Here is a 72,089-nt window from a genome sequence, read left to right as displayed (position 1 = left end):
CAACAATGGGGAGTTAGTCAGTTAATCAGTAAAAGACGTTCAGCCCTCATGGCTCACTCAGCAGCCTGGCAAAAAGATGTTTTGTTCAAAGCAGAGTGATGGAGGCTGACTTGCCCCCCCTGTCAGTCTACATTGGTTTTATGGTTAATGTTGCCAGTAGTCCCTCCTCTTTCAGTCACTTTTATGAGCCCCATTTACATTTTTTTGCGAGAATTAGCTCAATTAAAAATGCAGCACGTTTAATCATCTTGTTTTCTTTGCCTGGCCCCCTCTTCAAATCTGAGTCCAATAAATGTCATTTGCAAATGTATGTACTCATGCCATCCTGCGGCCCCCTTTGAAAAGACTAAATTGAATTCCTTTGATACGACTCCTTAACCGTGTGCAGTCAGCATAAATGAAGTCTCGTCAGAAGTCGACGCTCATTATATTTGAAATGCTGAACCTCTTCTTGGGGTAGTGCGCTCTCTTTCAGCGGTAAAACACACTTCTCTCTGTATCCTTGAGTAGTGGGACCAGTGATGTATTGTTTCAGTGGTGGAAATTGAGGTAATCCAAATTCAAGCGGCGTGCAGTGTATCTTAAGAGTCTGTAAGGAAGGGTGAACTCAACTGTTTCAGTAATTAATTAAATTCAAGGTGCTGGACTGTGACTGTTACATGTGAGCAGCGGGTTTAGCTAGAATCTTAGAAACTTAAATCTAAAGCAGCCCATTGTTTAAAGGAAAGTTCCAATTTGCTTCGGTCAGACTTTTCGTTTCTATTGGACTAAAACTGTACTCACGAAATCTGACAATGGGGCAACATTACTAAAAGAGAAAAAGTTGGAAGACAAAATGAAGGCGCAGTTTACAGAGCAACTCAACCTACTATAGCTGCTGTAGTTGTGCACACAGTTTTGACATGTGGGCTCAGTTTTACCTCCAGATAAATTGTCTAAACTGTTGGCTTGTAACCTGTTTAATTGTGTTTCTTGCCCCCTTTTGGCTTTGTTGCTTTGTTCCCAGATTTCAGCAATTACTTTTGGTGAACGTGATGTTTTTATAACCAGTAGAAAAGATGGCCAAAGCTACAAAAACAAGATCCAAGTTGTAATAACCCAGATTTATCCTTTGATTTAATTTCCATTATTTTTCCAAACAACATTTATTGGTTGGGAAAAAAACCCAAAACATCTTACATCTAAGTGTAATTTGTTTAGTGTAGAAAAGTTAAAAGTTTGTACATTAACATGTAACACTTTCATGTCTTAAAGAGGTACTCTTGTATGTATCCTGTCAGTCCTCCTGTATGTATGTTAGGGGAGTTCTGAGAGACATCCTAAAAAGAGAAAAGACTAAATTGATGCAGCAGAAGCCAAGACATCTTGTTTTTTTTTGGTGCCTAGAATGGGTCAAGTTCTAAAATCCCTAGATACTACATTTCCCATAATGCAGTAGCACCTTTCCATCAGCCCCTCAAACCTAGTAAACTTTCTTTCAAACTCCACACTTCCAGCTTGTGACTCAGGCTTTCTGTTATCAAAAAGTAGTCTCGAAACGCACATAACCCTGATGACATCACTACGGGTTATTTTGACAAAGCTCCTCAGGAGCCTGCAAAGAACAGCTGTATTTCTTCAGTGGCTGAGTAGTCCTAACCATGATGAGTAAACTGGTCATGTGTAATATTGATGGAGTGCATTCTTTAACATACTGCATGTAACAAAGAAGTGTCAAGACAGAAATACTACACAGAAAGAATCTCATAAGTCTAAATAATTGACACTGATCTACACTGATGTATGGCTCTGGCACCTGCAAGTCAAAATTGAATAATCATACACATAAGAAAACACTTTGTCTCACCAAGCGGCATACACCCACTTAATGTCTCTGTGCAACAAGACACCAAGCGACACAACAAAAGACTATTTTTAGTCCAAGAACGGGACAAAACCAAAATCACCAGCCTGATACTTTGGCGCAATAATACTTGTCAAGTTCCCATCTCGCTCCTTCTCCAGGTGCTTTTGTTCGCCAGAGGGATTGTCTGTCCAGGGTGCAGTATGATGTGAGGGGTTGCTATGGAAACCCCCTCAGAAGTAAAATAAGTTGTTTTTCCCTTTCCACTCTGTCAGAGAGGGCGTCAAAGTCACCTATTAAAGTCATGACAGCGGTAATCACATCCTTGCATGTCCTGTTCACACGTGGGGACGACAGCAGCGATGTCCCATAATGCCACAGCGTCCCACAGTCAAAGCATCACTTCTTCATGTGCAGTGCAATTGTTTTTATTTATTTATTTAAGAGACCTGATTCTGTTTGAACCTCCCCTAGTATTTCTTTGGGGGCATAATTCTGTATGTGAATCTCAAATTCTTTCACAAAAGTTTGAAAATCCTTGGAAGAATCACTGAAACAAGAGGTAGGACAGTGTCTTCAATCAGGCCCTTTTGGGAAATAGGACTGGCATGGCTCTTGACTCTGGCTAACAACGGCTCTTCTCCCCGCACCACCTCAACTTTTCTTTCTTTGTGCTTTTCTAGGTCACACTGACATGCGGAACAGAGACAGCCTTGCGATCGGTGAAGGAGCCCAGCAAATGCCAGTACATCATGGACTTTCAGACTCCTGTGGCCTGTCAGCCGGTGCTGAAGCAGCGGGGCATACACAGTGAACTGTGACCCCTTCCCTTACTGGCCTAGCCTAGATTAACTTAGCCCCCCCTCCCATGCTAGCCTGTGGTGACAGGCTGGGGTCCTGAGGGTCCCCTCTGACATCTGTGTTGTCAGAACATGTACTTTCAAGCAAGTCTTCCTGAGGTCAGAATCTGATTGTAGGTAACACTGCTCCTAGACAACTTCAAGTTTTCATTCATTGTTACAGTGCTGCTTTATAGTGTCAAGTGTTAATAAGTGAATAGAGCACTTATTGAATGATTTAGTTCACACAAGTATTCCTCACACTAGAGTATATTCCTTAAAATAAATAAAGTGAAACTAGATCAGTTGCAGGGTCTAATATCAGTGTCACAGCTGTATCAAACAACTGCTCCTTCATGAGCACAAATAAAAGGATTCTACTTCACTATACCTTAATTAAAGTAACATTATGTAAGTTATTATGTTTGTGTTTTTCAATATTATATAATATCAGTATTACTTACTAGTCCAACTCTGTACACAGAAATAATGCCAGTTCAGTCTGTCTTGCAGACTTTATTTCGCAAAGCTCTCGCCACCTTCAGGCAGCCTCTTTGCTCGGTCACTCTTTTTTTCTCATCTTAGCTTCCTTCGTCAATGTACCCTTTCGGCCGCTCTCCATCGGCAGCAGCATAATGTTGCTTGAAACTTGGGTGGCAAGCTAGCCAATAAAGCTGGACAGCAACCGACGCAAGAGCTCTTACAGATGTCAGAATGTGCTAATAAGTTATTACTTACTAGTCCGACAGCAAGAAGGCCCACGCCGATATTTACTCTTGTCTGGTATCTTGCTCGGTTGCTCGCTCTTGTTCTCATCCTCACTTCTTCCAACGTCTTCGCAAAAATGATTTTTAAGATTACTGCATAATGTTGCCTTAATTCTTTGTCTCTATTGTGCTTTTACTGTAACAGTTGTAACTGATAATGTATAATTTCCTTAACAATCACACAGCAAAACATTTTAAAAAGTGTTTCAAGTATTAAAATAAACAAAGTATCAACCTGCAGTTGCATAGTAGTAATTTATACACTACGGCTACATTAATATATAGTCTCACAACACTTGAACAATATTCACACACGTTAAACTGTTATCAGGGATGCATAGTATACTGAATATAACGTCTCTTGATTTCACAAGATTCTGCCAGCGTTAGCAGTCTGCTTATTACAGTGCATCCCATTTATGATGTTGTTATGTAACAGATTGTGGGGTTTCTGCAGCAGAGCCCTCTGCTCATTAAGGGGGAGCTAAATCAGCTGTCATGTATCCAATAGGCTGCCTGATATATTCCTACCTTGCTGGGGCAGCGAAGGCTGTTTGCCTGCTAGCAATGCAATAGCCTCGGGCCCTGTAGCCAAGGGACTGCTACTTTTTATTTATCTGGCATCAGCTCCCTTCCACATTCTCTATTTGATGGCGAATCTAACTATTTGCTTTCACCTTTGTTTTTTGGAGTAAGGAAAAAGGCATCCCTGCAAAAACCTCTCCGAACTAAACTCGCAAATAACACAAAGTCTGAAACAAGATGTGTTAATATAGCATAATCTGACAACTCACTCTGCAATCATCATGTTCATCTTGCATCTGGAAAGCAAACACTCAAATCGATCAGGTGAACTGGCAAGACAAAAACAGTTTTTCTAAGGGTTCATTTTTATTTCCCATCTCAAGGAAACAGCACGGTATCACTAGATATCTTAATCTCCTCCTCCTTCAGCGTTTCAAATATGCAACAGATGCCAAAGCTGATGTCAACATAAAAAAACACTAAGCCTTCACAGCCTCCTAACTCTACCAACAGCTGGAAATGCTGCCAATCACACAGACAGTGTCAAGAGCAGCACTCGGTCTAATATCGCAGAACACAGCATTGCATTACTGGCATCTGGAGAAAACTTTCTATTGCATCATTGCCATATGGTGACCATGTGATGGCTTCTCATAAAGAACCTTTCCTTGGATGAAATCTGCTTTCAAAAAGGAACAGATTCAACAATCTGGCGTGTCTCATACGACTCCTCACTTTACAGAATGATCATCATGTGTTAAATTACTTGCGTGCTTCACCCCACACAGCGTGGGCGGGAACCTTCGATGGAAGATTGCAGTTTAAATGGACAGTTGTTTGGGAAAGGGGAAAAATAGCTAGCTAGTCAGCTTCTGTACTGGGTTTTTGAACCGGCTAGCCATTGATGTGTTGTTGCAAATAAGAAGAGGAGGGAGTTGTGGGAAGGATTCTGTGGGGAAACTGAACACACGCTGAGCACACAAGGACATACTTACACACCTCGATTCAACACATTTGCACATGAAGGGGCAGGGATGGAACGTCTCTCCAGTTGAGCGTTGGCGTATTTGTGTGTTGACTCCAAATTGCTAAAAGGGCCCAGAGGCTTTATATTGCATTAAATCTCCGACTCAGCTTTGTGGAAACTAGTTCAGGGTACCTGTTCTCTGGAGTGGGAGACAGCGGGGCCTTCGCCTGGCTGACTGACTGACTGACTGACTAGTGAGTGACTGGTTGACTGACGCCCACCACAACTCAGCGCCGCTTTCACTCTTTTGGAGATTGTTTTTAAGCTTCCTCCTTTGAAGGGAGGCCAGTTATACCCTCAGGGCTGAGAGGGAAAAAAGGGCGCTCGCGTCGAGTTGGCGTGCGACAGCCACATCCATCTCCCTCGCATCTACACTTGCTCCAATCTATTCAGTCACGATACCGACGCTTCACAGTCAGCACCTAGTTTGCATATTCTTTGCATACAACACCAATTAAAGGCGTTTGGTTTATGAGAATACAGTTCATACAGTATATACAATTTCATGCCTACAAAGTAACACAAAGCTTTACTACCATTTCTATTTCTGAAGATAGTTTAAGGTTTCCAGTGACTGATATGTTTATCAGCATTATTAACTTTTACCATATTTTGCTTCCACCATTAAAGGTCCTGTTTAGGTGAAAAACAGTATTTCTGTCAAGTAGTTTTAGCAGCTACAGTTCTCAGCCAAATTGTTCCAAATAGGTTTATAACAACATTAATCATATATATATATATATATATATATATATATATATATATATATATATATATATATAATGACAGAGAGAGAGGGGGGATCCTTGTTTTTTGGCCACTTGGGGGCAGCAGAAACAAGCTTTAAGCACAAAACTTATACTTTCCGCGTCCACGAGTATGTGAGGTTCCGCGTGACGAAAAAATCGTCATCAGAGGGGGTACACGCAGGGTCTGTGTGGACGTCCGCGTGCCTCCTGTTTTTTATGAGCATGCGGACCTATCCAACTAGCACCACCAGGGCACCAACCGATCTACTGCGCATGTGTGGAACATGTCCACCAGGCTGACTCCGGAAAGTAGTATAAACAGAAGTAGTCCAGGTCCGCAGCTGTCTGTGTGCGAGTCAGCTCCCGAGTATATTTGACCTATTACACATTATCACCTATTACCTATTTACACATTCAGTATTCATTTGTCTGTCCCTTCTAGACTTTAGAACCTTTTCACCAAAAACCGCTGCCTGCTGCTGCTGAAAATGAAGCTGATAAAAGTAGTGAGACCACATTCACATTACACACTGTAATCAATAGCAACAGAGCCATTCCTCATGGTAAAATATTGATTATATCAGCTTTAATGTTACTGGTAAAACGTAAGCGAATAGTGGCACAAACGGTAACTATCTCAGTGCGTACACTACAGTGTGTACAGAACTAAGCAAGGCTCCATTTATCTACTTTTTATTTGTAAGAGGCAGAATGTGTTATTTCTACTTTCAAAAGCTACACAGTCTGGGATTTAAAGTTGCTCCATTGTGCCTTAATTAAGGCTCCTGAGAAGCTAAGGGCAACTTCTTGCACACAGGCTGGTTAACTGTTCAATATCTCAGTAAAACAATAGAACACATTTTAATAACAGTCCGCTAAATCTACACAATGTCAAAACACGAAAGAAAAAAAGAACTGTCGAGTATCATCAGCTTCAGCATCATGGGCCAACACCGTATAGGAATGAAGGGAAGCAAGAGAATTAGAGATGCAGATGAACAAAGACTAACAGGAGGATGGGGAAGGAAGAGAAAGATACACAGACAAACAGCAACAAAAATGACAGAGGCCGGGACGATGCTTGAGGGAAAACTGCGCTTTGAGAGGAGGAGAGAGACAAACTAACAGAGTAGAAAACAGCGATGGGAGGAGCAGAGGAAGAGAGACGTGTGGGGATGGTATAAGCAGCACTGCTAGCGGAGGGTAAATGTTTCTGTGTTTGTGCTCTCACATCGGCGAGCGAGGCTCAACACTTCTCCTGTGGAGTCGATGAGTGTAAGCGTGTCGCGGTTGGAGGCTGGAAGGCCGAGCTGTGATAGCATGTGGTTACCAGGGGCCTCCCGCAGTTGGCTTCTCCCACTTACAGCAGAGGACGATGCTTGAGAGGAGGTTCAGGGCCCGGGATGCCAGGGAATAAATGGGCATGTGTACATTTCCCATAAATGACAGAGTAACCATAATATATACAGGGAATATTCAATTAAAGATCATTACTAACACTGCCACAAAAGTGTGTCACGATGTCAGTTTGTAGCTGGTAATCATCACATTGATATTGTGAGCTTTTTTTTTTTTTAAAGGCCGCTTTTAAAGCTCCAACAACAAACAGAGCTCAAAAATCATCTGTGCCCAAAGTGCAGGTGCATTTCTTACAAAAAGGAAAACAGCGGCTGTAAATTGAAATTAGCCAACAGGGACATGACGGAAATCAGCAGTGGTTGGGAGCTGCTGATTTGCAATAAAACCTCAAAGATGTCATAACGTTTGTCGCAGTGTTTGCGATGGGGATTGAGTTTGTCCGAAGAGTCAACAAAAAGTGAACGGCAGAAACTGGACTGCCTATCTACTATGGTTTTTTTTTTTTTAAGATTCTTGTTAGAGAAGACAACCAAATGTTTCTGGTGATGAAAAGTTAAAAGAATGCAGACGTATACACAAATGAGTTGCTGATTTTAAGAGTCCCTATAAGTATGCAAAAGAAACCCAACAAACACTCGAACTATGGAGTGCGTTTGTGCTTTAAATTGCATTTTTAAAATCTAATTTTCGACTGGCACCAAAGACCAGCTGAAGATGTTTGGTGGTTTTTTTGCAGTTTAAAGCCCTTTTCATGAAACGCTGGGAGGTGATAGTCATGACTCAACATCAGGTGCATTACTTTTTATAATTAAAATTTTTATCTACTTATCCATCCATTTAATTGTTTTAATATTTTTGCCATTAAGCATGGACATTGAAATCATCTGTTAGTTCATTCATCATCGAACTTTAAACACATGACCATCATCTGTCTATCCACCCATTTAATTTGTCCCCACACTCACACACCTACACCTCTGCTGCAAACCCAGCGTCGTGCCACGCCTCTTTCTGTCTCTTTCCCTGTAAGTGTCGACTCTCTCCACTTTTTCCATCAGTGGTATGTTTTCGCAGTAAGAAGTTGCAGAAAAACACAGAACTCGTCTTCTGGATTTTTTTCACCTGCTTGATAGCTATGAAGCCTATCAAAACGAAACCAACGTGGTAGCTAACAAATGACATTTTCAGTGGTGTGTTCACTGTGGTTTTACCTGGTCCCTGCTTGTAAAAATAAATCCACTGGTTCTGCATCTTGTAACATAACAACTCTCTCTGAGTTTCTCTGCAAAATGCTAAAATGGGTCGCCAATTATGCCTGGGTGGCCCGCCCATGTAAAGTCTGTATGTGGAAAACACTGCATTTAGGTGTTTGTATGTCAGAGTGTATGTGGATGTATGTGTACTGTTGCATATGACAAGTTCCACAGTTAAGATGAGCCACCAGTAAATAAACCCGCTGACAAGCTGGAACTTGATCAACAGAAACACTTTCCTTGCCCTTCCGTGGCTGTTTCTCCCTCAGCAAATTGTTGTTTTTTCCCTCTTGTAGCCCCCATTAGGATGATAGATGAGAAGAAATGCGGAGGGGATGGTTAATCTTTCAGGGAGAGGAAGGAGGTAGCGAGCAGTATACCATGTACATAAATAAACAGGATGTTGGGATTTAGGAGGAAAATGTGTGGAGAGAAGAAAGATTATGGTGATTGCCACTCAGATAGGAAGAGGAGCGGGCCTGATTGAAGAGATAGAAACAGAACAACGTGGATAACAGATGGAATGAAAAGCAGATCGGGATGAGGGGAGAGGAAGTGGGATATAACGAGAGGGAGACTGAGAGCAGCGGGATCCTGGTGGGCGAGGGGAGGGGATTCTGGAGGGCTATATCGAGCTCAGTTTCTCCACAGGAGCTGCTTAATGAGCACAGAGTTTGTAAGTAATTATTGGTTATCAACCTGATAATAGTCATTGCTCCATTTTGTGTAGCAGTTTCCACATACTTATACAATTATGGCAATTATTAACGAAGCACCGTTTTGCGCCGCTGCTTTGCATTTCAAACATATAGTGTGGCCAGTCTGGGCCATTATTTTTGTGTTGCATAATCCAAGTTCCCGAGGAGGGGCATGGAAAAGTAAGTACTGCGTTCCTCTAAGCAAAAGGGTAAACAACGAGGAGCCAATTTGGTTTTCAAAACAAATACCAGAATTTAATTTAGGAAAACACACTGTGGCTCATTACATTGCTAACTTTAGCAGCAGCTAATATTTGCTCTTGTGGCCATTGTGTAATGCCACAAATTTAGATCAAACAAGTGGACGCTTGCAGAAATTAAACAGAAAAAAGGGTCAATATTAAGTGTTAGTCTGCTGCAGGGGGGATTAGAAAGGAAGAGTGATGGGGGAGCCAAGTGTGCACGGCAGCCTCAGCTGTGCAGGGAAGTCATCCATTTTAAGGGCTGCAGCAGGGTACCTGCTAGCTTTTCATTAGCAGGTGAGACACAGATAGGACCTGAGGACGGGGACCAATGGCCGACCAGACAGACTCTCCATGCTCCATTACCCAGGGACACAGCGCTGCACTGGACACATCATACTCTCCACTCCACACACACACTGGATTGTAGGCAGACAAAAGAAAAGAGCACTTGACTTTTTTTCAGAGACCAAAAGAGGCAGAAAAAAATTAAATTTCAGATGAGTGCTTGGAGGGAAAAGAGACACGATCGCTCTTCAGCGGGAAAAAAGCAAAGAAGTCAGCGGTTACTTCCACACTGTGTTTGATTCAGTCATCAATTACAGCAGCAGCAGTCGAGATAAATAAAAGTCAACAACTGACTAACTGCAAAGCCCTGTCATTGGCACTGATCCAGCATCCACTGCAACATATTGAGTTGTAGACCTACAGTCTATGCCGGCCTGTATACACACCTCATTGATCTCTATAAGTTCTTCTTCAAAGTTTACACATTTGATCAAAGGTAGCAGAGGGTGGATGGCATTTTTTGAAAGCGAAAAGACCAGCGATACACCTGAGGAAGTATGGGGGGAGGGAGTCCCTTCTGCCGCGACAGATCTAGATCAAAAGTACCTATTGCAGAATCAAAGTCAGCGGCATCAATATTTCATCATAGGAGAACCTGCCAGTCGTCGCACACCCCCTCCCTGCAACCTTTCCTGTTCTGTCCTTTGCTTTCCTAGGCTACTGTTTTGTGGGCTGCAGATCTCCTAGAACAATTGTATTTTCTCAGATTCTGGTGTTTACCCTCACATACAGCAGCACTTTTGTCTCAGTCATTAGATCCCTAAATCATGTTCATCTTTAAGTGAATTTTTGTTTCTCCTTTATTCTAATTTTGAGCTTTCAAATGACCTTTTTGTTAAGCTGCATAGTCCCTTTAAATCTTAAAGGTCTATTCCAGCAATTTAGTGTTATACCTTAACAGGGAAATTTGAAAAGAGACTGATTAACAGGAGTCTACAGCCATGCTGGTTGTTCTGTGAGGCTGTGCTTACGCAGCAAAGCTTTGAGCTAAATGCTAACACTGAAAATGGTAACATAGTAAAGTTTAGCTTGTTAGCTAAACAACATCTGGTAATGTTCCCCATTAGTATAGTGTATTAGCATGCTAACATTTGTTAATTAGCACCAAGCACAGCTTTGTCTTATTGTATTGTAGTATTGGACAAATTGAAACTATGATTTGATAATGCCATTTTCATAAACCACAAATGTCAGCCTGATGAAAGGTAAATAGGATTCATCGTCAGGGAACCACAGATGTCTGAACTAAATTTCATGGCAATCCATCCAACAGTTGTTTTAGTCTGGACCAAAGTGGTCAGTTGACCCACTGACAGACCAACATTGCCTTAGAGGCCAAGATTTCCCATCTTTTAGTCCCTACTATCAATCCTACTTTCCCATAATGCAACTTGATTAAAGATTTCATTAGATCCTCCCTGTCACATTCCTAGTTTGTAACTTTATTGTTATAAATATAGTCTCCAAGCCCAAACCCAGATAACCGTGACGACATTATACTGATGTCTTGAGGGTTATTTTCTGTTATATTAGATGTATTACAAATGTTCCCTGATAAATAAACTAATCCATATGTTTAAAATGTGTGGAGTGCACCTTTAAAACAAAGACGAAAAGCAACCCAAAAGAAACTAAATTGTAGCAAGAGGAAAATCACCCCTGTCTGTCACATCTTTTATGAAGGGATGCTGTTTTTTGTGTTGCAAAATAATTCCAAAGAAAAGCCAACAAAAGGTTACCAAATACATTAATGACCTGAGTGAGCTCAGTATTAGATGGTATGAGTTCTGTTTTGCGTGATAATAGAAATAAATATAATCAAGGCAGATCCAGCTTTTAATTAAACTTTTTTAGAAAAAAAAAAACAAAAAATACATGCAGACATCCCTTGGCCTGGATATTCAAAAAACAGCTTTGTCTGTCTGAAATTGTCAATAGTCTCCAGGTTCGGTCACAAACAATGGCTATAGATCCAGATGTTCAGCACGGGAAACGCTGTCTGTGCACAGAATAAATAATTACATTTTGTGTCGGCATATACAAACGATTAGAACTTATGAGAAATCTATGCAAATACTACTCCAACAAGTTAAAAGAACTTTAGCTAGACAGTATGTCATATTCATGAATACAACCCCAATGTGTCAGAATTTGGATTCTTCTCCAATCCCAAAACAGGGAGGCAGCGACATTCACGCTGTGCAGAAACTAGGCTACACTGTGCTTAACATGGCACCACACCGACTAATACAGGAAGAGGTTACGTTAATGCATTTGAGAGAGAAAGTGGGGGAGAGTTGTGTGCCGGCAGTATTAAAGGAGGGGATGGAAATGAAACTTTGCATTATTTTTAGAAGGAAATTATGTCTGTGCATCTCAGTAATTATAAAGCAATTCAGAACTGACTGATAGGCCTTTTTCTCCCTCCATACTCTCGCAGCCTTATCTCTTCCCACCACAACTGCACAGACTCCTACATGCATTTTAATATGGTAATTATCGAGTGAATTCTAAACATTAACCAAAAGGAAAAGCTGGCGAAAGCATTTAAAATGGGATTCAGCCACCAGTTTCCTATATCAACACAACTCGTGCTTCTCCCGCTTCCTGATTAGGAGGATTTATTCAGGGTATTTATAGCCCCTATCTCTTTTGTGTCTGCTGGCAGGCGTGCTATTTACAGTATTCTGCTGGCGTCATTTGGCTGATTTGCAAACGTGATAAACTTATGTGGGAGCTTATTATTAAAAAAATAATATCATTGTTTAGGCATAGGAGAGCACCGGTCAGTTTGAGTTGTCCCGTAAGACATAGTCTACATTCATTGTTATGCACAACAATAAAGATTACTCTTAGAAAGCTGAGTTCGCAGATTATTTGCTTTTCCACTCCCATAGACTGCACCTCAGCTGGGTTGGAGAAAAAAAAGAGTTGTTTGACAACCTTGGTCCCAAAGTTGTTTTTTGCCAGCTAAAATAAATGGATATAGAAGGAGAGAGAAAGAGTGAGAGGGGGAGGCGAGGGCCTCCCTACGGACTCCTCTATCTCCAGGCAAGTTTTTCTCTCGTTTGATGGAGCTCAATAGACAAGAGTTTCCTCACTCAAGCAAAGTTAACGGGAAGCGGCAACTGCGGTGCCGTGGCTAAAAACATCTTAGCTGACAGTTTACCAAAAATCGTTTGCAGGGGAAGGTGCTCCTTTTCTGCTTTGTTGAAGAGGTCATGGAGGCCAATAGATCCGTTTGTTTGATGTTTAAGTCGGAGTGGGCTGGACCTGGATACGCTTTAGTTTTTAAAAAGTCCTCTCTCACTGGAGCACTCTTCTTGCTGTCAGTCTTCACTCCACCTCTGGTTATTCCAGTAGGAGAAGGCTACCGTGGGATTGTAGCAGATGCATTTTTAATGGAGTGTAACACATCAAAATCTAACATATTCTATCACACTGTGGTTTGTAGTTTTGGTGAGCAAATGCCAGGGCTGTCCTATAGCACCTCCTGAATTAAATTCACTATTGAATCCTCTGAGATGTGACACAGGATCCATGACTCAAATCTGATCTGTTGCCTGCCTCTCCAAAATTTGACATCAAACATTAACTCACACACAAGGACCAATGATGGCCTGACTCGACAGCGAACGAAAATTAGCACGACAACAGCTTGTTCTATGTAGTTTTTTCGTAGTGGAAGACAACCAAAACAGCATCTGAGACACCTTGCAATTTCCTGACAAAAAGACTAGCACGCCTTCTCCTGCCCAGTTGGAAGTCGCCGTGTTCTGTGACGTAAGCAGAGCTCTCTTTTGCCCACAATTCTAAGCACAGCAAAGCAAAGGAGGGAATGACGTTTTATTATATTTCAGTGAACTTGTGACCTTTTGGCTTGGTGGCCATCACCCATGGGTCAAGTGTATTACACCAAAATAATGTCACACAATGCCGCTGAGCGCACAATATAAATACAATATCCTCTCCCACTGCAATATGTTTGCACAACACAAACCCCGAGTAATGACCATGTAAATATCTGCCACGTTGTCTCTCTCTGCACATAGTTGTATTATTCTCAATTCTTTTATTATAATTTTTTTTAATGTGCCTTTGTTTATTCCGTATTTATATATTTATTTCAACTGTAGCCTATGTTTGTCAATGTGTGGCACCTTATCTCCAAAGCAAATTCCTCCGTGTAAAAAAAATAACTGATTCTGATTTCTTCCAGCTAAGAAGGAAAATGATCCCATCTGTGGATGGTCCCATGTAAAAAACAAACAGTGAAGTTGATCCCTGGCCACCTGACTGATCTTAGGTCACACATCATGAAAGATGGCAAGCTACAGTATGACTGGTCAGGGTGCATTGTGTAGTCTGCCATGTCTCTTGGCCAATTCGCAGCAAGACATTGTATAACTAGATTGCTAATTCAGCCGTAGCCATATGTCTTAGCTGTGTTTTTTAAATGCGTTTTCTTGCCTTGCATTTCCCAGTGCAGGTGCGGCAGCCATACTCTTCAGTTTTATTCTCTCTGTATATATCTATGATTCCCACGCATGATTTGTCCTTTCTTCCATCCCTTTCTATCTCTTCCTCCCTCCTGGGCTAGCTTTGCAGCCTAGCCTGTGGGCCCAGGGATGTTGTATTAATTAACTCGCCTCACTGCACTCTCATCAAGCTGCCGGTAAATGGCCCCGCTCCAAGTTTCCCTCCCGGAGCGCACCAAGATGGCAGCATCCGTAAACAACTTCAAATTTACGGTACTGCAGTCACAGCGGCGAGGCCCCTGCTAGTCTTACACTGAGAGAAGGCAGGCTGGAGCGTGCAATTCAAACAGAGCCTCGCTCCGCGCACTGCTGTGTGGTTTAATATGTAGATGCATTTTCGTTAGACTCAAACTGCCATGGCAGTCATCTATTTTTCCTCTACCTCTCTGACGTCTGTGATTTGCAATTGCTGTTGGGAACAAAGTGCAATCTTTTTTAATGTGCACTGCAGTACGGAATGTGCCTATTGCTCAGCGGTGGAGCGGGCATAAACAACTTTGTATACCTTTTTATGTGGCATGATTAAAATGGGTGCAAATCTTTGTCAATATTAACATGGTTTGACAAGCAGCCATGCAAATGACTCCGCTCCTCAGAGAGAGTGCAGGCTGTAATGAGGTAAATACTACAGTGTGATTCTGTAGCATTCGAGGTGAGCCGCTGAGGAAACCCAACGTGGGTAAATACAACCCACAATCCCAGAGTATTTCCAAGCCCTATACTTTAGCTTTCAATTGCCACTACACATAATGCATCCCAATCAGGCTGGACATTTTAATGGGTTTTGTTTGAAAAGCTAATTGGTTTAAAGTATTCCCTTTTTTGCTTTCCTTTTTTTTTTTTTTCCCCTCAGAATACGTGATCAGTAATGATGGTTTAATAAACCTTGACAGCGCATGTCTGCTTGTAATTTCTGTCTGCCCTAAAACACACATTAATTTTTTTGCCCAAATAAAACAAAATCCAATCTATCCATATTAATAAATACTTAATTTTTGGAGATTTACAAAAACAGATAGTTTTACTTACTTTTGTTGATGTATTACTGAACAGGCCTATGGCCCAAGCAGTCAGGGTGCCCCTGGGCAGAAAGTGTCTCTTCAACTTCAAATACTGAAGTTCACTTTTTCAATCAACAGTTCTGCTTCACCTACAGAATAGGTTCTTGCTTTACCTGAAAGTGACACAAAACGACTACCAAGAGATGCAAAACGACAACAATGTCGAGCATCTCAAATGCAGCCTCACACAGAATCCAACCTGAGTTGGTCAGCAGCAGCAAATGCAATAAGCTAAGAACGCGAGTGAGAGTCAACGCAACAAACAGTGCAACACAGCAGCTCTTCATTCTGAAGGCCAAGCACAGAAACACACCAACCTAGCATCATCCATAAACAATGATCTGAGGATTTTTCTTCCCCCTGTGGACATAGCTTCTGTCTGTTTTCTCTCTCAGTGGCAGCAGTGGATGAAAATAGCCCTCACAGAGACACACCCAGACGAGAGTCAAATCAAACATCATTATTCCCTGGGTAAATATTGTGAAGAGATCTCATCTCCACTGGCTGCAGAGGAAATGAGGGACGAGGCACTATTCCTGGTGTGCTCTGGTCAGCCTTTTATCAGGCCTTATTACAGGAGAACAGACGCAGGCGAAGCAGCCAGCAGCTACTTCACCCTCTGCCTAGCACACAGCAATACAAAAGTCACATCGCATCAATGTATGGACACGACATAAACATGCAAAATGCATCGAAGATGTGCAACACACAGAAACAGACTTCTAGGCCAAACAGACACTCGTGCTGTGCCTTCATCAAGGCCTAATGCATCTATCAACACGCACAGTGGGGAGTTGCAGTCAGTTAAGAGTGTCTAAAAAGCCTCCTTGTTACACTTCAGAGCACCACATCAGCAAAAGCAATGGAAGGTTAATTAGAGATGTGCAGTTACCATGACCTGTGGTTACTGCTAGCTTCCAGTCCCATCCTTAGCTTAGTAGTTGCAATTCTAATATGCTTGCTTTACGGGGAAATTGTGGCAAGTTCTACCAATGATGGAAAAAAAAAACACTAAAGTCAATGGGAAAATTACAGCATAATAGTAACCTGCCACTAGCAACAAAAGGTGCTCCGCATTGCCCGCCATTGTCATTCATATCATTGCCTACAGTTGCTGTGGTAGAAAACCTGACGCTGATGTTGAATCCAACTACAGCTGCTGCACAACAAGAGTTGGATTTCTCCTTACCTGAGATGTCTTGTGGATTAAGGAGAAAACCATAACCGTGCAGTGGCTGCAACTACTATTATTTTACAATGATAGCTAATTTGGTTTGGTATATTGTTATGCTATCAGTACCATATTAGAAAGTCATGTTAGTGATAAATTGCTAACCTCAAACATTGAAATAATAATTAACTACATTTTGCTGGTAAAGTAGACAGACTTGTTGAATTTATACCTTCTGACACAGCTGAGAATATACTCTAATCGTAGTGTACAGCTAACACAAAGGAGTTACGCAAGGATTCATTTTGGTTCCTTTCGTGTTCAAGTACAATAGTAATAACTCAAGGTGGACCTGGCTTTTGAACAACTCCACTCCAGCTTGTATTTACTTATCTCAAAAGATAAATTTCTAAAGCTGCATGCATACCCTGCAACAAGAAGAAATAACAGTCTTCAAATTGGTACTCTTAAGCGTTTATTGAATCCACTTTGGCATACTGATCACTGATGACAAATTAAGGGTTAAGCTAAACTTAAGATCCTTTAGACGTATCCATCAATCTTTGTGTCATAAATTGATATCTATGAAGGCGCATCCAGTTTCACTGTAAAAACCCCAGATGTTATCACTATGCGGTTTCTTTTCATGTGTATCTTGTGTTTGACTTGCAAATTAGACTCACTAATTTGCTGCTCAATGGGTCTTCCTCAATGTATGCTGTGCTGAGGTACAAGTCACATTCACCACAAAGTTCTTTTCAGGTTCAGTATGTGTCAGTGAAAACTTTTGTTTTTATCTTTAATTGGACCAGCTTTTGCACATTAGTTTTATTTTTGCACCACTGTCTAAATCTATAATAAACCTGTCTGCTATAAATTCTTTTGACCAGCAGGGGCCCCTAGTCAACACTCGCAGCCTGGAGAAATGAACACATTTTCAAAAGCTATTGGCTGGAAAGCCTAGTTGCTTCGAGAAAGTCTATCACTAAAGAACAAGACTTGTCAATAAGATGAGATGTGGGCTGCAGTCCTCAGTAGTTTCCTCCGAGCTGAAACTCATCTTTGATTTCCAAAGTCAACAGTCAGAGGCATGGATTTCCTCTCTGTTCTCCTCAGACTATTGGCTGGAGTTGAGAAAAAGGAGAGCGCGCAAGGGGAAGAAGCTATGTTTTTTGTTGATTGCCGTTCTTGTGCCGGCGGCTTGCCACCGCCGCTATTCTTGGGGCATGTTTTGCGTGGGGGGTTGAGAGAGAGGAGAGATTTTGCCATGGCACAGCAAAATGAGAAATGACACGGTTTCCCCAAACGTGGCGCCTCATCGGCCTGTTATGGATTAGTTAAGGCTGTTATTCTAATCTGCTCCCCTTTTCTTCACTGCCTCATTATGGAACGGACGTGCCAAGGCCGCATAGGGAGAATAACATGGAGTTGTTAAGGAAGATGCCTTGTTGATGGAAGTCAGGGCTGATCGGACAGGGCTTGAGGAAGCCAAGCTCCAACTATTTGTGATGTAACAACTTAAATCCAATCACTGAGCATGTTTGACCGTGGACTACAAGAAATAGGAAGACAGCTGAACAAGGTCCTATACTGAGCCGAATGGCTTTGATGTCTGAAAAATGGAAATATGATGCAAAAGAGAAGCATTCGATATTGTATACTACATTATGAACAGAAATGCATGGCATTTCTGGCAGTGACGGCAGGGATAAAGGGACATCTGTGTGTGGTGCATTTTTAAAACAAAAAAAGGGTCTTACTTTCTTTGGCCTTGAACATTTAATTAATTTCAAGCCGGTCAAAAAAATGCTACTTTAACTCCATTTCACTGTTTTCAACATAGCTATTGACTCATCTCAATTTGTGTGCAATCAACAAGGGCCGCTGATCACCACTTATCCTCTCAAACAGACAGGCGCAACGTGTCTAACCCTTCGGAACCGCTTGTTGAAAAGAATGTTTCATGGCGTGCATAATTGAGGAACCTTACACAAAGAGAAGGTACTTGTGAATTTGCCTGGGAATTATCCGTGACACCGGGCCATTAAAGGGATCATATACGAGTCACATAAAGGACCACTATTCATACACTCCACCCCAATCAGCTTAAAGGCCTTTTCATTTAAAATGCTCAACAGCATCTGTGGATGAAAGACAATGTTCTACAGGGATCAAATACTCAGTGAACAACTTTACATAAAGCACTGTACAACAGATGAAGTCCATGAAAAATGGAATTGAGTAAAGGTAAGGAACAAAACTAAATCTGAGACATTTTCCTGTAATATTAGTTGATTTGTATTGTCTCATTGTCATGTAGTTGACCTACATGACAATCTCAAATTCCAAGTCCATACTTTTAAAGCCTTTAATGCACGCCAAATTTTAAAAATTTGTTGGTATACCAAATACTGTTATTTGTTTGTGCACAAATAAAATCTCTAAACATGCACAATAGGAGCAAACCATGAGATGGGAAAGGCCTTTGTATCTCAGTTATATTGTGGAATGTGAACAAGATGGTAGGTGCAAATTGTAAATGAGCGTAATAGAAAAACTGGTTGGCCATAAATCACATCAGCAGACAAGACCATATGCAAATATGTTAACGTGCGTATGCTGACACCAGCAGCTCTGGGAAAAAAATTAAAAATAAATCTACAAGCACATTTTATTTATCTCCTGTCCCGTTACATACCATGCTACAGTATGATAGGTTTCACAAGTGCAAGGGGTGGTTACGAGGGCGAGAGCAGCAAATGGGTGGCATGATAATAGAGGGACCGTCTGTGTGACCCTTTCTTCTTCATTAACAGACATGTGTGAGAGAAATGTAGGCTAGGGTAAAGAGAAAATGTATAGAGGACACACTGGAGCTCACATCTCCACATACTGGCCACGTGGGAGCTGCAGGTCAAAGCTACATCACTTTACAGCTACTGTACATCAAGGGCATACAAGATAAAGACTTGTTATACCCTAGAAAATACAACCAATATGAAAAAGTGCTAAAACGTTTTATCAAATTAGCACAGACATTTTATTACTCCTTAGAAGACTTATTCTCAACCAGGGGGGTACATGTATCTCAGGGGGTGTTTCCGCAGTTCCCAGGGGAAAGATTGCGACTACTTGGGTCTCTCTGCTCGCTTGCAATTTAAGATAGCTTGCTAAAAATAATGGATGGTTGAGATGGCTGGCTAAAGAAATTGATAAGTTATAATTGCCAAATGTAGCCAAAATGGTTGACGTAGTTAGCTAAAAGTAACGAATAGTTGATATTGCTAAAATGTATCCGAAATGGTTGAATTAGAAAGTAACAAATAAAATAGTTAGCTTAAAATGAACAGATAGTTGAAATAGTTAGCTTCTAGTAAGTAGTTGAAGTAATTAGCTAAAGGTAACTGATAAATGGCTGAAACACAATCTGCCACTCAAAGTGGTACAAATGCAAACTTGACCAAACAGACCTAAACACAGACATTTTAATTCTATGAAATTCATAACAATGTTCTCTTTTATATAATAAATGGTGCCAAACATCCAGTTGAAAATCAATTCAAATGAACACATTCAGAACATGACGGGGCACTTGTTCATTTAACAGGAGGTACAGTGGGGAGAACAAGTATTTGATACACTGCTGATTTTGCAGGTTTTCCTACTTACAAAGCATGTAGAGGTCTAATTTTTTATCATAATCTAAAACAATTCAGAAAATCACATTGTATGATTTTTAAATAATTAATTTGCATTTTATTGCATGACATAAGTATTTGATCACCTACCAACCAGTAAGAATTCTGGCTCTCACAGACCTGGTAGTTCTTCTTTAAGAAGCCCTCCTTTTCTCCACTCATTACCTGTAACTGCATCTGTTTGAACTCGTTAGCTGTATAAAAGACCTGTCCACACACAAACCTCTCCACAATGGCCAAGACCAGAGAGCTGTGTAAGGAGATCAGGGATAACATTGCAGACCTGCACAAGGCTGGGATGGGCTACAGGGCAATATGCAAGCAGCTTGGTGAGAAGGCAACAACTGTTGGCCCAATTATTAGAAAATGGAAGTTCAAGATGACGGTCAATCTCCCTCGGTCTGGGGTTCCATGCAAGATCTCACCTCGTGGTGCATCAATGATCATGAGGAAGGTGAGGGATCAGCCCAGAACTACATGTTAGGACCTGGTCAATGACCTGAAGAGAGCTGGGACCACAGTCTCAAGAAGAGCCATTAGTAACACACTACGCCGTCATGGATTAAAATCCTGCAGCGCACGCAAGGTCCCCCTGCTCAAGCCAGCGCATGTCCAGGCCCGTATGAAGTTTGCCAATGACCATCTGGATGATCCAGAGGAGGAACGGGAGAAGGTCATGTGGTCTGAGTCAAAAATAGAGCTTTATGGTTTAAACGCCACTCGCCATGTTTGGAGGAAGAAGGATGAGTACAACCCCAAGAACACCATCCCAGACTGTGAAGCATGGAGGTGGAAACATTCTTTGGGGATGCTTTTCTGCAAAGGGGACAGGATGACTACACCGTATTGAGGGGAGGATGGATGTATCGCAAGATCTTGGCCAACAACCTCCTTCCCTCAGTAAGAGCATGGAAGATGGGTCATGGCTGGGTCTTCCAGCATGACAACGACAAGGCAACTAAGGAGTAGCTCTGTAAGAAGCATCTCAAGGTCCTGGAGTGGCCTAGCCAGTCTCCAGACCTGAACCCAATAGAAAATCTTTGGAGGGAGCTGAAAGTCCGTATTGCCCAGCGACAGCCCCGAAACCTGAAGGATCTGGAGAAGGTCTGTATGGAGGAGTGGGTCAAAATCCCTGCTGCAGTGTGTGCAAACCTGGTCAAGAACTAAAGGAAGCGTATGCTCTCTGTAATTGCAAACAAAAGGTTTCTGTACCAAATATTAAGTTCTGCTTTTCTGATGTATCAAATACTCATGTCATGTAATAAAATGCAAATGAATTAAAAGTCATACAATGTGATTTTCTGGATTTGTTTTAGATTCCGTCTCACAGTTGAAGTGTACCTATGATAAACATTACAGACCTACATGCTTTGTAAGTAGGAAAACCTGCAAAATCAGCAGTATATCAAATACTTGTTCTCCCCACTGTATGTATGACCCCCCAAAAAAGGCTGAGGACCATTAGACAGACCAGATGGTGCCACAGCAAGACTCTCCCTTTTACGGTCCGGGTTAGTTTTGATTTGGCAGTTCTAATCAAAACAGTTTAATATTTTCATCTTTGCATAGCAAGCACCAAGACGTCACTCAGGATAAAATGGTGTCCTCTTCAAAGTTAAAAAGCTCATTTGTCCCTTGTACTTCATTGTGATCTGAATGACTGCTTGTCCAATGCATTCAAAAAAAAAGGGAGTCAAAGTAATTTTCAAGCACCAGTCAAAACCCTGATGAGTCAAGTGCGCTGCCAGAAGAAACCCACAGACTAAAAATCAGTTTCTTTACGTCAAATAGCTAGAGGACGTGACAACTAACAGACTCATCTGTGATGGCCGTTAACTGCTAAAGTCTAATCCCATTTTTACCAGCAGCATGTCATCACAACATATGGATAGAGAATGCCCAATCACATAACTTGTCTGCCACCATAAGACCAGTTTCAGCTGGGAGAAGAGCTTCAAACAAATCAGATAAGAACCAAACATGCTGTCACTCAGTCAAAGCTACTCACGTCAATATCAGTTTCCAGTTAATCACAACAAACTAAAGAAATGCCATGCAACCTTAACACTGACATGGTGGATGCTTTTAAATTGCAAAAATGACTTCTTTCATAGTAAAATCTGCTGTCAGGAAAATTACTTCTGGTCTAACATGCAGGCTAATGGAACAGTAAATATCGCAGAGACTCTGAAAGCTTTTTAAGCAGCACACAGATTAGCCTCTTATCTTCTTGCCAAACAGAGCACTAGACTACATGATTGAGCATGCCATAAATATTTTCATTAAACAGAGCGATGTACTGCAACTATTTACCCAGACAATACATACTTTAAAGAAGCTTTTATTTAGAAAAAGGCAGTGTGGTTTTCCTCAGCGGCTCCATCTGCGTCCTTGCAATGCCCCTAAAATGACAGTTGGGCAGTGTGAGGTGGCTGCGCAGTAGGGAAGCGCACTTCAAAGCAGGCTTTTTCATCTTCAGCGAGGCTGTCTGCCTCAAGTGGAGCATGAGATAAAAAAAAATTACTAGAAAAAAATAAATCGATACTCTATCAGGCATTTTTCTGCAAGCCTTGTGCTGCTCTTTGTGACGGCACAGCCGAGCCAGCACCTGAACTCTGCCCCAATAATGTGTTGTGGTAACTTGAAAACAGATTAGAATTTTTCTGATATTTGAAGTTGAAAGCTTTCAAAACAGAGCATTTAAACTCCTGTGCGGTTGGTCTTCCTTTAACCAGAATGCCATTATGCAATAAAACGAACAAACTGCAGTCTGAGATTCAACTTTACAAAAGAAAGAACTGACAAGTGATCACTAGAACAAAACAAGCTGTGTTCCAATAGCCATTTTAAACCAGGAGTATGACAAAACATTTTTAAAAAAATAATGTTGCCAATATGAATGATCGGTATTTCACTGACTAGAACAATGCAAGTTGATGGAGGACAGACTGGCTTGCCCCCTGCTTCCGGTCTATGTTAAGGTCTCCGGGCTTCATATTTACTGTACAGGTAAAAAAATTAACGCAAATAAGCATATTTCTCAAAACCTTTGAATGGTGCATTTAGCCAACTTTGAAATGAATCAGGAGATTTCAAGAGCAAAGGAAACTGATAAATAAAATTATAATGGGTAATCTAACCTTTTTGCATCAACTAAAACATCTGGAAAGAGATTTTTATGAATAAAACAATCTGAACAAGACAAAATGGTGTGGAAAATTTTTAAATTGGCAGAACCTTTTAGTAAACAGGAAAAAGGAATGATTGCATCCATTCACAAAGCTGCATTGCCCTTCAACTTATTTATTGATGTACTGAACATGGAAAAATCCAAATTATCCAAACACAAAGTAAAGAACATGTACATCCTTTTAAATACTCAAAAGATATTCTATTCCAAAAATGTTGTGAACCAAGTCAGACTATACAACTTCAAATAAATAATCATTCTCATATTAAGAATTGAGATAAGAGGGATGGGAGGGAACATTTCCCATGCCAGACCATCAGCACAATTTGTCAAGACCAAATAATCATGACGAATTACAAAAAAAGAAAAAAAAAAAAAAAACAATTTTCCAACAATGACAGGTCAGGCATGAAAAATGCAGTCTCTACCCCACAGCAGCAAGTATCACAACTCATCTAGACTTAAATTTAACTTTTACAAGTAACACAAAGAAGGAATAGAAAGAAAAAGCAGTTGCAAATATAATTATATAATGCATAGCACACTGCTCATTTAAGGGGAAGCATGACTAGTAATTGGTTTAAATACCAAGCAGGATGCAGGTGCAGTATTCAGTGCATCTAAGGCTCGACCAGCCTCCGTTTGTTCAAGATGGGTTCGATGTTGTTCGACAAACTCTTGCAACCAATTCTGCTATCGTTAATGGAACTGCTTCACTGACCTCCCCCCAAAGTGAATAAAGCAATATACACCTTTACGATTTTAAAGACAGGTTATATGCATTACGTATATATATTATATATATGAGTATGAAAAAACAAAACTAATCAAATAGTTCAAAACTGTGGTTTATATCCATTCTTTACCACATAAATATATATATCTATAATGTTTATATATAAAAAACAAAACATATGTCTATAGTTTCTTAATACTTTTTTTTGTTTTTTTTTGTTTTTTAAACGAAGCAAGACTATCTACAGACCAAACAACCAACAAATTTGATGCACTGTAATGCTAGTCCATGGGACAACAAATTAAGTATTTCAACTGAAGGGAAACTCAAATTAAAGGTTCATATTCAAAATGAAAAGACCTTACATACGCCATAAAAGAAAACGATATCTATATCACACTTTCTGATGAAGTCCAAACTAGAACCAAAAGAAGTCTGCCAAATACTCAAAATAAAAAAGGACTTATTTACATAGCTCAAAGCTCAGGAGTAATCCGTTCTATTCTTCAGACTAGTTTTTCTTAAGCTGCTGCCTTCACTGGCTTGTCCTCAACCTTTCATACAAAGTATGTAAAAACCCTAATTGTTCAATATTAAGACAAAATCAGTCTAATGATACGATAGTAGGTACACCATAAAACACCACGGGCTCCGTCTGAAGGGAATTCTTTAGGAAGAACTGATTTTTATCCCCCCCATTTACCTTTTAAGATATCTCCACGTTAAATTTTGCATGCACTTTTTGCAAATAAATCTTTGTATTTCTGTCAGTTTCCAAATCAAAAATCGGAAAGCGAGTTGCTAGCCATATAACAACCAGGATGACAGGGGGACCCACAGATGATATTACAAATGAAACCAGCACGGCCATTGATTCTATAATCTAAAGATAATACAAAGATCTCAAAAGGTATCTTTTACATCATAAATCTCGCCACAAATTTCACCCACTGCAAACTTTCCTGTAAAGTTCAAAAGCTCACAAGGTGTCATATGAAGATATTTCTCAAAGTATCCAAGTCAAAATATTTTGTTCCAGGTCCAGTAAAAAGTTTCTCCAAATTTTTCTTTTTATAAAAATAGATGCTTTTTAAACCCACATCAAAGAGGTTCTTAGCTCTTTGGCAAGGTACTGCTTTAAGAATTTTTTTTTTGTCTTTTATCCATTAAGTTTACAATAAGCAACATTATGCAGCCAACCAATAACCAACTGATATTACAATGAACGGAATACTTACAAATTCAACAAAACTGCAAATAGTTCAAAGTAAATGCTTGCTAACCACTGAAGGCATAACGCACCTAAGGCAAATCAGGACACACAAAATTACAAAGAAAATCACTACACATAACCTTACAAGACTTACTGTTTCAAAGCATGTGTGCAACAAAATGACAAAACCTATAGTAACGTTTTAGGTGGTCCATCTGTAAAGACAGCAAGATAATTAAACATCACAGGCATTCAAACCTGCAGTATTTTTTCCTGTTTTAAAGTATACTGAGAAGATTCAAAGCGTAGCCATGAAAAGTAAAAGAAAAATCACATTGTTGGACGCTAAATATTGTTTTTCTTCGTAACACTGATTTACAAAGCCGTTTTTAGTAATGTAGAAAGTTACGGTCAATGCGCTTCCATTTTCTGTTTCCATTTTCTGCTGAGTTTTCTAGAAACAATCTCAGTGGGTATTAGGCTTTGTGTGTTTTATTGGTTTTGAACGAGACTTGCAGCACTCTGTCCCCGAGGCGGTATCCATTCAAGCTGGCGATGGCCACAGCTGCCTCGTCGTAGTTTGTCATGGTGACAAAACCAAATCCTTTGCACTTGTTTGTGTTGAAGTCGCGAATAACCTTGACATTTGTGACAGCACCAAACGGACCAAACATCTGCCAAAGGATGCTTTCATCTGCGTCTGGAGCCAGGTTGTAGACGAAGATACACCAGCCAGTGCCTGCGTGCCCCGGGATGTTGATGCCAGCCAAGCTGGTCACCCCGTCAATGGCCATGGGGGAGAACCTGCTGTATGAGACAAAATGGTAACATGGAGTCAAGGCAAGAGCCAAATCTACAGACATCAGCAGCAGCCATGCCTCTTTCTGAGCGGTGTTTCCATTGCTTCTACAGTCACTGTTAACACCCTCCCTTTCATGTTGGATTGGTTGTAAATCATTACATGATTAAGATATTCTTTAATACATAAATGTTTTTTTAAGCTGGGCAATAAGTTTTGCAGTCAGCTTTGTGAAAAAAGAAAAAAGCTGAGCTGTCACTCACTGAGCAGCAAAAAGGGCAGTCTAGAGACAAGTCATATACGCATAGTCACTTCTCTCATACTAAAACTAGAGATTCTAAATCCAGTTTTCCACACTTCTTAGAAATTGTGGCTCCTTTCTGAACTTGTCATGTGCCTGCAAAGACTAGAGCGCAGAAGTATTTACTCAAAAACAAAAACTGGAATATTATAATGGTGATTAACTACCATAATAAGAGTTTGTGCCAAGACTGGAATAGAAAGGTACGCAAAAGCCCTGGCCTTTGGTAAATGTGGTTTTGCAGTTTGAAGAAACAAAATTCAAAGTGCATGGAAAGCCTATGAATTATTGCAGCAGGTGTCACATAAGATTAGCTGCTCCAGTTGGCCTCTCAGGGAACATCCACCATGACAGGTGTGCTCCCAGCATCAAGGACACGGAGAGAGATTTTGCAACGGAGACGTCAGCCAACGAGCGGGGCAGAGGAGAAATCACAAGTCTATTGTCGCCGGTGATGGGCCTTTGAGCTTTCAGGGAATTGGACTTCAATCATACTTGAGGAAGGCATTCTTATAAAACTGAACTTAGACAAACTGGTATCCTGGCGAATCCTGAAAGACACCTGACGCAACAAAGTTTAAAACAGGACAGGGCTGTCCATAATAGATCAAGGTAAGAGTACGGAGCTCAAAATACGTATGCAATTTAGTGCAACAGCAAGTAAGAGACTGTAAAAGTCTGTCCTTTGTTATGTAGACTAGCAGTGTAGACAACGCTTTAATCTAGACGTGACATTATGTTGAGATTAAAGCACTTCACTGCAACCCTCACTAACCTTATTTTAGAGATGGACACATTCAATAATTAATGGTCAAAATTAAATTTAAAGTGCAAATGACTAAACTTACTTAACCTTCATTTATGAAACCGTACGCAAGAGATTCAGGTGTATGTTTTATCATCATGGCCTGTCATGGGATGCTTGAGGTCATTCACATTGTGTAAGTATTACACAGTGGCGTCGCATTCAGAAGCTCCTGGGTTTGAATGCCTTCATGTTCTCCATGTGCACCTGAAGTATGTTTAGTAGATTCGATGGGCTCAATGTAGGAGAAATGTGGATTTTAAAAGTATAACATAACTCTGACAAGCCAATTCCACGTGATTTCTACTACTGAATTTGTTTAGAAACATCAAAACTTATTTATCCCCAAAATCAGTGTCAGCCCCAAGAATCCAGCTTTCGTCAGCTCTAGTTTACTGAGGCAGAGGGGGAGTGATTGTCCCAGGTCAGAGGCTCCTCTGGCCCACCCTTCCCAACTCATAACATATACAAGTTTACCTTCATGCATCTTACACACAAGCCAAATATTTACATCATTACTTGCTGTTAAGACAAACAGCCTGATTCACTCACACCAAGTGGATTATGTATGTATGTTTGCAGAGGGAGGCACTAATGCATGCACACAAAAGCCTTTTTCTTTCATCACACTGAATCAGTGCTACCTTATGCAGCGTTAACTACCTACACAACGTTGCCAGAGCTCATGCAGGGAAAAAAAATAAATAGTATCCCATCATCTCCCTCATGTTAGGTCTGATTTCCCTCAGGATCAATTAACACAGACTATGAGATCTAAAAAAGAAAATCAGTTTACCTTTTGACTCCATAGGCCATGTTCAGCAGATTGTCCAACCTATAAAAAAATAAAAACACACACCAACACAAACATACATTAATGTCATTATAAATTAAGCTTTTTATGAGGTTGATGGTGCATTTTGACAGCAATTTTTCTGATTAAAGTCAGTTTTTCCTTATTAGCCTGTTGACTGAACTACAGTGTAATAATATATCAACCTACACAACACAGCCAACAGGAGACACTCAGGTCATAAAGAAAGCTCAGCTGAGGCTGGAAATACAACTTAAAGTTTCCACTCGGGTCACAATTGGAGGACTGAAAAGAAAATTTATGGATCCATTTCAATATTTATGGCCACTAACTAGGCTGATTGCCAAAAAATAAACCCTTTTAGACCATCTAATGATTTATCAACCAGAGTATTGCTCATCTCATTTTCATCTTTGTCAAACTCTGATCAAACCCAACTGTGTCACAGGCCTTCATCTGCAACAGAAGGAACACAGCAAACTGAAAATGTGAATATGGGGATGAATTATTCTGTCCAGAGTATTGATAGGCGCCAACACAGATTATTTTCATAAAACCGCTGTGAGACAATTTAAATGCTAATTTCAAAAAGCCTCAGAGGGTCAGACTCATCAGTAGCTCATGCTTGGCGCTAATCAGTTTTTTATTTTGGTGTGCCCCTTTTACCTGAAGCGCTGTGCCTGCTGTGCGAGGGGTCCTGGGTACCTTCGATTGGGCGACTGATACAGCTGGGACAGCAGCGCCTGGCTAGTCTTCTGGCTCGGGTTGTTCGCAAACTTGACCGTTATGGGTTCTGTGGCACCAGGTGGCTTCTGACAGTTCAGACCCTTGATGGCCTCCTCCGCTTCAACTCGCCGATCAAAACGAATGAAGCCAACCCCTCTGGAAACGCCTGGAGAAGAATACATTAACAAAACATTCAGTAATGATCTGCAGCGTGAGCTTCACCGGCACGGGTGGAACAGCAATTTAGGGATCAAAAATCTGAGTTTACTGGGGTAGATTTACTAGTATAACAAATTTACCAATTGTTTCACACCCATGCCCCCTTGGCAGTGATGGGATTACGTTGTCTAATAAGCTTTGAGGGTGTCTCACTAGCCTGCAATGCTACAAAGTCATAACGCTTTTAAACAGCAAAAAATCTGAGTAATACAATGATGGCACATGTTTGCTGTAGAAGGCACACAATTCCCAATTAAAACTTAGGTATATGGGGTATGTATTCATTTTTTATGTATAGAAGGGAGATTTTCATTTTGTCCATTTCTAAATAATTCAAAATACGGTTCAACTTCACTTACATCTTTGACAAAAATTACTAACATGAGTAAGAAAATGTGGTCTACATCCAGAAAGCTGCAAATACCAAAAGCACAAGAGAAATGTGTAGCGAGAGAATAGACAGCGGGGAGGGGGGAAAAAGTAGAAATAAGAAAGTGTTTTAACTGAGCACCAGCAACAATACCAAGCTTTCCCATCATGGGACGTTGGTGGGCAGCAGGGAGAAACAAGACTGAACATTGTGACACAGACGTCCAAGACGGCAGGAAGGTGGAGGGAAAAAAAGAAAGAAACAACTATGTTTATTTAAACATCGCTAACTCAAAACTTTACAAAGACAGATTAGGAGCATTACATTTGTCAGTACAAGTCAGCATTATTAATTTACCAACTACATCACTATTCAGTGTAGTTTGTTAGCCATTTCAGGTTAAAAAAAAAAACACCAAATTCCATTATTTACCACTTACTGCCCTCTTGGGACATCAATGCATGTCTTTTTTTGCTCTTGTTTCTTCCTGCTGCCTGCCAATCAGCCTTGAGCTACAGTGTCTTTGCCAAATCAAAAAGAGGTCCATCACTCCAGTACTACTTATGGTCGTACTTCTTGCTGAACATTTGTCGTTTTGATATTTGCTTTGTTTCATGAAGGTGCACATCTCTAATGGTTTGTTCTTTTGCATTTCCATGTTGTTGTGCTTTAATTGGTTCTATAATTTTTGTATAAAAAGTTTGCTCTTTGTAAGAAGCATAAAAAGGAACTACAATCGTCATCTCGTTATACAACCCTGTGTTGTAAAATGACACATCTACCTCGTACATGTTATGTCCTGTATTAAAAAGGCATCAGAAAGCATGAGTAAATTTGTATCAAGTCAGTTTGTATCTAGCTATAGGCAGGCTGCAATCCTGCTCTGGATTTTGGTGAATGGGTTTCCCCTGTTCTTACAGCTGGATCACAGATTGTTCCATTAATACTAAAGTAAAACTGAAAGTGAATTCTCCAGAAACCAGTGGTTTCATGTTGAAAAATAAAAAGACTCCCATTCCCATAATGCATGCCTGAAGGAATATTATGTTTCAGCAGCACACAGGGACAGAACTATTGGGAAATGTCTCAGTGAAAAGATCCTGTTTATTAGTGTTTCATAAGGGTTCTGCTTCCACATGACATTTGAGAAATAGAGAATCTAACTGCTCTAAATGCATTTCATTTCTTGCCATGAAACAGGCATTGCATGTACACCTTGGGGATGGGAAGATAAAAGGGGGAGAAAGCAAGAGAAGGTAAGTGCTGGCAGAAGGGAGATTGGAAGGAAGAAGAAATTATGAAGCATTGAGTCCTGCTACTTTACACCCATTTCATATTCTGTCCATCTATGCATATTTATGAACACCTCTAGTGGAAAATTGCATTTTTGGGGACCTCATACAGCTACCTCTGATGTATTTCTCAGGCCTGGCTGTGCCATTTTGTAAGAAGCACTGGGGGAAAGGAGGGGGAGAAAAGAGTAACGACTAAAAAAAGGAACAAAAAGAGGGGGAAAAGCAAAATCGCGGGACAGCTGTCATGTCCTACTCACCAGTCACCTGGTCCACCAGAATGCGTGAGGTAATGATGCGTCCATACTGAGAGAAGAGCTGCTCCAGTTCTTTCTGAGTCATGGTTTTTGGCAAGCCACTGACGTACAAATTTGCATCTCTGATGGAGGCGGAGCTTGGACGCGCATAGGAAACCTACAAGCGGAGACAATTCACATGACCACCAGTACATTACCACTACAGTTTTAGCACATGCAGTCATCAACTCATACGCGACTAAGACAAATTGCTGGAGGTCGGGGGAGGCTATTCATCACCTATTACAATTGTTCAAACAGGAGAGCAGATGCTGTGACCCATTTCTAGCAAAGAGAATGCAAACACTAACTCATATTTAACCAGACTCAGATTTCTTAACGCTCTCAGTTCAAATCATTGTACCATATTTTCAATTTTTAATTATACCTTGTAATTTGAAAATAGTATTCTTTATCAGGCCTCAAATAAAAATGCTGATAATATCTATATGCAGCATTTCAGTATAAATGCATCCCCATTTCTTTTTATTTGCTCACATAAAAGCCTAAATTATAAATATAACTTCAAGGTGAGAGGGTCTGAGTAAAATAAGCAAATTGAGTTCCTGATAGGGATTAAGATCAGTCTGATCTCCTTTGGGTCCAGGAGGCAGACACCATCTCCACATTTAAGAGTAGGCTTAAGACTTTCCTCTTTGACAAAGCTTATAGTTAGGGCTGGCTCAGGTGAGCCCTGAACCATCCTTTAGGTATGCTGCTATAGGCCTAATGCACTGAGCTCCTCTCTCCTCTGCATGCATTCTTATCCCATTAATGCATGTAACCGGTTGAGGCAGTTTGCCGCCCACCCTGAGTCTAGGTTCTGCTCGAGGTTTCTGTGTCACTGTCGCCGACCGCTCGCTCATGGTAGGAATTATTGGGTCTTTGTGAATAATATTACAAGATATTACAATTTTGACAGTGGAAGCGACACTGCCCCCAGCGCTTCCTGTAGTGCATTGCAGCTAGAAATAAACAACCAGAAATGTTCCTAAGATGAAGACTGCCATCTCTCACTTAAACAGCAACGTACGTCGACTATGAAATTTCACAATTAATTTTTATGTCGACTAATGGTTGCAGCCCTACTCAACACGCGCACATAGGCTACATTTTTGCTTTACACAAAAGGCAAAAACATCCTTGCAGTCTGAACACAACTGTCAGAATGGACTAAACATGGACCGGCTTTCGTTTGGTTGTGAAGCATGAATGTGAGGCGAAAATTAGAGAAAACTCATCCAAAACATTTACATTTGGTTCATACCAGTGCTCATACAAAGTTCACATACAGTAATCCTCTTTTTCATCACATTGTTTTTTATAATCATTTGGGTCCTACAACGACAGGGTGATGTGATACTCTGCCTACTTTGCCTGCTCCACAGTCACCCACCCTGTTTTTCTTTTCCCAGTGCATATTTAAGAGTGACTGTCATCGCCTGAATGGACAGTGACAAATCAGTCTGTCCAGAAAAAGTTAAACTGGCACATTTTCTGTCCATCAGCTCAGGAGGAAACCTGACAAAGATGGATGCAACATCAGGCCTGTCTAGACAGCTGTCATTTAAAAATAAATTTATCATTTTTCTACAGACAGCAGCGTGGCTGCCTTTTAAAACTGATCGCCTGTTCCGGTCTCTGAAGTCAGGGATATTTGGAGAGCCCCCAGATAAATATGCAGCATAAATCAACATTTGTCCATAAGCAAGCAGAGTAATTGAAAACAGGGGGGGCCAGAGAGTCATCTACCAGGTCCTGCAGATCAATACATCATTATGCGCCCGACTAGTCTTTTTGGTCAGTGCACCATCCCATTTTCGGTCTGTAGACATTTCTACAGTAACATGCAGAAGGATCCCATACAGCCCAAATTTAGGAGCTTGTGATAGTTTTGTGGAGGACTACATGACAAAATCATAGACAAGGAGAAGAGAAAGAAACTGTTCAGATTCAAGAGCCTGCTGTATCTTGCTATTCCCTCCGTCTGGTGGCTCCAGGTATTTGTGACGTGACTGTCAATTACCTGAACAGCACCACAGCTGTATTACCGTGTCAGAAATGTTGAATGGTCCTAAACCAAGTCCCCCTCTGCAATGGATTGTATGAAAAGAAAAATTCACTCACTTTTAATTAAACCTTCAAAAAAGGGATTCGTTTTGTGTTCTCAGATCGATAAGACCTCCACTTGGTCACCCCACCTCAAACCTCGCCCTGTAGGAAAGGCTGACAAAGTGAATGTGAAAGCTAAAGCTCCCTGCCCATAGCCAGGCAGCTCCCTCGTTTCTCCTCACCCCTACCTCCCTCCCAGCCTCACCTTCACACTTCATTTGATGCTAATATTTGCAAAACACATTCTTCTACCTCACTGGGGTTTATTTGCACTTCTGACAGAGCAGCTAGAGAATTTTGGATGTGTGAGTGAAAAAAAAAAAAAATATATATATATAGTTCCCATGTTCTACTTTCAGAAGTATGAACTGAGGAAGAGGGAGGGAAAAGAAAAAAAATTTGATTCATGGGAATGAAGCAGTATGGCTCAAAACGCCTTATCTTCAACTGTCAATATAATATTCAAATGTTTACTACAGAAATAATCAAGCATACAGCTGACAAATTCGGTGCTATTGAAACATGAATTTTCTAACCACAAAATGTGTTTTTGCTTGCATTTCCATCATCATCCCCTCAGCCCGATGTGAGAAGGATCTGGCTAGCTCCTTGTAAAACCCCTGTGAAAAAAAATCTCAGGTCTAATAATCTTGCTCCACCATCCACAAATCCTGCAGCACTATATGAAGCAAATGCGTTTTTCCACCAGCACACTGTGTGCTATTTTGCCTGATGAATGCTAATGGCAGCAACCTCCCTGTAAAGGCATACAGCAGTGCTACAGCACATGCAACCATAGAAACAGTTCTGCTCTACTTGAGGCCCAGGCAAAGCCGCATGTGCCCAGATTAACAATAGGCTCCCTTTCCACCCCACATTTCTCCAGCCTCATTATGCTTCGACTCCAACCCAGAAAGCTAGACATGAACGGCATATCTTGGATTTCTGCAACCAGTCGTGAATGGTAACAGGTTTCGGTGAGTTGAATATGATTAGGTGGCTTATTGGAGATAATGGACATGTCAATGTATTTTGGCAATTTCTAAAAAAGAAAAAAACATTCATGCGAGATATCTTACCTTGATGGTTTTGGTCTGAAGTCTCAAGCCATTTAAGGTATTGATGGCTTTTTCTGCATCTTTTGGATCCACGTAATTCACAAATCCATAGCCTAGGCTCTGCCCTGCAAATCGCAAGAGCAGGAAATACGTCAAGGGACAGAGAAAAGTAACATACAGATAATTTCAACTAAATATGCACAAAACTGTCTAGTGAATCATTGGTGAATGGCACTAAGGCAGTTTTACTCAAAGTGTTTAGGATACACAGATTAACTGTCAGACTTTATATCTTATTTGGCAGAGCACGAAGAACACAGGAGGTCACAAACCCATTTCCGAACAAAAATCTATTTGGTTTACAATCTATAGTAAATTCTCAAAAAAACCCCACTTAAATTAAAAACGACAGGCAATTGCTCTGCTTTCATACCAACTCATCTCTGACACAGTGCTGTAGCCAAGGCTCAATGTGCTCCCCTCCCTCTACAGTTTCTCTCTAAAATGTACAATAGATTGACACCCACTCTTTATGTGCACAGAGGCAATTCAATTTCCTCCACCCACACTGCTGGGTCTCTGCAATTCCACTGCCGGTCAAGTTCACCAGCTCAAGCAGCTTCAGCATATTAAATACAGTACATAAGCAACCTGAATTTTCTCAAACTTTATGAAATTAGATGCACTTAATATTTTTACATACCCCACTTTCACATGTAAACCCAAGACAAGTTTAGAGAGATGACTGAGAACGCGTGTGTGTTGTGACAGGGAGGTTTATGTTTGGGGGGGGTGTCCGCAACAATATATAAAAACAATTTATATCAAAAGGACACATTAGAACACGTATTAGTAAGGAAAATACATCACCCAACTTGCAGCATTGATATTAATTTAGCTTTACTGAACACCCATTATAGCTATTTTCCGTCTCACCACCATGAGTCACTGCTCTCATTGGTTGTTCTGTGATCAAGTGAAGTTCATAAACTTAATTTCACCTTCCCATCTCAGGGACAGTTATAGCCACGAGAAACATGCAGAGCCTTTGAAATGAGCTGGTGAAATGACACTTTACTGAAGCCTGGGGGGTCAAACTGCCCGTCTGTTCATACATGCTGTATATGTGGGCAAACTTTGTCCTTACAGCGATGTCTTCCTATAGAACGTCTAGTATCCGTTACATCCACTGTTATGACTGGGAGGCCTCAAACATGCCCCTATAATGAACAACTTGCTCACTTTCAGCTGTCGTTAAAGGAGTAGCGGAGACATGCTGCAATGCACTTTCAAACACAGAACTGCACCCAGCTTCCAGTAAAAGACTAGCGCTGCCCATAGTGGGAGGAAAATGACACAAAGACTAAGCTGCAGCAGCAGCCGCCAAGGCGAAAACATTTAAAGCAAAGAGGAAGCATGCATCTCTCTGGTGATTACTTAACATCTGATGTAGTACCAGCACACAGATGTAGGCTGGCTTAAATCCATCGCCACAGGGCCGAGGGAGAGACAAAAAGCAACATAGTCTGGAGGGGATAGGGTTTATGTAGAGCCGAAATTGAAATCATAGCATCATTCTGAGAAATGACTTTGAGGCTTTGAATAACATTAAGGGGCAAATTTCTCCCCAACTGAGTTTGAAGTCCGTTTTTCTTCCTCAACTCAATTCAGTTTGACTGCTTAACTTATAAAAGCCTGCAGGCTAGATACTGTCCATGCTGCAAGTTGAATAATCACATTGGTGCCTTATAAATTCCTGCATAACACCACTATTGCTAAACAGTATGGATCAATCCAATCTCCTTTTCTGTCTCAGTCTTGGGATTTAAAAGGTTTCTGAACCCTACCTTTTGTTAATGTGACCAAACATGACTGAAATTTTGATATGTACTAAAGTAAATCCTGTAATGTTTTGGCCAAACAAAATTTTGATTTTGTTTATGTCAGGGTGTTGCCGTCTCTACTGCCAGCCAGAGAGCTAAGAACTCACCTTTTCCAAGTGGGTACATTTGTATTTTTTATTTATTAAGACAATTTGTTTAAAAAAAAAAAACGATTACTCGTAATCAGATCACCTCTGAAGCCAAGAGCCTTTGGAATCAGAACCCATCTACACACAACATTCATCCTTAATCTGATCCAACAGAAGCTCCTATTCTGAAAGACAAAAATTGTGTAATTCTTCCCTCTATACTCTCTTCAGTATTACTTGCTTCCTTTTGTAAAAGACATACATTAGAAATTAATACGACACGCAGGTGTGTACAGCATTCCAATGCTCAAATACAAGACACATCTGTGATGCAACACACAGACAATTCATCTCAATAGTCGGGATTTTCTATAACAAGATAGCTGCATAAGGCAGAGGACATGCCAAATGAACAGCTGACATACAGGTAGCATGGGAACAGCCCTATAGAAGCAGATGTTAACAGCAACCGCTGTTAAAATGTTACTTTTAAAAGGATGATTTTAAAATGATAAAATGTGTTAATTCTATATCTCTGATTTAATCTGCAATTAGACTGGTCTGAAAAGCAAGAGGCAATGTAATTTAACTCCGCTGTGGACACTAAAAACACCTGGTGGAAAATTAAACAAGGTTTAATGAGATCCGATTCTGTCCATACTATGGACATGCACATTTCTACAAATAGTCTTCCTTCAGTTTCTTGGGGTTCAAATACACTTTTGCAAGTCTAGAAAGTTGCTCAAGCCCAAGTTATTCCTGCTATATACAATTCTAGTGGACCTGCATGCAGACAAAATATAACTTAATAATTAACTTAACATAATTTTTTGTCATATTGTCAGAAGAAAATCAGATGATTAAGTCTACTTTAGAGACTCTGAACATCTAAATGCATAAAACAAAACCTAATCTTTCAAACTATTTCAAAGCCCTGTAAACAACTGACTGGTGCCTTGCACTTATTTTACTTGGGAGTGAGACTATCGCACTTGCTCTACCAAATATGCAACCCGTCAGGCATGTTTGTGTTCAGTCACCCAAGCAGACTGTGCGCAACACTGATTTTAAATGAGGATCACTGATCAATTCAGCACCACCCATCTAACAACAATTAAATGCATGTATTGTATGCATAGCTATACAAGAGCATCTATCCCACGCAAGACTACATACACTTTCCTCATTGCTGCATGTAAAAAGTCTAGAGTCAGTACAAACATAATGAGAACCTTCCATCCCCTCATTTTGCTACCTCTTGCTGCCTTTTTTCCCCCCAGTAACACAGTATGAAAGCTTTGATTTGCCACTCCTATTGACCTAGTCTAGCTAAACATGCTTACAGCACGAGAATTTTGAATGCTTGTCAGCTATACAAGCATTGTGAAATATTAAGCATTATTATTTCAAAGCCAGATGTGGTTGTGCGCACATCTTACATGTTAATTTAATGAAGCCGACTACCTTGGAGAATAAAGATAATCTATAATTATTAAAGTTCTAGCTTCTTAGTTCAACATTGCTCTCCAGCCTCATTTTAATGGAAAGAACTTCACTTAACTAAAGCTATTGATGCAAATTAACAGATGTGAGTATTTATCCTTAAAAAAAAGGCCAGAGAGGCTCACATGCCTGACCTTCCGACCGCATTTTAAGAAGCATATGGCAGAAGGTCTAGGTAACCTTGACCAAAACAGTGGACTGCAAGCATCTAGCACCCTCAGCCATTATTTACCTGCTCATGTCACACAGGAGATGTCAGTATGTGTCTGGCAGCTGCATTCCTCCCATTACAAAAACCAGAAATCATTTGCGATAAATATAAGGAAGGTAATAGTGCCATTACATTTTGGTGTCCCTTGTAATAAGGAGCCAAGTAAATGCCCTCTGTGTAGAAAGCCATGTATTCCATCTATATCAATTTCCCTAGGGTTTTTTGGGGGGGGGGGGGGGGGGGGGGGGGGCATTTTGCAAATGAGACTAGTATCATCCTACATACTAAATTCGCATAGTCCTTATGCTGCTGTTTGGCAGGTTTTATAATGGCTACTGTGTAAAGACTGTGCCTTATATTCGCCATAATAAGATGCAGAATGATTGGCTGACTTTCAAAACAAAGGCTTCTGCATTTATTGGGGGTAAAAGGGTCCATAATTTATGATACTAGATGTCAAATATTCTAAGAAGAAATCCCACACTGTGCATGCATAAACGGAAAAGCTTATGACTACGACAACACTGTCGGTGGGCCCCCCCGACACATTACGTGGGCTTAACGTTGATAAGTGAGGAATTTTTTATATAAGCATTACTTTCAACTTGCCTTAAATCTATTTTATGAAAATGAATGCACATGCTGCAGCCAATAAATTCAGAGTACATAGTTGAGCCATTAACCAGCCATAGCAATGCAAACAGTTGTTTTACCTGTTATTTTGTCTCGAACTAGTTTACAGGACTCAATTTCTCCGATGCTCCCAAACAAACTCTTCAGCTCCTCCTGGGTCATGTTCTGAGGCAGATAGTTGACTATCAAGTTAGTTTTACTGTCCTCTATGCTCCCTGACTCTACAGGTGAGGAGCAGTTGTTTGAGATTGTTGAAGGACCGTTGCTTGTGTTGTTGCAAGTTGGCCCATTGGACAGCTGTGTTTCCATGGCAGCAATTACCTGCTAAAGAAGAGAAAGAAAGAAGGAAAAAATATATATAAAAATCAAGTCAAAACCACATGCCAATATCCAAACATCAAAACACCAACAGAGTTTAAAAAAAAAAAATGAATAAAATAAGACTCTTCACACATGATCGTTTTTGAAATACTGACTACTGGTGTTTTATTTTTTTCCCCTCTCCCGTCAACCTTACTTTTTATTGCATTAATATAATTTAGTGTAGCATAGAAGAACTAACGCCATGTCATTGCGTAAAAAAAAAAAAAAAAGGCTGTGGTGTCAAAATTTGTCCTTCCTCCAAACAGGTTGTGGTAGATTTTTCAATTATGTAAAATTGTGGTTTCAGCATAAATCTGACCACATGTGAAATGTTTGATCATGCAGTACTACAGGTAAAAAACTAGAAATATAAAATAAGCGTAAATAATGAATTCCCTCTTACATTAAAGATTGCTGCTTTTGTTTCTGAATAAATAAGAACTTTCTACTAAGAAAGCAAAGTGACAGGCTATAAATCAGTGAGAAGCTTAACTGATAAAGCAAAATTCAACTTAGAAAGTGGCATACTTAAGCATGTCTTTCAAGGTGAAATCTTGCAACCAAAGAGAAACACTTCATTCTGCAAAATGAACTAGTTATGCAAAGCCTATAGCCGCACCAAATCTCCAGCCATAAGTACACAAGCATTGGACAACAGGCCTTAAAAACAATAGAGTAAATCAGTTAGGGAAACCAGCAACAAGTTGATGTATGAAGAGTCATCCTTTATAAAAACAGATTCACCATGTTCAGAAAGCAGATCAGTGTTATCACACTGCTATGCATATTCAATCACATTTTTACTCATTTGTGCACAAAGGCCATAAAGCCACAGTAAAAAAAAAATTAAAGTAAGTCTGAGATAAAGATGTCAGTAGCAGACAGGTTTAGACCATACCAATACAGTCAAACAACAGCTTTTCATACACAAAACCCAAAAGTGCCTGTTCAAATCAAAAGTAAATTCAAAATTGAACAAGTGATTAATTTGGTTTGAGCGTCGAAATATGACTGAGCGCTAACGTCATTGGTATGGCCTGAGCACTGAGACAAAGAGCAGGCCTTCTGGCCAAATGATTTCAAAAAAAGAAGTGCCACAGACCCCAGTCCAAGGCTCAGGTGCCCACGAACCACTTCTAAGCAGAGAAGCCACATCGCACAGTCTGACTGCCATGTTAGTTTGGAGTTGCCGTCTGAAAATGTGGACACAGAAAGTACTTCATGTTAGATCAACAAGAACAAAAGCAACAGTCAGAGGTGATCACATGTCATTGCTGGGGAGAAAAGGAAGAAGCTATATTTTTTGAACTGGCTGTCCATGCAGATTGGATTAAACCAGGGAGAAGCAAAAGGCAATGTTTCACTTAGTCACAATTCATCTTCAGTAAGGAGCAAACAGCAGAGCCAGGAAGTGTAGAGCTTTCAGAGAAACCTGGCCGCAACACCACTGACAATAAGCAGGAGGAATGGCAATTAGGAAAATGGAGGGGAGTGCTGCACAAAGATGATCACTGAAATTGGAAAGCACAAATCAATTGGTCTGCTCAGATTGCTCACATCCAGCAACAGCGCTTGCTGACACATCATGTATTTGCTGACGGTCTCTGGCACGCACGCACGCACACAAAGCATTAAACACTAAGTCTTAAAATACAAGTGAGAAGCCAGAGTTCAACAACAGACAAAACTAAAGCTTACAACAAACTGAAATCACAACAAAAGGTAAAAGAGCCAACATGCATCAAGAAAGCAATTTCTGAAGAAAACCTCACTATAACCACTAACAATTAAAAAAAATAAAAATCTGCTTCAAAATAGACTGTATAAAACTGATCACAGCTTACTGACCTCTGTCATTAAACATTTGGGTCCTGGGCTTATAAAGAGCACCTACCTATGCCAAACAATTTCCTGGGTGAAAAACAGCACAGATAACTGAGCATTTAGTGTACCATTTATGAATTTGTTTCTACTTGTTGGTTGCATCTTGTGAAAATGTCAACTTGCCATAACTCAAATGTGAATCGATTCTCTCTACTCAAGTGATGAAAACAGCATTGCAACTTTCAGACAGACGGGTATAACAAAAAAAAAACCCCACCATCTTTTTGATGTTTCACCATACTATATGAATCAAAAACATTAAATCTTAAATTATTTCAAAAGTGAAAAGAAGAGATTAAATTCTTTATGCCAGCCTGATTGCAATGTTCTTTGTCAAAGTTTTTCTGCCATCTAAAAATACTGTTATGTGCTCCATACATTATGCATACGTCAATAAATATGTTCTGTATACTGGAGCTCTCACACATCTGTCTGACATTTTCCCTTCCCACATCCAGTGAAAGACTTTTATCCTAATAGTTTTCTTGACAGTATTTTGAATCTTGACTAAATTAAGTCAGTACATGACTGAAGAGACTCACCTTTGAATTTTTTGAACAAGCAGTTTCCTTTTAAATTGCTGCTCTCGTTCTGTTATTTGTGTAACACCACTGCTGTCAGATTCAGCGATTGGCTGTGCTGAGCATCATGATGTACATAAATGCATGTGCACTAACAAATTGCAGCAAACAGCTTGGTGTTAGTCAGATCAAACAGCTGTAGATCCGCCCTGGACTCTTACTCCATTTGAAAATAACTGACATCAACTTGTGTGAAAAACTGGAGGTGTGGAGTGTGTATGTGATTAGAGTCCACTGTGATAGATTGACTAAAAATGACAATGTACGTAACAATGTTATTTATTTTGAATATTTAAATATATTTCTGCTCTGAAAGCAAATCAGCATACGTCTGTGCACAGAACAAAGCTCGTCAGTAGTGACAAGAGTTTGAAGAGCGCACAGCACACTATACAATAGCTTATATAGGAAGGCTGATGCAAAACATCCACTTAGAAGATCATTAAGCTGTGAAAATTGCAAGCTTGTACACAAATCTTTACATTTATGGCGCCACAGGTGATCAGACTGCCTAAAGAACAGGTCAGTTACATGTTACAGTTTTGGTTATTTCAAATAAATCTTTTACACCAAAATTAGCACTGGTTTATTAAACCCCAGTAAACCCGCTGAATATAGGATTGACTCCTTTCACATCACCACAAATTTGTCTTTTCAGTTTTCCCCCTGATGCCTCGAGTCTGACGTCACGACCATGCCGGAGAACAAGGTTAGGAAACAGCAGAAAGCAGCAGGAGGACACTGACAATGTTACAGTGTGCAACTCGTAGACTGGAGAAATAAGGTGTGGCTGCAGCGGTTCAACAGCAATGTGCTGGGCAGGTGACAATGTTTGTGTGATCTGAAAGATGCCACAGCGTGGATGCAAGTCCCAGCTGACATACTGTTAGCCTAGGATGTAAATGCTACATAAACACATGGATGAGACGTTAATAGACAGATGAAAGAGTGGTGCTGAAAGTGTCAAAAAAGGAGTGTGTCCACTAGAGCTGGGCAATGAAACAATGATAATTATCACAATATAATTTACCTCAATATAACAAATTTTCAATATATCGTCAATAAATGTTTGATTCAATTCATTTGAATCATGAACGAATTAGCACTTAATTTTTCAGATTTATATATTTAAGATATTCATTTTGTTGAGGAAGAGGGACTGAAAAAAGATCATTTGTTTTGAATGATCCAACTCAGATTTGTGAAGTGATCCACTATTTGTCATCAAGTGTTTGTTCTGACCATAAAGAACAGTTTATAACCACCTGGTTTCTTCAATTTTCACTCAGGAGCAAAGCTTGAAAGAAAAACGTGATAATTGTCGTTATCGAACGGATAACGATTTTTTTTTTTTTTATTTGATACTGCAACACACACGTAGTCGCAGTATCAAGACCACAGTGAACTCAAGCCAATATTCTGGCTGAGTCAGTTGAGTCTGAGAAGCTGTGCTCGAGTGGTGAAGTCTTGCGAGAACCCCCTCACAACAGAGCCTCCTCATCTGAACAACCACCTAAGTCACTGACAATATGCTCATTCCAGTGTTTGCCAATATGTGGCAGATCAGAAGCCATGTTTAAAATAGCATAAAGCACAGATTCCTCAGTGCACATATGAAAATACAGTGTAGTAGCGTCCCTTAACAGCTTGCTGTTTCATAATAACCGCTTACTGACTGACTTGTGTTAATGGCAGTGATAAATAAACCTCTGACAGAGATATTTTGCTGCTCTTGTGTTTCATACCATTAATTGAATATCGTTTTTTTTTAAATCATGTTCTGAAAGAGCTATTTTAAGACATCAGATTGGGCTTTGAACCTACGATGGGAATCTGTCTTACATTTTAAGCATAGTAAGAATTATCATGAAGGCACAATGCTAATATACGGGAACTGTTAATACTGCATTAAACAAATGAAGTTTGGTTTTGGTGTAAAGTAGGGATGCACCGATTGTTCGGCCAACGAAATTAATCTGATGAAAATAGCAAAAAAAGGACTTACGGGGTTCAGCCTAATAGATCAAAAGACCAAATAAATTTTACCGAACAATTACATTGACATGTCAACAGTGTGGAAGCATTTTAAAGTGTCTGAGAAAGACGCTGAAATCGCTGTTTGCACACACTGTTCTGCTGAATTGTCTCCAAACACATCCATTCCATCTGTGGCTGACTTCCTACAAAAGGGCAACGACGGTCTGACCCGCTTTGAGTGTTTGTCACTCGTTTCTGAGAAGGCAATTAAGCTAGCTGCACCTAAATTTGGAGTGCACACGTATTCAAGCCTTTATGGTAACTGAAACAGACCAGTGCGAGCTGACAGGCAGGTTAGCGACTTTATCCTGTCATTTTCTATTTACAAAGACAAGTGTTGCAGTACGAGAGTCCTACCTGAAGAGAGGCTGTGAAGTCTTCGTGTTACGCCATACGAGAACCACATACAACATTAATCAAACTGGGTCGGACTTGATGAATTTAGCGCGAGGATACACATGTGACAACGTCCGGTTTTCAAAGTGAGGTGTCTATACTGTATGGAAATAAGATTAATTGGATTATATTCATAGAAAGTATACACAATATTACAGGTGTACATTAAAAGTAAACAGACACATGTAATTTACTTTACCGGACCCCCCTCAGGCCTCGGACCCACCCACCATAGTCTCTCCAAATCCTGTGGGAAACACTGAGTAAAAAGCACATTTTAACCATTTAATTTATCCAATAGTAAAAAAAGGCAAAATAAATGGAACGTGAATGTACTTGTTCAGTGTTCGGCAAGTTTATTATATTCGGTTTTGGCCAAGAATTTTCATTTCAGTGGATCCCTAGTTGAAAGGATGACTTTATGTGCAATGTACAATCAATCATTTCTACTGTAAACATTGAACTTCAGGCCACCATTGGTTGCATGTAAAGGAAACCGAGTGTTTGTTTTACTTCAGTTTAATGAAACGTGTCCATCGTTACCACCACTGCTTTCAGGCTTCTGAACGTACTGTAGAGAAACTGCACTGTTAATGTTGCAGTGCACAAGTGCGAATACATGACTCAATAGATTCTCCGACATGTCCCTACAACAAGGTCAAAAACCCATTGACTACACAACGCAAGCAACAAATAGAAACTACAGACATACAGCAATAGTCAGCCCACATGACCCATCACCACAAACAAATTTCATTCACTAGAAGAAACCGCAACCCCAGACAAGTCAACATTGTCACAAGGAATATAAACTACAGATGAACTCGAGGACAGTACATTGATCAGGGCAAGTAAGAAGTTGACAGATCAGTTTACTAGCAAGGTTCCTACAACTAAAATAAGCTGCCTCAATCTCACAGGGCATGTGAGCAGTGAGCACCTCTTAGTATTGATGTGTACAGTCTTACTGTTAACTGTGTTATGGACATTTTGATTACAAGCACTAATTGCCTTAACGCTCAAACCTCCAACACATTATGAAGGTGTACACACCAACTTTTACCACGCTGTTCTTCTCCTACGATGCGTGCCATATCCCCTCCTATTATCTTGTATGGGAAAATCATAACCCTAGGAACTGATGTCCCATGGAGGTAAAGTTAACTTTACAGTTACGCTATGCACGCACTAGAGGATAACTACACCAATTCTAGGTCCGATTTGCCCATCCTGACAATTGCAGGGGTGTTCCCAAGTGATCCTGTAGTGTGAGGATTTTACAGACATAACCTTGAGGTCAGTGAGCGGATCAGGGGGGCCCCTCCGATCAGAAACGTGCCACAGCCAATGAGAGCGAGCTAACCAGGAAGCGTCAGTGTTGCGTAATTGATCGCGCTCTAAAATGTAAAAACCATGCCGATTCCCTCTCCAGTTTTATTCTTTTTTTCCCCCTGTACCACACACACCCCCCCAGTCTGCCTCCATGTTTGTTTGTTTGTCCCAATTCCAAAGTCGCTGGAATCACCACTGAAATTGTTAAGTGTGCTTATGATTAATATATATTTTTTGGTTAATTCTGTCTGTGGTACCTCCTGTTTTTTTTTTAAAATCTATTAAGATTGGTAAATTCTTTAGTGTGCACCAGGAAGGGCTGGGCGATATGGCCAAAATCACAATAAAAACATTTCGTATCTTCGATATATGTCAAATCATTATTTCTTTCACGTTTAAAGGTTGATTTTTGCTTTCGAGTTAAAATTGAAGAAACCAGATGGTTAATTATGTGGTGAAAGGTTTCTTTATACAGAATGTGACAAACACTTGATGCCAAACAGTGGATCACTTAACAAATCTGAGGTAGAACATTCAAAACTATTGTGACAATCTTTCAATATTTACTAAAAGAAATTTCAGTCCCTTTTCCTCAACAAAACAAATATTTTAATAGAAAAAGTGCTACTTTGTGATTCAAATCAATTAAACCCAATATTTAGTGACTATATTGAACATTAATTATATTATTTAAAAAATATATTGCGATAATTATCGTTATTGTTTTATTGCCCAGCCCTAGCACCAGGCATTAATCATTACCTTATCATCTGTAAGTTACTAAAGTTGTGTACAACCTGCTCCATGCAGAGACTTTTGATGGCTGCAGTGTGAAGTAATGTACAGTTCACCACGGCATATACTCCTCTCACTGCAGGTTAGGGTTAGAAGGCTGCAGGCATTGATATACTACAATGATATACTCATGTCTCTGTGTGCGTCTCTTGGGATCATAAACAGCATACTTCTAAATCTGACAGAATATATACGGTACCCCAAAACTGGCTGAAAGTTTGGTCAGTAGACAAAGAGTTCTCCCCCTGACGGCATTAGTCCTGACATTATTTGATTTAGGACATCAGTTTTCAGGTTCAAGTGATTAAAGAAACAGAGGCAACCACAGTCAACATCCACACCAAGCACGCTGCTAACATCCCAGTGGCACAAGGACGGGGACTTGAACTTCACAGGTCAACTTAACCCTCTCGCTGCTCTTTTCATCTGTAATGTTTGTCTCAAACTATAAAACCAGGTGGTGGCTGCAAAATACAAGAACTGATTTCACATGTCAACATTATTGCAGCTCAAAAAGGCTATAAAGAGCAAAACACCTAAAACCTGACATTCAGCTAAAGTACTATCCCCCTGCACAGAAACAGGAGACGAGCAGGTCACAAGAGAACATACTGTTGTTGAAGAAAGTGACTTACTTCAATCGCCATTTCATGTGTTTCACCTTTTATTCTAGTACAAAGCACAAACATTGGCTATTGTCCCGCTTGAGATAGTGCCACAAGGCAATAATATTTCATTAGATAAACACTTGGAAGAGATGGCTTGGCAAGACGCCTATCCCCAAAAATTTCATCAAGACTTTCGCTGTGTGCAGCCAGCCAGCAGCCCCTTTGTGGAGGAATTTGAGTGCGGAGCATCTCTTTTCCCTGGAGGCCTTGTCTCACAGTTCGTCAGAAACCAGCCCCAAATAAAGACCACGAGGGTCTTTTTCTGTTTTCTCATCACTGCTAAGATAAACTCATCCACCTCCACAACTTTACCCCACTGAGCGGGCTGCCTTTTAGGACTCATTAAAGTGCAGCGTGTTTGGTTATTGGTACTCTCAGATCCCACAGCCTTCTCACAAAGAGGGAGAAAAGCCTCCGCACGCAGTATTACTATGAAGAGAAGACAGATTCCCAAGTCATTCACAGTAAAGGCTTTTGACTTCACACATGAGCTAAAGTTATCTATAATGTCACTATGACAATATGCAAAAAGCACAAGGGACATCCCAAACTGACAACAAAGCTCTGTCATTAATTTACATGCAAGTGGTCCACCCGAATACTTTGACAGTTTCTATACTTTTGTTTTGTGCCTTAGCCATGTGTCATCCTTCAACCTCTGACGCTGGTGGTGCTGGCTCAGTTTGAGCAGCTCAATGATTGTGCTAATTTAAATCACACGGGAAAGTGACTTCGTGTGGGTGTTTGGAAGCAAGATTTCACAGCTGATCAAACTCTTGACTGAAATACAGATGTAAACCAACTGATAGAGTATATTCACAACCTGATCGTTCTTTAGTCGATCGAAAGAAAAATTTAATCTGCAACTATTTATAATCAATTCATTGTTTCATGTTTCAAGACACTACATTCTCTGGCTACGGCTTCTCCAAGGTGAAGATCATCTGTTTGCCATCATCACAAATTGAATCTTTTGGGTTCTGGACCGTTGGACTAATCAAGCAATACAATGACGTTACATCGGGTTCTGACAACTTGTTTGATGTTTTATAAACTAAACGACTCGTATAAACAAACAATTGATTGTGATAATGTTTGCACTGTTCACTTGCAAAACTCTTGATGCACTACCTTGAGGATAGATGTTTATGACAAATGTAGCCTACAACCAAGATTACCACAGCTCATTTAGCTTGAAATTCAATCAATCCCAATGATGGATTTATGTCACAACTGCCACTTGAGGATGCTGCCATTTTAGTTTCAATTAACAGCAACTTCAGTAAAGGCCATCAAGCATAATTGCCATATCTGCACGTATTAATTTTTAAAAACAGTTTAATTTCCTTTGCAAGATTTGATTTCTGCTGAACTATGGTGTCCACTCTAATACACAAGAATCCACATCTCCCTGCACAATGAGAGTTCAGTTTCTTGCTCCCACAACGATTCATACTTTTAAAGCCCTGCCAGTAACAGTGCAAACAATTCGACTGGTTTTATTTGTTGAAATTGCCTTCCGTTTTCTTCAGCCAGTCTGTAAATTTCCTGGATTATATAAAACATACTGTATAAGCCATTTCTTTAGGACCTTATAAAAAGGACCAAAACAAAAAGAAATACTGTGACTACACTTTTTTATAGATTCAAATCACAAGATAAACTGGGCAAAAAAGCCCAACAGAACTTTAAAACCTATTTAAGTCGAACCTGAAGCCAACAGTGAGATCAGCGTGTACTGATGTGACACAGAGCACTTAAAGTGAGGAGGCACGAATCTCTGCTACTAGCTCCTCCGAGGATTAAATTGACCAAGTATGCGTGACAAGTTGCAGAGTGAAGAACTCCAGAGTGCACACACTGACATGCAAGGCCTGTCCTTGAAAACTAAAAGCCCACAAGGTTCAAAATATCCCAGCTGAAAATACAGATGTGAATAGTCTACCCACACACACTTTATTGTACAAAGGCAAATGCTACAACATACAATGCTGTCAAAAGGTCTACTAATAACCTTTCAGGAAAAAAAGGTGATTTGATGACAGCACTGTAAAAACTAACTATTAGTGAAATCATCCTATACGCAGCGTAATAATGAATAGAACTTTTAAAGACCTTTACTACTTTGACTCTAGTTGTACCTGGTCTGTTGAAATCTGAAGCCAACTTGAATCATCTTGATTTTGCTGACAAGGTAACAATGATGAGCACGTCATTTGCACCACGTCTTAGATGATGCGTTGCTCAGCTGTCCACGCCTCAAAATCCTGCTCAGCGTTTTAATGCATTTTTGCTCTACCATTCCCACTAGCAAGACTACTGTGTTTGCAGATTAACATTTAAAGACGAGCAAAAGTGTATCAGAGTTGTAAACTTAATACTCAGTCTGTCCTGAAGGTGCAAAGCTACAGTGGGCAGGGTTGAGAGTGGGGTACTTATGCAGCAGCGCAGTCATACCAGAACCAGTCAGAATTATGCTGAAAAGTGATGCAATGCTGACTTATAATTGACAGGCTTGCCTCCAAAGTAGAAGCGTATGCTTTTTCACCAACACTTTAAAGGAATAATCCAGCAGTATTGGGTAGAGGAAAAAAAATAAATACAAATTTACTACAGAGTCAGCCTGAAATAAAATTCAGTTGGGTTAGCTTGCATTGCTCAAGAGACTGCAACATATCTTCATCAATATTGACTTATTCTGAAATTTTGACCCCAGGCATTTTTGATTCTTTCTGGCCAGAGTTGTTTTTTTTTTTTAACAACTAATGCAAAATATTAACATGTCATTGTAAGGGGAAAATATAGTTCTCCATATTTTCAGCTCTGTTACCACAATTTTTTTATTTGACTAAAAAATAGAAAACAAATGTGTGTCTATGATTATCAAAGTGCCTGTTCTTGCAACGGTTTAATATAGCAACACTATAAATAGCTATGGATTAAATCAGAGGTACTCTGATTAGTACTTAATACTGAGTAAGCAATGTCAAATGTATTGATTCTGACATTTAATAGTGAAACTCTAAAAGTCACACCGCCAAAGAATGATTGAGTGAAGCCTACTGCAAAATAGCAGTACATAATTTTCATATCAGCTATAATATAAAAAAGGTGTGCAAGCCATATATCACAAAGGCTGACAGTGTGACGCCAAAAGCTGGACATTAAAGCTGATGCCAGTGTTTTAGAATTACCTGACGACATAGCTGGAAATGCAAAAGAACAAACCATCCATGTAAAAATGAAGTTTAAACATGTGGGTTTCTACCTTACAATACAGTTCCTATAAGTTCAAATCCAATAATTCAAAATCAAAAAAGTAGTGTGAAATGCTTAGACACCACTAGGTATTTTCACACTACCTCTGCTTCTCACCATCATAGGCCTACACACTAATACAGCCAAACATCAAACTACATTAATCAGCACTCATCACATTAACACCTATACCGAGCATGAGACATGGCGATCTATAAAAGCTGCTGTTCTGCACCTACAGGGTCAAGAACACTGCAATGCTGGTCTCCAGCGATGACCCACACACATGCAGAGGGAGGGCCACCCTGTGGCCAACAGACAATAAGGACCACATGAACAGTCAAGTGAACCATCCACAGAGCCCAGACTACATCAACAGCAGAGGGGGGGAGTAGACGTGGAGGCCACAGGGAGAAGAAAGGGGGATGGGATGGATATTTAAGGAGGACAAAGGGGACATAATTGCTTTTACTAACCTAGTTCTGACAGCAGCACACATTGCTGTACAGAGCAGTGATGTGGCCTTTGGAAGTTCACTCACTGTCCCGCATTTTAGTCAATGTCAGCAGCCTTTATTTAGAAAGGCAAACGTGGGGGCTCAATAATACATAAAGACAACTGCTCTTATCTCTTGTCCCTCTTAGGAGCACAGAGGCTGCTGAAATTGTGGACGTTGCATGAACCCTGAGGAGGAAAAATGTCTAAAAGCAGCAGCACATGAAGAAAAAATGTGGGCATCTCACATCTATACTAAAGCTGACCTTGTGATGAGATCTGCAGTGATTCTTAATTTGAATGGCTAAATTGCATTACTACTACTCAGGTTACAGTGCACCAAGACCTGAGCAAAAGGAACCTGATTCAGGCATGTTCTTATAACAATTTAGAACTGCCATATTTTATTATAACTATTTCATCTGGCAATTGGGCACATTGCATTGCCAGTATGTTCATCATATTCTATTTCATCTGTCTTAAACATTTCTCACTTGTGATACAGTGACAAGTCAATAGAGGATGATTTTGCTGAACAGTTAAAATTAAGAAACTACATATGATAATCTACATGTACGTGGAAATGTCTTACTAATTACCATATGTTCAACTTAACGAATACCAGGAATCTCCACTCAGTCAAGGTGTACCACACCTTGAAACTGTCACTCGGCACCCCCCTTTTTCCTGGTTATTCCTCTACAGGCCTACCCACAGGACCACAGATGTGTGTTGGCAGCCTCCTGGTAAATTAACTGGTCGCTGCTGGCTCCACAAGAATGTAATCTTTTCATGACCTACCAACTGAAGATTACTCACCACAGACTGCCAGCTATAACTCAAGCTGCCTGTGGCTTCAACACATTCACCTGCTCAATATTCAAGGCCAGATACTACAATCATGAACACAAAATAAAACTTGTCAGCCAAGCATGAGCACAAAAACTACAGAGACCAATAATCTGTTTTTTCCCCACAGTTGTATTATCCAATAAAAGACAAGAAAACATTCTGTGACACCATTTAAAAGTGGACAGTGAAACAGGCTTTACTGTGAGTATCGGCATCACTTGCCATGATATCAGGCAGTAACTTAAGACTACTGGCATAAATGTCAAAGATCACATATAGGAAAATAGGTTTCAAGTACTGATGAAAAAAAAATGCTCTGATACTATTAAAAGAATGACCTCTGTGTGTTAAACTCAGGATTTAGAAAATATAATAAGACACATGGCAAAACATAATACCACAAAGTACACGTGTTAAATTGCTCCAGTCATGCATGCAAAAAGGGGTCTGAATTAAAACTGATGCCATGTTTAAAAAGGCAAAAGGTGAGTGTTAAAACCCAACTGAGTTTAAAAAGTGTTAGCCTGCCTTTTAGGTAAGGCGTGTGAAGTGGAGTCTATGGGGAGAGTGGAGAGCCGCCTTGTTTAATTAATCTGTATCACCTGTGCTACTGCAGGCAACCTCCGCAACAAGACCCAAACTCTGTTCATGCAAAATTCATTTTTACCAAATTCTTCCAAACCATGACTGCCTGTAGTTAATGCTAAGCTACCACTTTTTGTTAAACATTTAATCTTAACTTAGTTAAACTGCCCCTACATGTTAATGTTAATTAGGGTTGCAGCAGCAAGCGGCGTGGTTGTTTAGCCGAACGCGGTTTGGACCACTGCCAAAGAGCAGGTTTTATCCAAACACAGGGTGGGGAATCAAACGGTTTTGACGTTTATAAAGTCAGCTTGTGAGGCAACATGGGGGTACTCTTGCGTGTTGGCTAGCACCCGGATTTAGATCTGCGCTTGCTAAGACAGTAACGATTAATTTGGCTAGTTTAACATTAGTTAACGCTGGCCAACATTATGACACGTTAAAATACGATTATTTCCAATGAAGCTCTGCGCACAGCATGTCCGACTCGCTAGCAACCAGTCGTAAAAAAACGCTTTTTTTTATATGGACATTTTGTGCGCAGTTTCTTTTGGCAGCTCATACTTTTACACTACTCCTTTGTGGTGGCTTACCTTGAGGTGTTGATTCGGAGTCACTTTATTTATTTTAAAGTATGTAGACAAACTCTAGGTCGCAGTCTTTGCGCAGCAGAAAAGGGGCGGTGGCGGGAACGCGACCATCTTAAGTAAACTAATCAGACACTTGGCCAATCAGCGAAGAGCCAGTCTCTACTCTGGAAATAAACTATTGACTAATTGATTTGCTGCAGGTGCAGGGTTTTTTTTTTCACGCTACCTAGCCTGACTGCTATTTAGAGCAAAATATCAATGCAAGGGAAAAACACACAATCATGACAATGCTGGAGCAGAGGAACCAGAGTTGCGCCAGTGTGCTACCAGGGTCCATATGGTGTTCAGGGGAAACCAGCAAAAACAGAGATAGGCCTACTTTAATTTCACCCACTACAATTATGACAGGGACTATTTGCACTGCTGTTTCTACTTTAGAGTAAACTGACTCCACTGTCACTTTTGCGCCTGCAGAACATAGTAGCCTACATATAGGTCTATTTGCATGAATACAGGCATGAAATGTAAACCCTAATCAAATTGGGATGTTGGTAAGTGGCCTTTGGCAAGAAAAAGGTTAGGATCCAAATCCAGGGTGTTTTTCTTGTAGTATAGGAATTTTAGGTGTGTCTACACTTTACACTTAAGATCTCCACGGAAATTCAGAAATGCCATACAAGAACTTAGACAATATCATCCAGCAACTCCAAGTAGCGCAACACAAAGGCTGCACTTAACCTAAGCTATAGGCTATAGCATGAGGTCCTTTTTAGAGTTAGGCTACACTGAATCTTAAATTAATCTTAAATTTGTAGTATTTGGCTATGTTTTCATATTTCTATGCTAAGATAAATTGCAAGTTTTCAAATTGATGAAAGGATTAAAAATCAAGCAGCCTAAACGTGGTTAGTTTGTTTACTGTCGCTATTATTTCAACTACTAATGTGAAAAACTGGGCTACATATAAAACAATGCTGTTAAGTCTAATATTTCCAACATGATAACGTTTTCACTTAAAATGCGGTGAAATAACCGACTACTATGCGGATCCCACGTTTCAGCACTCTACCAAGGCCTATATTTCTACACTCTAAAGCAATAAATGTGTCCGTCCATGTCTGAAACCTTGGAAAATTATTAAATGAGCACATGCCTACATATCCTATGGCGTAAATCTATGATCTGCCAAAGGCACCGACATTCAGAGTTGAAAGTCAGCTGTCATTGGAAACAGGAAGGCATCACGGTGACTTTCCCATCGCGTCTGCATGCAATTAGACAGCCGGAGACTACAGTGGATGATCTGCTCTACACACTGTCCTCAAAGAATTGGCATGAGATGAAATATCAGTTTAAAATGTGTCAGGTGAATGAGCAAATGTGTAAAAATATCTTACCGTTTATATAAATGAAAGTTATGGACGTCCTTAGGCAAACAATCTCTGAATGACACACCTGGCCAATAGCTCGTAAAATGATGAATTCCTTCTCTCTTAGTTCAAACTTGGAAACATAAAAAGCCAACACAAACAAGATAAAATGAGGAAATGAAATGTTTATTAAATCAAAACACAGAAATGAGTTCCTTTCAGCAAATGCATGAAACAAAAGGAAAAAAGAACAGAAGAAATAAAAGGAATCAAATAATTAAAAAAGCCGGCTTCTGCCTGTCTCGCTCTTTACAGGTGCGCCACACAAATACGCGACATCACTGAGTGGAAACCAATGCAAGGAGGAGGTTGTCTTTAAAAGGAAGATAGTCCTGCCGGCAAATATATAGGGCCGTATCACAGCATGCCTATACCTCTCCGCTCTCTCCGTTTCATCCATTCAACCTACACATGAACACGCATTGGACGCGGAAGTATACCCGGAGTAGCTCCATCCACCGCTTATGCACACACGAGCTCTTCAATGCTATTGGCTATGACGCGGCCCTCGTTGGGCTCAACCGTCTTTCCAAACCACACGATGCAATTCGTCCTCGCCCAAGTCACTCAAAGCGATGAGGCATTTTTTTCTCTCCCTAAATATGGCATTTGAAGTCAGACATCGCCTTGCCGAGACACGCACGGTGCAGCAGGCGGGAATAACAACATGGCTTGAGAGTATATTCCGCCCCCCCCCCGCTCACAAATGTGTTTCTCACCACACTGTTACCATCATCCAGGAAAAGGAAAAAACGTAGCTCGGTGTTCTGTTTTCAGGTGCTAGGGATCGCTCGTTTTTCAAACTGGAGGTTTCATTCTACTTCAGCCCCCGCATGAGACAATCAAACGACTCGGACACATTCTCCTACCAGGACAACCGCACCCGCCACCACCCGTGATTTCTTACTCCCCCCCCCCCCCCCCCCCCCCCCCCCACACACACACACACACTGTGTCTGCGCCATTTCAGCGCTGTCACATCACTATTTGTCAGGACAGGATAATCAGCGCCCGGTTTTGCCACAAAACCTCTTTGTGCGGGTGCAGAAAGAAACGTCTATGCATGCATGCAGCAGGTTTCAGCACCACGGACAGCGCAGCTCTCCGGTACAGCAGGCTACGTGCTTCCCACTGTCTGCCTCAGAGACCTGCAGTCAATGGTCAGCCCTTCATTATAAGACCTATAGCCTAGAAACAAAGGTGGGTGTTAATTTGGGCTCCCCTGACAAATTCTAAACAGTATAAAACGCTTTGCTTAAGCTTCCCTTGCTGTTATATTACAGCAGGACGCACACCAGTCAAGCACACTGTACAGCAGTGGTTGCACGCTTATCCCATGCACATTTCTTTGTCGACTTTCAGAGGGCGGAGCAACAGTTAGGTGGCTCTCCTGGATACAAGTGAAAAGGGAGATTGGTGCTTTCCGGAGCAAATACATATAAACCGATGCAGCTGCAGTGGCGAAAGGCTACAAGCTCACTGCAGAAAACGTTCATCAACCATTCATGACATCCCACATATTGTCCATTAAACCCATGTAGACATGTATGTTTAGATGCATGCTTGTCCAACAGTCATTATAAAACAGCCTATTAATTAATGAAAGCAAATTAACATTTGTGTGTACATTTGGGCATCTGTTTGAACATTTAACAAAACCTTTCAGTGATCTTTGGGGTGTACATTTACCCCAAGTTACGTACTAGCTTTTAGGAATTTTTAATGAATGATAAGAAAAGTGTTTCCAAAGTAATGTCACCAAGATGTTGTCTATAATATGTACAGCGTTTAAACAACATTGTTTTACAAATAAAAATCAAGTTAAACCGAACAACATACATACTTAACTTTAGACACTGTCAATGCTTTTTGATGGACATTATTCCAAAAACAAAAATGGAGGTGCCACGTTGATTTGCCACAGCTTGATTTGCCTTGGACTTAGTTCTTCAATTAAATGCTACTCACAGCTAGAAAAACAAAATGAATGTGATCTTTGAAGCTTTGTCATCAGCTGGGAAACTGAAAATAGAAAGTACTTGGGATTTGCAGATTATTCTATTTGCGATGTTTTCAAATTTAAACTGATGTAAAGATTCAAGTCACAGCATAAATAATGTCTGCCTGCGCATCACATGCATCATTTCCTGTTTAATACAAAATTATAAAATAAAGGAATTAGAAAAATGCACTATTAGCATGAGTTGCCATGCTGCTTTAATCTATAAGGTTATGAAACATGTGTTGTTGACTGTACACAGTGATCAGAAACAAAGTATAAATGTTTCCTGCTCCTATCTGGTATCTGATGTCGAAGTACAGCTCCCCTGAAAATCAGTGAAGTCAGTTTGATGTAGGCCCAATTTCCTGGCTACTTATAAAATTTGCATGACAAAACATTTTAAAGGTAAAAAAAAATAAATAAATAATAAAATCTTCTAAAAGCCATTTCCAGGCTTTACATCTTGATGACAGCACATGTTTAAGTCTGGCTGCTCTGGTTTCTGGCTTTGGGGAAATTATTCATGCCCACAAATATCAATTAGATCATTAGCATTTAGATAGCATATACGAATTCTTAAAATGAAAGGGAACATGGCCCTTTTGCCCCTATTTTTAATGGTGATTTGTGAAAATGTGTCTCTAAAGAATGTCAGCAAGACTTACTGGGGAGGTAGATTATATTTAAAAGATCAGACACAAGGAAGGGTCAATATATCAGGATAAATCAGGGAACTGTAAGGGCACCAGTACTTCTGTGCGACTTGTTTCCGGGAATAGAAATAGACAGGAATAATATGGAGCCAGCAAACTGTCACCTAATAACGGGGCTGCTAAACTTAGTTTTCTTGTCAACTGTAAAACAGACAAATCAACTATTTCACTTCAGGTACTGCTGGGCTTCTTCTGAAAGTCTGACTTACATTATAGTCAATTCCCCCAGAGACATTATCACAGTCTAGCAGTCAATAATTTTGGCTTGGGGTTGAACAAATACAAAAACTCTCTGAACGCTGGCATATTAAATATTATGCTACTCAGGAGATTTCCCTCTGTGGCAGCCAAGGCAGCAATCATTAGAAAATCTTACCAGACTCCTGTAGCTTTGGTCCAGCACCATCTTCCTGTCAGGCCCTCACAGCATGCTCCTGGCCAGCTTCACCGCACCCAGGGAGCGGCAAGGAAACCACCATCTTGATTCCACCGAGCAGACAAAGAGGCACAGAGCAGCGTGCGAGAATGGACACATTTGACTTTGCTAGTTACATGAAGAAGCACCGTCCGAGTGGTGAAATAAAAGACATTTATAATAATATTTGTTTTTTCTTCATTTCTTTCCACACTAAACAACAGCAGCAATGGACAACAATTTGTAAGTTTAATCATACTATCTTTGTTGGCCATAAGCTCAGTGCAGAAAACCTTCAACACAATAGGGCCTGAATCAGAATAAACTGTGAAATTTCATACTATATAATTCCCATTAAACTCATATAGACATGTATGTTCAGATTATTTTTTCAAGTATTTTAAACACACTGTACACATTGGAAACTGTTCAAGACAAGACACGGACATCCCAATCAATCAATCTTTTTATTTGTCCTCATAGGGAAATTTGTTTTCAGAACAATCAAGTAGGCATTACATCATACGCTACAGAGAGAACCTTCAAACATACTGGTAAACACACAACTAATACACATAACACATAATTTTCCATACCCCGCACCTTACTACCAATGAAATTAGGCAGACCGGACCAGCTGAGCACCCTGCCTATTTGGATATATATGTGCTTTACCTGTTTAAAAACGTAATTGCTTGAGGCACACATGAAGATTTAGATCTATTTTTGGTAAATAGAGGGGAGGCAATATCGTCGCCCAGATGGCAGCAGTTCGAAAGAGGGTGTCTCTTGTCTCCCACAATGGCCTTTTCCCTGTTCATCATCCTTTCCCTATAGATACGTTCCATACTTGGTAACTTGGTCCCTAATAGTTTACTGGCCGTTGTTACTGTTTTTCTTACAGACTTTTTCTGTGCCTCAGTAGCATTACCAAACCAGCAAATGATGCAAAAAGCCAAAACGCTTTCAATAAAAGAACAATAAAACATCTGAAGCATCTTGGTGTGGACATTAAAAGACAACAGTTTCTTTAAAAAGTACATTCTTTGTTGTGTCTTTGTGCTTATGAGGTCAGACCACAGATCCCGTTTGAGCTTATGGTATTTGTAATTTGTAACAGATTGTATAGGCTTCCCGTTGATAAGAGTAGAATTTGATGATTGCTCTGTTCTAAAATCAAATGACATTTCTTTTGTTTTGGTGGTTTTAAGCAGGAGGCTTGACTTCTCACACCACTTTAGGAAGTAGTCAAGAACTGGCCCATGCTCCTCCTCCTCATCATATAGTAGGCTCATCAAGGCAGTATCATCTGCATACTTAATAAGGTACCTGTTTGGGAAAGTGCTGGTGCAAGAGTTGGTATATAAAATTGAGGCTCAAGAGAATACAGCCATCTATCTTTGGGATGACCATGTCCGTTAATCCCATATTAGGTACAAGATTTTTGGAATTCTTCATGAATTATAAGTGTTTCCAATATCATGTCACCAAATATAGTCCATAGTATATACAGCTTTCAAATAACATTATTTTAGAAACAGAAAAAGTTAAACATTAAACTGAGTACCACATAATCTCATGCATTTTTAAATTTAATAACATCTTTGTTGCTCACATCAATTGAACTTCCTGCCCTGATACTCAAAATGGAACCTGTTGGTGTGGCAGCTTCATCACCACAATGGGTGTTTGCCTTAAAGGAATACTTTTCAATAAAGAAATAATAAATAAAACCTCCAAAGCATTGAGACATTAATTTACTGCATGTTGCATTTATCACATTATGAAAAAGGCAACCTTAAATTATAACTACTTACAGAGTATCATAAATAAATAACAACATACTCAAAGCAAGAGTTAAGTAAATACATAATGATCTTCTACAGACATGAGGATTACGGTAAAAGACAATGATTCACGGGGCTTTGCTTACAAGAACCTAATATTCATCTGGGAGTTACAATTATGTCATGCTGTACAGTGCTTACCGGCCACGGGCTGAAAGGTGGCAAACAGCATCATCGGGGGACTCTTTACTGTAAAGCAATACTATTTCTAATGGAGAGAGAGCGCTAGCATCCAAACCTGACTGCGGATCAGATGGCCATCTACATTTTAGGGCCACAAATATGAACAAATGTGTAATATGTACACCCCCTTGGAGGGAATGTAGGTCAATACCGGGATCATTAACCTAATCCATCTTTTTAATGCGGAGTGCCAAGGTCTCAAACCATTTGGACAGTATGGATTAGGAGCATTTTTTTAAACTTGCTCCAGGTCAATAATTAAATAGGCACTGGCGCCTCACTGTAGGGGGCGATCTTTTCGGCCTCAGTGGCTCATACAGTAAGTCTCAAAATATCCCTGACATGTGTTTTGTTGTCTGTAGCTAATCTGGAGCACGCCACTTTATACTTCAGCTAATTTCAGAAGGAAATACTGCATGTTTTACTTAATGACATCCTACAGCTATGGCTGTAACAAAACATAATCAGAGAATGAAATACAATACATTGTTGTATGTTCATCATATACTGTAAAGATTTAAGTCAAGTCAATTTTATTTATATAGCTCAATATCACAAATCACTTCAAGGGGCCTTTTAATCTACAAGGCATACACCCTCTGTGTGCTTTACCCTCTATCCTTTAACAGGGGAAAAAATGGAAGAAACCTCAGAAAGATCAACAGAGGAGGGATCCCTCTCCCAGGACAGGAGAGGAAAATGAGTTTTCAGCTTAGATTTAAAGGCTTTAACAGAGTCAGACTGTCTGATGTCAGCAGGTAGATTATTTCAGAGAAAAGGGGCACGATGGGAAAAGGCCACCCAGCCAGCTGACTTCTTTTTAACTCTGGGAGTGCATGTATTTTGAGAGCATGAGATCGGAGATATAAAAAAGGGGCGAGACCATTTCCCATTTTATAAGTCATCAGAAGCACCTTAAAGTTCGATCTGACATGGATAGTTAGCCAGTGAAGTGAAGCTAAAATTGGTGAAATGTGGTCAAATATTCTGGTTTCAGATCGTAGCTGCAGCGTTCTGAACCATTTGAAGACTTTTAGTAGAAGGTAGGCCAGACAATAAAACATTACAGTAATCCAATCTAGATTTGAACTAAGATCTCTGCATCAGACAAGGACAGAAAAGCCCTCCTTATAGCTAATAACATTATTAACATTGGCCGCACTTCAACCAGCTACAACATTAAATGCTGTCTACTCAACATCAATAATAATAATCCAATATGTTGAACCAAATCATTTTCTTTAACTCTAACTTTTGATATTTCAGTACACCTAAATATTTAACTGGAGTAAAATGTTTAATGGAGGACGTTTCTGATTTTGACTATTTTTAAACTGTGGTACTTTTACTTAAAATATCAAAATACGCAACCACTGCAGACTTTAAACGGAAAAAGGATGTAATTAAACCAAATTGCAGCCTACATCACACTGTGAATAAAAACGACTCCAAACGACACTCGCTTTACTGTAAGGTATGGTGGTGAAAAATGTATTTTAGTAATAAAAACTGATGCTTTCTTTTACTGGTGGGTTATACCTCCTGCTATTAAATGTCAAGGGGTGAGTGCTCTTGACCTCTGCACCCTTATTGAGCACTTGTCTGCAACCTGTGAGGCTGACAGGAAAGCATTTTACCAGTCATGGCCGTTCTGTCTCTCCAACAGATTCTAGCAAAAGGACTAAGATGTCAATAGTGGTTCCTTTGAGACATTAACGTTTCCTGTACTAGAGCCTCTTGTGCGACAATGGTCTCAGTGTTGCACGGAGGTGATTATTAATGCTCCCCGCTGGGACTGGGCAAAGATATGTCGAGATGAGCTTCCTGAAGGTCTTCAAAAGAGGGTAATAAGCAGCCCTGCTGTAAATTGTCTATCTGAATGTGCCTTTTACTCTTATAGCCAATAGATTGCTATGATCAGAAATAAGTGTAGAGGCAGGGACTCTCTCAGGGGACAAACTACAGCCTTGCTCACTTATTTCTTAGCATAACAACTGTTTTGTGGGGGTACATTTATTTATATTAAAATGAAAGGCAACCCTTTTTTAAACACTCACATGTTGCACTCATTTCTGTATTAAATGAAATCATTTAATATGATATGAACCAACTTATAATCCTTATTTTGTAAAGAGAGCACAGTGCAAACCGACAAATGTTAACTGAACTGTCATCAGTTAAAGGAGAAACTTGTTTTGGTTGCCCGTGCACAATGACAAATAATAAAACATACACATGTCAGACAGGCATGTCACAGCAGACAACATGAACACCACAAAAATAGTAACACAAACTAACAGATATTCCAAGAGGACATCAGTGTAGCTCAGGAACCTGCAATATAAATATTGATGCAATTTTAACCATAATTACCTAATCTGGATTCAAAATATGGGCAGAAAGAGGGATCACCAAAATGTCTGACCTGTTCAGTTAATGATGGCTTTATATAATTCTTTGAAGAGCTTGTCTTATTAGGTCCCTCCATAAACCACCTCAGTCCAGTCTCAAGCCATCTAAGTACATACAATGTACCTCAACAGAAGCACTCAGCATTATAAGCGCTTACATTCTGCAAGATTCTAATAGCACCGAGAAAGGTATATAATGTAAAAGTTCTAGGTCACGTTATTCATGTGCTCTCTTGTCTTTGATACAGCCTTGCTGTACTGTTCTTCAGTTGTATGTACTTCTTAGATACAAAAAATATGTTTTGTTTAAAGTAACTTTAGCACAGTTTTTTAAAACACTTTTTATGTAAGCATTGAAGGTGTGAAGCCTAAAGAAAGAACAAACAGAAAGCACATCAAATCTCAAACCCCGAAGAACACGATCACTTAATATCTTTGCTCTTGTGATGCTAATGTCTCGCTGTCATGTCACCTGCTTTAAACCAGAAGTAGAAGAAAAAAGCCTTAGGGGGGCTGAGATCACTACAGCTTTTTGTATATTTCCCCATGGTATTAGAGGTTGATGCTTGTGCATGATGTCATTGATTGCAGACCATCCAATATGGGCCCTGCTGGGAAGCTAGTGCTCCCACTGTGACTGTTAGGGCTATGTAATGCAAGACTGGGTGATGTCATCGCAAGAGCACGGGGACCAAAGAGACAAAAATGACAGTGTGACATTGTAGCACATAATACAGCTAGACAGATTAATATGGGATATGTGATATGGGACAAATGGGCTTTATTGAAAATGAATTATTTTGTCAATTTAATTGTTTTACATAGATGGCCCAATGCCTGAAACGTATGCTAAAAGTAAGGCGCGTTGGGAATCTTTGCAAGTAAATGTGGGTTTTTGCTTTGTGATATATTATTTAACCAATTCAAGTTTTTGTCAAACCTCGGAGACAGCAGGAAAACCTAGACAAAGGAACACGGCATGAACGGGAAAGAGAGCAGCTGTGAATAGTATTGCAGTTTATTTTTTCTTTGCAACAATCACAACAAATCCATGCATGCAGTCAAATGAATTATTCTGATGAAAGAAACATAAAGTTTATTGGAATTTGGCATATTTTTCCCCGTACCTTTCCCCACCAGACAAACCAGATCAGCTGCAGTCACTTTACCTTCGGAACAAACAAAAGGCACTTTTATTGAAAAGGCGATCTAGCGTGATATATAAAAAAAGCCCCTTAAAGCAACAAAAACCAAATAAAACCTGAAAACATTTTCTTTCATCTTGATCCTCTGGGAAATACTGCTTGCGGTAGAACAGCACCAGGTTTCGAATTTCTGAAAAAATAGGGCATGAAATCTCAATTAGACGTGTCAAGATCCTGGGAAATTTCAATGCATTATATTTTCCTTTTTTTTTATTCACACACTTGTCTCTGGAAGACACTGAGAAGTGCTTGAACACCCAGTGCCTCATTCTCCCCCTGAAATAGCCTGGTCTAAATAGTCTGATTGGAGAGCAGGATGGACAGCGTGGGCCTATCTCTTTGGGGGTGCTGGAGCGGGGGGAGCAGGTGTAGGGGAGACAACGATCGATTTGGTTGTCCACAGATAAAATAAGAAATCAAGGGGGTTTTATGTGGCACCACTCCCTGGAAAGCCTTCACGGAGTCCAGGAGATTAGAAAGTGAAGTTCCCAGAAAACAAACAAAGGGCATCATTTAACACAGGCGCTAGGCCGCTCACACTTTGTCTCTTGTAAGTGAAATTTGATCTTTGGCTCCCTTTTAAATCCAAATGTCTGAGAATAAGAGGGCGTTCCTGAGCTCTTGTCTTGAAAGCCAATTGTCTCTGCCTTCATCCGCTGGCACAAGTCTTTTACGCAAGAAATACACAGACCTTTGAAAAAAAATAAGCCCTTTGATTAGCAGTGGTTTCTTCTCTGTGTCGCCAGTATTTATTTAGTTTTTCTGCATGCTCATTAGAACAGTAACGCTTTAGCACAGTGTGTCTTAACTGATGACTTTGGCTTGTGTTGCTTTATCAAGAGCATCACAGTGCACTCAATGCTGAAGACACAGGGGTCAAAGGAGAACGTTAGTCATGGGCTAATTTATTTCAGATGCATTTCTTTATGCTCGTCTCAATTTCAAATAAGGCAAAATCCTTTAAAAGGTTGTTTATTTGCTGCTTACAACCTGGCTGACAAAACACAGGTCCATTTATAATCTGTGCTTTTAGACTTCATGTTTACCTTTGCCACATACTGCACAGTCTGTCCTTGTATCATTTCACCTACTAATCAATTACAGTAAGAAAATCAATCCAGGAAAATGAACGACACCTCAGAGCTCAGAGGGTGTTTTGCTTTGATTTCATTAGGGCTTAAAAACATGAAAACCCCATTGTGGTGCGGGCACATGCACGATTAGTCGTGTTTATTGTCAGCCCAAATCTATTTCCACTGTCGCTATTGTTGTGGTGTTTTGGTCATTACTATGTAAAAGCCTTTTACTGTAGCTCCAAAATGTCAGTTTTTCAAAAACAAAACAATACCCTGTTGTGTTTCTAAATAGAAAAGCCAAAAATGTGTCCAGTTCTGACAGCCCAAATACAAATTTTAGGTACTTGAACTTCACGGAGATATTTTTTACCCCACTACATTTATCTGAGAGCTACAGTCTCCAGTTAAAGAAATATTTTACTTACAGAACTATTGGTTGGATAGAATAAGCAATTTGAACACATCACCTCTGGGATCTGAGAAATTGTGATGGAAATTTCTCATGTTACAATCCAACTAATTCATCGATTTATGGAGAAAATAATCAGCAGATTAATCGATAAATAAACTTTAGATAACTGTTCAACCAGCAGCAACATGTGCTGCTTACACATTAATCAATCAGTAAGAATAATGAAATGCTATGATGTATATATGTCATAGGAGCCAGTTTTTATGCAGTAGTATTTTTTTTACTTTTGATATTTTAAGTACATGTTATAATAATAATAATAATAATAATAATCTTTATTTGTAGAGCACTTTTCAAAAACAAGTTACAAAGTGCTTTATCAAGTGTAAAGACCCAAAAGACAATAATACAAAAACAATACAAGATAAAAGCATGAAAACATTGAAAAGACTAAAATACACGTTTAAGATAAATATAAAATTAGTAAAATACAATAAAATAAAAGGGATAAAATAAAGTCAAATAAGATTGGGAAAGGCTCTCCTATAAAAGTATGTTTTAAGAAGGGACTTAAAAGAGTTCACTGACTCAGCCGACCTGATTTCCTCGGGCAGGCTGTTCCAGAGCCTCGGGGCCCTGACAGAAAACGCTCTGTCCCCTTTAGTTTTCAGTCGAGACTCTGGAACAGACAGACCTCTGCCAGAGGATCTCAAGGTACGTGCTGGTGTGTATGGAACTAAAAGTTCAGAAATATGACAAGGCGATAGGCCATGAAGAGCTTTAAAAGTGATCAATAGAATTTTAAAGTCAATTATAAAACATACTGGGAGCCAGTGTAATGAAGCTAAAATAGGAGTAATGTGGTCATATTTCTTTGTTCTGGTTAAAAGAAAACGAACATTTCTTTTCAGAAATGTTCGACCCCAGTGGAATGTGAACTGACTCGAAACATGCAAAACTTGCAACTTGTTTGGATTTTGATGAAGAATTGTAATATCTCTGAAATCCAAAAGGCCTCTTTGTTATAGCTCAAGGTGTTCCTGACCTTGTATTTCAAAAGGGCCACATCCTTGCAATTTATTATGCATAGGCCAAAATCAACAGCCAACATTTTTCACAAATTACAGGAAGGATTTCATTAGGAGGAAAAGAGCGAAGGATAAATGTTATACATTCAGGTCAAACAAACAAGTGATGGGATGATCAATTATTCAGCCATGGCAGTTTGCTGAGATAATGGCTTCTCTGTCCTTAAGATTTTAACTACAGAGAAACAAGCTGGATCCTATTTCGGTTCACCATCTGAGGTATGATTCAGCTCTGCAGTGTCACATTACCGCATCACTACAGTTAATCGCTTTCATCCTAAGAAATATTTGTACAAATTAGACGGCCCGACTTTACTGGGAAGATGAATGGAGCACGGATCTCATTCATTATTGCAAAGGGATCTATTGTGATGTGGTTGGAAATGCATCAATAGAGGACAAAGAGGACTTGCTCACTCATTCAGAACTACTTTGGCTCAAGGCCGTGTAGAGAATATCCTATATGTGTACATTCCTTCACTCACCGTCAATATGGAACTGCAGGTAAAGACATCTATTTTAATAGATGCTGAACTGAAAGTAACTCAAAGCAAGGCAAAGAAAACACTTACCCCACTATTTATCTTCTCTCAGTTCAGCTCCATTTACTTTGTAATAAAACACAAAAAAGTTTGCTGTATACTTGTCTTTTTCTGTTAGAAGATGAGCCAAGACAGGAAACAAAGCAAATTTTAGAGGTGCAGTGATTGAATATGAAGTCAACATAATCATACAAAATTTGCCCTTGGGCAAACACACATCCACGCCAGTGGAAAATGTTTCATCTTGAGTGAAAAATCTGCACTCATCCTAAGGCTGTGTGTCTCAACGTCATAAATATACAGAAACAAAGGAGAAAGTGAAGAAATAAGAATAAACTTTATTTATATACCGTCTTTTCAAAACAAGGTTTAGCAGGGTAAAAACAACGCCATCCCTAGAGCCCTGCTGCTAGCATGCATCAATGCTAGCAGCAGGGCTGCTAAAAAGTTTGAGGGATTCGTCATATAGTACATGTTTGTGAAGAGCTTGGTGAACCAGAGTCTGTCAGAATGTGAAAGAAGACAAAAATCCATTTCGATTACTGTCTCAGAATGGAACATCCAGGCGAGAGGATAATCTCAACCACCTTTTGCAGGGCTGCAGACACAGGTCATACGGGCCTGCGTGTGATTACAGGGAGCTCAATTAACGTAGACCCAAGGGACAGTTCAATCACAGAGACAAACATTCCCCAAACATAGCTTACGTGACCTGCAACCAATGGTCCATCTTAGCTCCATTGATTGAGTTCAACAGGACCGGGATGGTGGGCCTTGCAGACATCCACTTGAAACAGAACAGACAGTCAGAGCATGGAATGAAAGAGGGAAGCATTTTTTGTGGTGGAGCTGTTGTCACAGAAGAAATATATTTAAGTACTGAAGTAAGAGAAAGGAAAGAAGAGAAAGAAGATATTTCAAAGAGTCTTAGCAAACCAGCCAGCCTTAGTCATGCTGAGCCAAGTGCCAAGGCCTCCAAATACAGGCGTTTGCTCTGATTTTACACTTGGCACAGATGTATATTTGCAATTTTCCATCAACATCGTCTCACGTATGCCCTTGTACTACCCTCCATTCCCATGCAAAGTTAAATATAACTGCGCCTCCAGTGGAAAAAGGGATGAATATTCTACAGAGAGTGGCATCGCAAATCCGTTTGATACAAGTCTCTTTTTTTGCAGATCACACATCAGGTCTCGTGAATTACTCCCTTTTCCATTTCAAAGGTGGGATTTTTTACAGTAAAGATATCTCATTTAAAATGGAACCATAATTGAATCACAAGATCACGCGCTCCCAGATATGGCGCCTGTTCCCTCGACACAGGCATATCAGAGGCATCCTACGTTTCAAAGTGGCTTTCATGCGACTCCATGAGAATATGGCTAATACGGTGTGCTTAGGCAGATCACAATGGGCATAATCCCGTGTTTGGAAGACTACCTCCCGGTGGCGCATGAATAATAAGAACCCTATGTCTCCGACAGACCAAATGCTTCAGTCGCTCTGATTTGTTGTGACTGAGACTGAGCGCTGAACAGTAAAAATGTGACAACCACAAAAAGACAATTGTCTTCATCTTCGCCTCTGCTACTGTATACTGTGCATCATTCGTGGGCAGCAGGAGACAACATAAAGTGGAGCTGGAAAGGAGACAGACTTGCATCTAGAAATAGAAATGATGTAGACAGTATATCTGCATTTAAAAATCAGAAGAAGAGTCCCCTGATATCCAAAAGGCAACAAAAGGCTACATTTAATCTTTTTGAGCCTTGCTACTGACTGATTTGAATAGAGATTTTAAAAAAATGTAAGATAGTATTTGACCCTTTGTTGCCATTGGTAACATCTTAGGTACAACCACTTGCTGCCCAATTAAGTGAATCTTAATTCACAATGCTCACAAATTAAGCGATGCCTCACAAAATGTAATTTAGAGCTGGCTGGCACAGTGCTTGAGCTTTATACAGCCTCTGCCCTCCTGGGAAGAGAAGACAGGCATTTTTGAGCAAATCAGAATCAATAGCTATCTAAAGGGGACGAATCTAACGGCATTAATCTTCTGGATCCACCGGTGATTCTAACTGTAATTAATCAATGCTTTAAACCGGAGAAATTTGTCAATTAATCTTTAATTCTCTAATGGAACATACACACAGAGGCAAAAAGCAGCTAACAGTGAGGCTAAGTAACACCATCTCAGAGCTTATTCAATACAAATCTAATGAGGTCTATTATGAGTCAAATGTGGTCTTTTTGAAGCAGCCGAGTGTGCAGGAAGAGGGCTCATGGAGTGGAGGGTACAAGTCGTTATGCTCAACACTTTGCAAAATGTACAATTGTGAGGAAAGACGGCATCAATAGGAATGGCTCAGCTGGTCCCCATGTAGATGATTTGTCCCTTAAAAAAAGCATCCAAGCTTAAAGATCATCATATGTCCCGTGGCATTTGATGAACTTCATTTGAACTTCACCATTATGTTTAAAGTAATTGCCGATCTAGTCATTCTTCCCCATGTTTCGGTGAATTCAGGATCTATTGCTTTTGCCAAAACGAAGTCGCAGAGGCCTCTCCACACAAGCTCCGACATGCAGTTCACTCTGCATTTGTGTAAGCTTTATCAAAACAGGTGAATCTGGCATGGCACCTACTCAGCGAGAGCCCGGACAAAAAACACCACAGAAGAGAAATCAGTCAAGCCTGTCGCATTGACCTACTTGACAGTGGTGTGTGAGCTGAACAGTGAGCGCTTCAGAAGGCAGTGTCTGTCTGTCTCCTCTTCTCTCTGTTTCTTTATTTTGTGCATTTTTTTTTTGTAAACTACATAATGTACTGCTAAGCGACAGAAAAGCACATAATGAGTAAATTCATTACCATAAAGGACAAAGCGACTCTCACTTTGAGTACAAATTAGTCTAATTAAAGACCACAGCTCTTATTTTTTTAAATTTGGAATCAAATTAGAAGTATTTAGGTCGAATCTCTTTGAGACAATATCTCACTCACTAGAAGGAAATGAATAAGTTGCCAAGGGCAAACCTGAAAGCAAGTTGGTTAAACATGATGCACCTTTTACACCTCTGCCATCTTGTTTTAAATTCTTACAGTGAACACAGAACGTGTGTTGTTTACACTGTATATTAAAGCCAGTAAAAGCTTAGCCGGTAACATGTCACAGTTCAAATGATAAAGATAATCTGACGTGTCCTCAAGTAGATCTACATTAATATCCAGACACAAATAGTGCACCAAACTGGTGGTTGCACATAAGCTCTTGCTGTCACTCATTATATGGCTGCCATGGTAACTGTTGGTAAAGCTGACCCCCCCCCCCCCCCCCCCCCCAAGTAAGTAACAGCTGAACATGGGAAGTTAAAGTTAGGTTTTCCCACTTTTTTACTTGGATATACCTGAATGACTTAAAGCATAATGGTACACGTGTGACACAGTTTGCAGCGATCTTGTCACTGTGATGGGTGAGTGAACAAGTGCTGAGGGAGTGGAGGTGGGAGCTGAATCCTACAGTTTGTTTGCGTTTCATGCTACTTTAGGACTTGTCACTGTGGAGGTGACAATTCTGAATTTCACACAAGGCGTTTTGCAGCTAATTTGCAGTTTAGTTTTCTTTTAATGTGTTGCCAGCAATGTAACTAGAATGCATTTGTTAAGCCTGCCCCTTTAAGTACACTTAAAGACACAGTTGAACAGTTTTTGGACAAGCTTATTTTCTGTTTTTCCTTAAGAGTTAACTGAGAAGATCAATATCATTCTCATGTCTGTACATCATACAGAGCTGTAATAAGAACATGTTTAGGCTAGTTTAGCATTAAGAATGGCAGCAGGAATAACGGCTAGCCTGGTGCCATACCTCTAAAGCTCACTGATCCACATGTATCTCTTTAATGTATACACAAACAGTAATATAATACTGACAATATGTGTTAGAAATGTTCTTGCTAAACATCTGTTTTCTTCCGTGGTGTCTCTGTTTCATGGTGACAGCTGGGCTTGGTGAGTCTGCACAGCAAAACAGTGTTTTTTGTCACACTTTGTTTTTTTTGTTTTTTTACAACTAACCATAGTATCTGGAAACTTGCGCAATAGCGGAAGATACTGAGCAGACAAACAGAGGTAGCTTTCAACACATAACTCACGATTTATTGGTTAATCCATCCTGCTGAAACACTTAATGGAATCAATATTTTTTATTGTGTTCCAAGAGTGAGATGAGAAGAATTACACCAATCTTTAAGTTTGTGCGGTAAATATGGAGCAAGGGTCCGAAAATGTAGCCCAGTTTAGCATGAGGCAGGAGGAAATAGCTAGTCTAGCTCCGTCCTAGATTAAATGAATGCCTACCAACACCTCTAAAATGAGGTTTAGTGGTTTCATGTACTAAGACCCAAACCAGATTATGTAGTACAAATTGCAATATGCAGTGCATACTGCTTTTCATAGTATTATGCAGTGTGAAACAGTGTGTGTTAAATTGATTTATTTTGCAGTATGCTAGGCCAGGCTTAGCCGGTTTTCTGTTTTGGAAAGTGGAAGTAAACAATAGGAGTAATATAAAAGTAAAATAACAAAAAAAAAAACATCTTATAACATTTCTAATTTAATCGTGTGTAAGGAGAATATCTGTAACAAATGTAACGTTGTAGCTAGCTGCATGTGTCCTACTATCCATAACAAAGCCATTAGGCTTAAATTAAGCCTGATAACTTTTAATATCACATAGACAGCAACGTGACCTTAGTGAGCTGTCAATAAGTAAACAACACAACATATATAACTTGTAACTTCATAACGTTGAGTTATATTCCTTCTGTCCACCACTGACGTAAGGATGTTACATTTTTAAAAAAGACTGGTTGTTTTAACTGGTTTGCACTTTGCATTATGGGACACAGACTGGTCCAATATATACTAGAGTTTTTTTCTGAATCAGTACGACATCAGGGTATTTTAGCATACTGCAGATTTTGCTTTTGTTTGTATACTACGTACTACATTTTGGCCGAATCAGTACATGCTGCTAGTAGTATAGTAGGTTTGATTACAGCTCAAGGGTTTTACTAGCTAGCTAGGAGATGACAGTGTAGAGAGTTGTGCTCCCAGCCATCCGACTATAAAAAGGGGGTTAAGGAAGGACAACAGTCTGCAATTGAAAGGAATTGTGGACAAAATTAACTAAACAAGAATTGGAGAAGCTGAAGGGAGGATTCAAGCGTTCGGAATTCCTCCTACAGAGGAAGCTGTAACTCAACCAGTGAAACTTCAGATTCTGCTGCACTAGACATACCTCTAATGTGCAACAAATGGTAACTTTTGATGTATGAGTTATAAAAACAAGATAAATCATGTACACAGGGCTGTTAATAGGCCTATTTTTGAACTTTGGACAGGGACAGGCTAGCAGTCACCCCCTGCTTTCAGTATTTCTGCTTTGCTTTGCTACGCTATGCTAAACTGGTCCAGGCTCCAGATTTGGGCAGACATGAGACTAATATACATCTTCTCAACTTACTCTCGGAAGAAAAGCAAATAAGTGTATTTCCCCAAAATGTTGAACTATTTCTTTCAAAGAAATCAAACCCTCCTAGACTGAATAATAAAAAAAGAATATTCTGGCCTTCCACACACCATGTAGAGAGGAAGCCAATCCTCACAATGTTCACTACAGACTCTACATTTCACTCGTTTTATTCTCTGTCATGGCAGCTTCTCCCGACACGGGGGAACAGTTTAGAATCAAACTGCCAGGAGTCGACAGCTCTGGTGTTTAGGGAGAGAGAGAGAGACACAGAAAGAGCGAGTGCGGGAGGTAGAGAGAGAGAGAGAGCTGTGGAGGAAGAAATGTGGAGGCACAACAGGTAGCTCTGTCAAACTCCAGGGGTCTGCCTTGCTGATCCCTGCCTCTCATTAGAACAGAAAGATGACACACAGGCAGTGTAGGAAGAGGGGAGGATTCTGGCAATGAGGCAGAGGGGGAGGAAAGAAACAAGAGAGGAAGAGGAAGAGCAAAGTGGGTACCTAAAAGCCATTCCACTGACAGGTTTGGTGTAGCTGAGATATGTTTCAGGGAATGGTGCTGGTTAAACAAAGCTTCATGAGAGGAAGGTTGGGTGGGTGAAAGACAAGTAATTGGGCGCTGTGGCATGACAGGAGGCTGGGTGAATGCCCCTGACCCACTGACTCACTAGCAGGGCTGTTTCTGGAGGTAACTGGAACTGCAGTGTGAGCTCGGGGAGGTGCCGCCCCCGCAGTCAGAAAACAAAAGCCTCTGTGGGTGTGGAGAGAATGAATACACAGGAATCCTCCTCCTCCAAATATGTATAGAGCCACCACCAACATCTATACAATCCTGGTGATGGTGGGAGTTTGCACAGTCTCACCTTACAAAACTTAACATTTGACAGTTTTCCTGGAGGGGTTCTGCTAAGAGGCACACAGTCACAATCTGTATGCGTGGTGAAAAACCAAAAACCAACGGCTGGCACGAAAGCACTGTCATCAAATGCGGAGACAGTGTGAGAGGCTGTCAAACACCTGGTACTGTA

At 40.1% G+C, this 72,089-nt stretch overlaps 2 protein-coding genes across 6 annotated transcripts in view; one reads left to right on the top strand and one right to left on the bottom strand.

The window, feature by feature from the left end:
- The window catches only part of LOC123980438 (glucosidase 2 subunit beta-like), a 122,298-nt gene extending 118,609 nt beyond the window's left edge, over window positions 1-3,689 (top strand). For both annotated transcript variants that reach the window (XM_046064829.1, XM_046064828.1), the window contains one exon: window positions 2,527-3,689. In XM_046064829.1, coding sequence (XP_045920785.1) covers window positions 2,527-2,664 — 138 coding nt within the window. In that variant the 3' untranslated portion in view covers window positions 2,665-3,689. The remainder of the gene's footprint in view (window positions 1-2,526) is intronic.
- Window positions 3,690-23,405: 19,716 nt separating this feature from the next.
- On the bottom strand, window positions 23,406-52,343 carry elavl2 (ELAV like neuron-specific RNA binding protein 2). 4 transcript variants are annotated; one of them, XM_046065350.1, is made up of 8 exons: window positions 52,208-52,343; window positions 39,834-39,924; window positions 38,449-38,692; window positions 34,071-34,174; window positions 30,844-30,997; window positions 28,682-28,868; window positions 27,959-27,997; window positions 23,406-26,064 (listed from the first exon to the last, which is right to left on the bottom strand). In XM_046065350.1, the coding sequence occupies exons 2-8, from the start codon at window positions 39,903-39,905 to the stop codon at window positions 25,734-25,736; spliced, it is 1,131 nt and encodes a 376-aa protein (XP_045921306.1). In that variant the 5' UTR covers window positions 39,906-39,924; window positions 52,208-52,343; the 3' UTR covers window positions 23,406-25,733. The 4 variants fall into 4 exon arrangements, with proteins under 4 accessions (XP_045921306.1, XP_045921304.1, XP_045921305.1 ...); XM_046065348.1 differs by having other exon boundaries at window positions 28,643-28,868; window positions 52,208-52,342; XM_046065349.1 differs by having other exon boundaries at window positions 28,643-28,868; window positions 38,449-38,689; window positions 52,208-52,342.
- Between the last annotated feature and the right edge of the window lie 19,746 nt (window positions 52,344-72,089).

Source organism: Micropterus dolomieu, linkage group LG12 (assembly GCF_021292245.1).
Source record: "Micropterus dolomieu isolate WLL.071019.BEF.003 ecotype Adirondacks linkage group LG12, ASM2129224v1, whole genome shotgun sequence".
NCBI lineage: Eukaryota > Metazoa > Chordata > Actinopteri > Centrarchiformes > Centrarchidae > Micropterus > Micropterus dolomieu.
The sequence above is the reverse complement of the archived record's forward strand: the minus strand, read 5'-3'. Positions and strand labels throughout refer to the sequence as shown.

Excerpts from the sequence above, each read along its gene's own strand:
- elavl2 (XM_046065348.1), bottom strand. The coding sequence starts at position 39,905 with ATGGCAGTCAGACTGTGCGATGTGGCTTCTCTGCTTAGAAGTGGTTCG. Across the intron at positions 38,693-39,833 it reads CACCTGAGCCTTGGACTGGG|CAGGTAATTGCTGCCATGGA; the intron begins GTCTGTGGCACT and ends TCTCTTCTTTAG. Across the intron at positions 30,998-34,070 it reads TTCAGACCAAAACCATCAAG|GTTTCCTATGCGCGTCCAAG; the intron begins GTAAGATATCTC and ends CTCCGCTTGTAG.